A 72089-nucleotide genomic window follows, 5' to 3' on the forward strand; every position below is an offset into this window, starting at 1 on the left:
ACTGCCAGATTTGAAATTAGATTCAGATTTTTATATGATTTTGGGGATATTCAAAATCTCGATCTGCATTTTGTGGCTTGTTTTAATTCAGGGTAGAGGTTCTTTCCCCCCCTATTTTTAGTTGGGTCCTTCTGTCTTCATCTCTTGATTATTTGGTTGCGCGGATGAGAAAAGAAGATAGGAATCTTAAAAAAAAAAACCCAACCAACCAAAGAAAATGCGTTTGGTTTGAGTTTTGAGCAAAGTTCAGGTAAACTATTCTTATAGCTGTTACCAGTTCACAGGTGCCTAAAAGGAATGCTTCATGACTGGTGAATTAAAAACTTCACACTACTTATGTATTCTCTTTAACTACATTTTGCCTTTGTGTAAACTAGACAACTAGTTGACCCACTGTAGCAGTTCTTTGTTAGATGTAATAAATCAGCAACTATTGAAAAGGGCTGCCAAGTTCATGGCAAAAATTAAATTATTCAAGTCTTCCCAATAGCAGCTTAAAATGAGAATATCTTGATAACCCAGAGGTTGAGTAATCATGCAGAAAAGCTGCCTCACTCTGCCAAAGGAAATTAGGTGAGACAAAGTCTCACAGCCTTGTCAAAATGCCTTTGTCAAAGACAATACCAGAGAAGAAAGTATACATGAAAACTCTGACACTCAGGACACTGTATTTGTGTATGCTTTTTTAATGGAACCTATCAGTTTATCACCTTGTCTTCCTATTCAACATAGTAAATTATACTAAATAACATTGTCAGAACACTTTGTGTTTGATATTGACTGCAATAATCTTTTGCTCAGTATAAAATTAATATCAAAAAGTGCTATCATTTTTGGTGGGTGTATCTGGGTCAGTTCCGAGCTTAAAAAAATCCTGTACTAGTTCCCAGTCTTACTATGTTCACTGCATGGGGATTACACTCATTTAAAGTGAAAGATGGGGGAATAAAAAAACCTCAAACCAAACAAAAAAACCACAGTATGGAATACTGAAGTTTTTGTTTGAATGTGTTTTTTTTCTTTAAAATAAACAAAAAACTTTACAAAAACAAATTTTTGCACAGTAACAAAGAAAATGGGACAAATGAGAGAAACCATCAAAAACAAAGGAAAAACAGCTTACCTCTTTGGCCTTGACTTGAGCATAGATATTCATTGCACTCTTGGGGAAAGTTTAAGTATGAGGTATCAGCAGTGGTTCTCACCTTTGCACTTGCTGGACCATTTTCCCCATACTCCCACCTCCTTCCAAATTCAAACCCATCATTTGTTGTCTTTCAAAATGGTTCACTCTTTGCAGCACCAGAAAGTGCTTCACAGGCCACTGAGGGTCAACTGACCATAGGTTGTCAAACACTGCTCTAGGGAAGGCAGTGACCACATCATAGAAATTCTCTCTGTCTGTCTGTCTCTCTATAGCATATGGCATCTGCAGAGCAACATTCTATAGATGCAAATGTAGGTGCATAATCCATTTGTGGATATCCTCCATTTCCTTTGAATCTATATTTGGGGCACTGCATTATGATGTGTTAGATGGTCTGGATGTTCTCACCTCAGTCACACAAAGGGGACTCTTTGATTTTTTCACTTTTATATCAAATCGCTTCATTGTTCATGGTTTGTTCGGACATGGTTCAGTGTGGTCCAAAGCTTGTATGGTAGATTGAAACTGCAAGGGCAGCTTCTTGGTCAATGATAATGTGCTTGTTTGGAATGGTAGATGAAGTCCAGACACTTGGCCATTCTCTGGCTGGATCCAAAGACATGAGGTGATTGCACGTGGTCCATGGTGGTTTTTGTGATTTCAAAAAGAAAAGGAGTACTTGTGGCACCTGAGAGACTAACAAATTTATTTGAGCATAAGCATCCGATGAAGTGAGCTGTAGCTTACGAAAGCTTATGCTTAAATAAATTTGTTAGTCTCTAAGGTGCCACAAGTCTTTTCTTTTTGTGAATACAGACTAACACGGCTGCTACTCTGAAACCTGTCTTTGTGATTTCAGGCATTGTTGGGCTACATTGTCCATAGGCTGCCAGATGGGAAGTTCTGGATATTCTTTGGTGAGTTTAAGTTCTTGTGCTTGACAGATAGCTGGAGGTTCAATGTTTGCTAATACAGAAAGCCATGGTAGAGGCATCAATTTTGAAGTTCTTGTGATGATTCATATGCTCTTATTCAGCTGCCTATCCACAAGTTGGATATGGCAACTTCTTGTCCATACCAGTGCACTAAGGTACACTAGGGTCAAGGACAATGTCTGTAGCAGCAGGGCAGTTGATTCCACAGTTAACTTTTGGATAATGATGACGTGAGTCTTTGCTTTACAGAATATTTTCTTGCTTGATGATCATGAAAGGTGAGTGTGTGGTCAAGAATGATATCAAGATGTTTTGGCTTGGGGGAATAATGCCAAGTTTCATTGAAAATCAACAATTGAAGTGTTTTGTGCAATTCTGTTGTCAAGGTGGAAAGTAGAGCCTACTAATTTGCTTGGATTTGGTCTGAGCCACTACATTTGGAAGTACTCTTCCATGATCTTAAGGTCAGATGTAAGGGTCCCTTTGAATTGTTTAAAGCTATGGGCCTGAGTTGACAGTGCCAAATCATCAGCATATGTAAACTTCTGCACTATCGTTTCAGACATATTGCTCATGTATACATTGAAAGAGTGTCGGAGCAAGTACAGATCCTTGTGGTAGTCCATTAGTCAAAGTGCGTGGTTTGTTGGTTTGACCTCCAAGGTGTATGTGCATCCTTTGGCCACTAAACATAGTGTTCAGTAGCCAGAGAATCTGCATGAAGGGGATCACTTTGGCCAATATCAGTAGCAGTCCAACCTCCCTACCGCTGGCAAATTGATTAATACTGGTCTTGAGTTTTTGTTGGAATCTTGTCTAGATGTTTGTAATTAGGGACAGGACTTTGGTGAGAGATCAGAAACCAGTTTTATCTTTGGGTAGGCTGGAGTCCACAGTGGCCTGATTCAGTTCAGAAACATATGCTCCATCACCTTGCAGGCAGTGCTGAAGAGGGAGATTGGCCTAGAACTGGAAGGGTCATCTGCAGGTTTTCGAGGCTTTAGAATTACAATGACATAGGCTTCTCTCAACATGCTGAGGATTTCATTGGTCTCCAGTATGTTGGTGAAAAATGATGCATCATCCATCTCTGTGCCAGTGGACCTAGGTTATATAGGAACTCAGGATAGATGCCATCTTTACCCACTGTTTTTCCCAGTTTTGTTGCTGCAATGGCTGCATCAATCTCCTTACTTATGAATGGACCAGACCACTGCGACAATGGAGCACATCATCTGCTGGAGCTGATGCTGGACTTTCTGTGATACTGTTTGTCCACTGGTTGTTTTGATATCCAAAACAGTTTAATGGTGATGGCATTGGATTTCTCCTGCAGCCTAGTGGCATGTGTGGGATTTGCAGCCCCTAGGTTCCAGTCCCATCTTCCTGAGTGTGTGAAGTTGACCCCTTCCACACATTCAAGCCACCGTTTCCACTGTGGTGCATCCACTGTTGTCAGGAGGGCTTTTCAGTTTCTGGGTCTCTACACTGATCGTATTTGTGGAAGAGCTCTTGGCTCTCTCTAGTCCTGCAAGGAGTGTACAACAACCTGTTCACTTGCAGTGGAGACTAGGAGCTCCTAATAGAAATGATAGGACATTGCTAATTTAATGTAAGATTATGGTGGAAAATGACACTATAAATGTCTCCTACCTTATTCAACTCAGTTTACTGGTTTTCCTGGAGCTGTAATTAATTGGGTTCATTTTGATTATTAATTGACAAGACATCAGATGGTCAATCTTAAATCAGTTTATTAATCAGAGATTAGGCATCTAAGATTAAACAGCCCAAACAGAAAAGTAATGCATACCGATCCAGAGTAACAGTCTGTTATTCACCCCATTATCCAATCAGGTGGAAATCCAATCATTAACAAATGTCAATTTATTATCAACTTCTTACAAATTCCACTAGGCCTCAAATTTCCAGCCAAAAGAGAGCCTAACAACTTGACCTCTATTTAACAATAGCGCTAGAACATCTACAAAACAAGAGTCTCGACAAATTATTTCATTTTGAACATTTTACATTATGCTGATGTAACATCTGTGGTCAACATTCCTTTGAGACCTGCAAGACTTCAGTTATGTTCTCCTCATGCTTCTTTTCTTGAGATGTCAATTACAACTTTTAGCCAATTACATTTTACCTGGCAAGCAAATTTTGTACTTAAAAACCAGTTTAATATTTTGCTCTTGGAAGCAATATACTTTTACTTGGTGAATTTTCATCATCTCCATTTAGCATAGATTCACAAAGTTCTATGGGTACTCAGTATATTTGACAAACGATTCTTTTAACTTAACCATGAGGGACAATGAGAATGCTAGGCCTTTTTGGCAACAGAGCAGATTCTGAACTCACACTGGCATAGCTTCATTGAATTGAGCAGAATTTTTCATAATTTAAATTGGTGTGAGGGAATCTGGCTCCATGTATCTACTTACTTTATTAGTACAAACAACAAATGATTTCATTGGTAATCATTTTTGTAGAAGCACCAAATTAGTGTGATTCCTCCATCACCTGTTGGATGTAATGGCAGATATTAGCACAGGATGCTGTGGAACAAATGATCACTGAGGTGGACAGTGAGGAATTCAAACCCTTCCAAAGTTTATAGTCTCCTCTGCCATGTAACAAAACCAAACAACTTCTAAGAACTAAAATTGTATCCACCACTTTCCTGGTATCAAAAGTCCCAACTCCCTCTTCCCAGCTGCCAAAGGTTCTTGCTTTGCTCCTTGATAATGCCTACAATTCAGATATTCATTTTATTACAAAAGCCTGAATGTTTCTTTACAAAAACTGATGATCTGAGAACAGTAAAGTAAATTTAAATTTAATATAATATAAAATAAACAAATAAGAATATGATCCTGACAGGACTGGAGAAGAAGAGGAACCATGCCATATAATATTGAGTGCATAATTTACCTTTAATGTGCCACCAAGGCTATGAGTCCTTGCCTATAGTTACTGAGTAATGCATGGTATTCACAACTATAACTGTGTTAACTCTAATGGAACCATGCTAATTATACTGTCAATTTCATAACACACATGACTGCTCTACTATTTTCTCAAAGACAGTGTGATTCCCTTTAAATCAGGGTTGAGATCATGAGTGGTACAGCAAAGGAGAGCTCACACTTCATTATGGTACTAGACTATGTTTACTCCAATCTTTTTTTTTTCTTTTTTTAAAAAAAGCAGATGAATTTAGCTAGTTTCTCAGTATTTATGCTCATAAATAGCACGTTCTTTATGCCAGCATTGTCCTCCCTCTGTGACACCTTTTAAGGAATTAGCTGTTTAAAGTTGCTCTTGCTTCTCTTATAGGTAGGAGAGAACAAGATGCAGGAAAGATGAAATTTCCACCCATCCTCATTATTACCCCAGTTCTCAAAGGTTACTAAAACTAACAATAAAGGAAAGAGAAACCGTAGCCCTTTGAGAGACTTTCTTTCAAGATCCATCAAAAACTGAATGTTTCTTAAGGTCATTTAGAAGTAAAGCAACACTAGGTAACTGCTGAACTGGTCGAATGAATAGTTCAGCTAAGCTTTGACTCATCAAAAACAAGAGTAAAAAAATAAAAATAAAAAAGAGCATTCTCTAGTTCCAACCTATAGAAATATTCTACAGAATTTAAGAAGGTTGATGTCAAGAGGGTTCCATAGACATTAAATAGATTTCTAGAGAAACTATTCCAAAAGCTATAGAATTTATAGATTCATAGATACTAAGGTCAGAAGGGACCATTCTGATCATCTAGTCCGACCTCCTGCACAGCGCAGGCCACAGAATCTCACCCACCCACTCCTACGAAAAACCTCACCTATGTCTGAGCTATTGAAGTCCTCAAATCGTGGTTTAAAGACTTCAAGGAGCAGAGAATACTCCAGCAAGTGACCCGTGCCCCATGCTACAGAGGAAGGCGAAAAGCCTCCAGGGCCTCTCCAATCTGCCCTGGAGGAAAATTCCTTCCCGACACCAAATATGGCGATCAGCTAAACCCTGAGCATATGGTCAAGATTCACCAGCCAGATACTACAGAAAATTCTTTCCTGGGTAACTCAAATCCCATCCATCTAATATCCCATATCAGGGGATTAGGCCTATTTACCCTGAATAATTAAAGATCAATTACTTACCAAAATCACATTATCCCATCATACCATCTCCTCCATAAACTGATCGAGTAGAATCTTAAAACCAGATAGATCTTTTGCCCCCACTGCTTCCCTTGGAAGGCTATTCCAAAACTTCATTCCTCTGATGGTTAGAAACCTTCGTCTAATTTCAAGTCTAAACTTCCTGGTGGCCAGTTTATACCCATTTGTTCTTGTGTCCACATTGGTGCCTCAGCCTTCTTTCAGTTAGGCTAAACAAGCCAAGCTCCTTAAGTCTCCTTTCATAAGACAAGTTTTCCATTCCTCGGATCATCCTAGTAGCCCTTCTCTGTACCTGCTCCAGTTTGAATTCATCCTTTTTAAACATGGGAGACCTGAACTGCACACAGTATTCCAGGTGAGGTCTCACCAGTGCCTTGTATAACGGTACTAAAACCTCCTTATCTCTACTGGAAATGCCTCTCCTGATGCATCCCAAAACCGCATTAGCTTTTTTCACAGCCATATCACATTGGCAGCTCATAGTCATCCTATGATCAACCAATACTCCAAGGTCCTTCTCCTCTTCCGTTACTTCTAATTGATGCGTCCCCAACTTATAGCTAAAATTCTAGTTATTAATCCCTAAATGCATAATCTTACACTTCTCACTATTAAATTTCATCCTATTACTATTACTCCAGTTTACAAGGTCATCCAGATCCTCCTGTATAATATCCCGTTCCTTCTCTGAATTGGCAATACCTCCCAGCTTTGTATCATCTGCAAACTTTATTAGCACACTCCCACTTTTTGTGCCGAGGTCAGTAATAAAAAGATTAAATAAGATTGGTCCCAAAATTGATCCCTGAGGAACTCCACTGGTAACCTCCCTCCAGCCTGACAGTTCGCCTTTCAGTAGGACCCGTTGCAGTCTCCCCTTTAACCAATTCCTTATCCACCTTTTGATGTTCATATTGATCCCCATCTTCTCCAATTTAACTAATAATTCCCCATGTGGCACGGTACCAAATGCCTACTGAAATCTAGGTAAATTAGATCCACTGCATTTCCTTTATCTAAAAAATCTGTTACTTTTTCAAAAAAGGAGATTAGGTTGGTTTGGCATGATCTACCTTTTGTAAAACCATGTTGTATTTTGTCCCATTTACCATTGACTTCAATGTCCTTAACTAATTTCTCCTTCAAAATTTTTTCCAGGACCTTGCATACTACAGATGTCAAACTAACTGGCCTGTAGTTACCTGGATCACCTTTTTTTCCTTTCTTAAAAATAGGAACTATATTAGCAATTCTCCAATCATACGGTACAACTCCTGAGTTTACAGATTCATTAAAAATTCTTGCTAATGGGCTTGCAATTTCAGGTGCCAATTCCTTTAATATTCTTGGGTGAAGATTATCTGGGCCCCCCGATTTAGTCCCATTAAGCTGTTTGAGTTTCGCTTCTACCTCTGATATGGTAATATCTACCTCTATATCCTCCTTCCCATTTGTCATGCTACCATTATCCCCAAGATCCTCTTTAGCCTTATTAAAGACTGAGGCAAAGTATTTGTTTAGATATTGGGCCATGTCTAGATTATCCTTAACCTCCACTCCATCCTCAGTATTTAGCGGCCCCACTTCTTCTTTCTTAGTTTTTTTTTCCTATTTATATGGCTATAGAACCTTTTACTATTGGTTTTAATTCCCTTTGCAAGGTCCAACTCTACTCGACTTTTAGCCTGTCTCACTTTATCCCTACATGTTCTGACCTCAATAAGGTAGCTTTCCTTGCTGATCCCTCCCATCTTCCACTCCCTGTATGCTTTCTGCTTCTTCTTAATCACCTCTCTAAGATGCTTGCTCATCCAGTTTGGTCTACAACTCCTGCCTATGAATTTTTTCCCCTTTCTTGGGATACAGGCTTCCGGTAGCTTCTGCAGCTTTGATTTAAAGTAATGCCAGGCCTCCTCTACCTTTAGATCCATAAGTTCTTCAATCCAATCCACTTCCCTAACTAATTTCCTTAATTTTTGAAAGTCAGCCCTTTTGAAAACAAAAACTCTAGTTGCAAATTTATTTTTGTTAATCCTTCCATTCAGTTTGAACTGAATTAGCTCACGATCACTTGAGCCAAGATTATCCCCTACAACCATTTCTTCTATGACGTCCTCACTACTCACCAAAATTAAATCTAAAATGGCATCCCCTCTAGTCAGTTCAGCAACTACTTGATGAAGGAATCCATCAGCTATCGCATCTAGGAAAATCTGAGCCCTATTATTATTACTAGCACTGGTCCTCCAGTCTATATCTGGGAAGTTAAAGTCTCCCATGATCATGCAGTTTCCATTAGTTTTTACTTTATTAAAAACATTAAAAAGGGCTCTATCCATATCCAAATTAGATCCCGGAGGTCTATAGCACACCCCAAGCACTATCGTAGGAGAGGCTTTACTTGTTATCTTCCCCAATGTAATTTTTGCCCAGACGGACTCTGTCTTATCCATTGCATCTCTTCTTATTTCTTTACATTCTACCTCATCATTGATATACAATGCTACTCCACCACCTTTACTTTTATTTCTGTCTTTCCTGAACAGCACATGCCCTTCAATACCTGTAGTCCAGTCATGACTACTATTCCACCATGTTTCTGTTATCCCCATAATATCTGGTTTCACTTCTTGCACCAGTAGTTCTAGTTTCTCCATTTTGTTACCTAGGCTCCTCGCATTGGTGTACAAACATCTTAATTTTTGCTGTTTGACTTTGCTCACATTTTGTACCCTATTAGGCACAGTCATTCTACAGCCAGTATAACCTATTAGACTTGTATCCACACTGCCCTCGCTCCTTATATACATTCTCCTACCCACGGCTGTATCCTTTCTTACTTCGTCTTCTTCCCTCTCAATGCTAAAATCCGGCGTGGAGATTACCTGGACATCTCCCAACCGTCTCCCCCAAATTCCTAGTTTAAAGCTCTCTTAATCAGTTGTGCCAGCCTTCATTCTAGAAGTCTATTTCCTTCCCTACTCAGATGAAGTCCATCCCGAGAGAACTGCCCTCTGTCCATGAATGCCTCCCAGTGGCCATACATCCCAAAGCCCTCCTTATAGCTCCTTATAAGACATCTGTTGACAGTCATAATCTTGTCACACCTTTGTTGCCCTTCTCTAGGAACAGGCAGGATCCCACTAAAGATCACTTGAGCCTCAATTTACTTAAGCATCTTCCCCAGCCTAGCATAGTCTCCCTTAATACTTTCCAGCAAGAATCTAGCCGTATCATTTGTTCCCACATGAAGGATAATTAGGGGATTCTTTCCCGCTCCCTTTAGGATCCTTTTCAACCTCAGGTCTACATCCTGTATCTTAGCACCTGGAAGACAGCACACCCTTCTATTCTCTGGATCAACTCTAGTTACAGGCCTATCTATTCTTCTCAATAAAGAGTCCCCGATCACATAGACCTTCCTTTCCTGTGACAGTGCTATTCTCCAGTCTCTCCCCTGTTCCCTTTGGCTGAAGTTCTTTCCATTCCTATTTTCCCTTATAATCCTCTTCAACCCATCCTGTATCCTCCTGGGGCTCATTATTTGGTGTAGTCTCCCTTGACTCTTCCCCTTTTCCTATAGGACTAGCCTCTCTTCTCTTCTTCCTTACCCTTTCACCTTCAGCAGCTACCTGCTGAGCCCCTTCTTCATTTTCCAACTCTGCAAACCTGTTCTTAAGCTCTATTTCTCCTTCACTAGCCCGTCTTTTTCTCTGCCTGGTTCTTTTAGTCACATGCTTCCACTGACCACTTTCCTCACCCAGTCTCCCCTCAAAATTCCCCAGCCCTGCTTCCATCTGTAAGTCTGAGCTTTTCCCTTCAGATACCTCATATCTTTGCTCCATCATCTGCTCAAACCCCTTCCTAAACTCAACCAGACTTTCCACCTGCATCTCCAGACCTCGGATCTTTTCCTCCATCAGCTCTATCAGACGGCATTTCATGCAGAAAAAACTCTTACCAGGTCCCCCCTCCAGGATCATGTACATACCACAGCTTCCACATCCAGTCATCCTCAATGTGTCTTCCACTACACGAGTCACTCCCTCAGCTGCCTCTGTATCTGTCATCGCCTTCTCTTACAACAGAACTCCCACTCAAACTCCCCTGTTTAGAGCTCTGTTTGCTAGCTCCTGTGCCTCTGCAGCTGTCTGTGCCGCTGCCTGACTGGCTGGCTACCTTTATAGGATCTCTAGTCAGAAAAGCCCCGCTCCCTAATCAGGGCTCAGCTTCTCTCTCAGCACAAAGCCCCTACAAGCCTCTACACACACACACACACACACACACACACACACACACACACACACTAAAAATACAAATACAAATAAAAATTTAATAGAAAATGATATCTCTCTAATAGAATTTTTAAACCAAACTATAAAGTAGAGAATTATAGACTTGCCATAGAATTCTATAAGCTATTTAAATATTATATGGAAAGGTTATCCTTTTGAATTACATTTCATAGTACTTTTTTCTAAGTTCCGGGAAAGTTATGATACCATTTGTTCTATCCAGCTTTTTTTATAATTGTGCCCATTGCTGAAGCATCTAAGCACCAGTACTAAACAAGTTTGGAGAAAAACAAACCACCCCACAGAAGGTAATTAATCATTTTTTCTTGTACCATATAGTAATCAGCTTGCATCATGAAGCACTGGACTTGATTGGGATGTTTAAAAAAGAAAAATAGACCAAACTGTCATTGTGCCTAGAACTTCTTTCTGAATCTTTCAGAGGTTACTCAGAAATTAACTCAAGTCAAAAATATGTGAACACTGGATATTTACTATCCCCAGAATGGGGCAGAAATAGTAAAGAAAAGTGCTGTCTGCTTCTAGTTAGGCAGATACGTATTTGCCTGATGACAATACCCACAGGTCCAGTAGGTAGGTCTTACTTGACAGATTCCATAAAACAGTTGACAAAGACATCATATTACATATTGGTGTTCATATAAACAATTTTCCTGTGACAATTTCATTTTGACAAGGCATTAAATTTTGAAATCCAGGTATCAGAAAAGGTCCTTTACTCTTTTGTGAAATGAGAAATGGGTTGTAGTGGTCCATTGTGCTAAAATTATTATGGACAGGAGTTTTGCCTTTTAGAGTAGCATAAGTTATGAAGTCATTGAAAGTTATGTAAGTGGGCTGTCCATTTGATTTGCACAGGAATCTGAATGAACCAAACTATATCAGTATTCAGATAAACCTGAATATCTTGGTAACTGATTTTTTTTTATCAGACTTTTTCTCAGGGAGCTGTTGATGTTTCTGAAATATCAGGATCTGATGGTTTTGTGGTATAGCCACTATCTATCTAGGACCAGAAGAACCATGAGTATTTCAGATCTAGTGTTATTTTGGCTCCAGGGGAGAATGCACGCATGCAAATAAATACAAATATTCAAATATGTACCTTCATTTAAAAATATCAAAGGTCAGATATCTCATTAGGAATTTGTATTAAATGTATTGTCAAATGCATGCAGTGTGAAGATGCACATTCCCAATAATGTAACATGATTCAGAAAGAATATGATTAAGGGAAGTGGTTAAAACTGTCCGAATGAACAACATCCGGAGCATGTGACATAGCCAAAGTCAACTCCAGAATTGTGATGAATGGTGTCTCTGAAGTCTGTCAAGGAGCCAGATGTCTTTTCTGAAACTGTATCTTCAAAACTTTGTCATCTGCAACTCTAGATGACCAGCCATAGGGTCTGAGTAGGACATGAAGAATGTTGAACATAATTCATAAATACACTAACATTTAAAATAATGAATCTACCCTAAACCTGTAATAATAGTATTTTACACTTCTTTAGTACTTTCTATCTAATGATCCCAAAGCACTTCAAAAACATTTAGCCTGTAAAACAGGTAAATATTGTCGACCTCATTTTACAGCTGGGAGAGAGGTAGGGTTACTACCAGTGGAAATACAAAAAACCCAGCATCCCACCCCAAGGCAAGCCCACTGCAGCCCCAACCACAAGGCAACTTTGCAGCTCCCACCCTTCAGCGTCCACTTACAGTGACTCAAATCCTCTCTCGCACATACATGCGGTGCGCTTGCGTGTTGGTGGGTAGACAGCTATTGTATTTTCAATGGGTTTGATCCGTTATCACTTAAACTGTGGAAGTGGGAACACTGCAGCATCTTTAGCTGAACACAGAAACTTTTAACACTAGATAGCCCACTATATTGTGATTATAACGCAAATCTTTAGACAGACGTAAAATCCCCCTGGCAGATTAAATTATTTTTCTGGAAAATGGCAAATCCATAAAAAACCTGGCCAGGCCGGTTAATACCAGCTAGTGGTAACCCTAGGAAGGATGGGGGAAGATAGATTAGGGCCCAAGCTTCCAAACTCTACAATTAGGTATATAAATTCACGTCTCATAGATCCTACATTGCTTAGCACCTCTGAAAATCAGACACTCATTAAGCAGCCTATATATGGATTTAGATGCTAAAGTCACATAATGAGGTTACATTAAAAGTTGTACTAATTTGGTTAAAGATTTATTAGTTGATGATTAAAAAATACTTTGAAAGATAGAAAGCACTACATAACTACTTATTATTTATTAAGACTTGTGGTTTGTCATAGCAAAAATCATTTTAGTTAAAAGCTATGCGTTCGTCTCTTTATTTCTCATTAGAAAAGTGTTAAATAACTGTCATTAATAGTGCCAAAGCATATAGGATAGGACCTTCCCCCAATTTGCAATTGTATTGTATATGCAATAAATAGGTATAACTGAAGGAGAGTTAAAGATAGTAAGCTTTCAACCTTCACTAAAAATGTCATTGTTTTGTGGTTTCATGATAGACCCTCAAAGCCTTATTAATGAAGTTATTTTATATCGTTTTAAAATATACTGTTGGGGAAATTCAGCTAGAGGACAAGACCAGTCTTGGTCTTTTTATAAAGGTTATTTTTTACTTAAATTACTTCCATATTTGTGATTTATATAGAACTTTTCCCATTAGTTGCTATTTGCAGACAGATGTTCTTCTCTTACCAATGATGGACATAGGTTCAAAGGAAAGGCAAATTTTGCTTCCTCTATCTGCTGAACTTCAAAGCAAGTCTCAGCCAGTCCCCCTCTGTGGACCTTCATCTAATCTATAGCTTTGAGTGTGCATTGAAGGTGAAGGCTCTTCACACAGTCTTCTATCTCTGGACAAAGTGCAGTAGTTGCTGAACTTGCAAAGCTTTTAAATGGACAGGGAGGGATTAGCAACTTTTGGCTGATGTCTGTGATCCTCTGTAAGGGTGGCAAGAAAGAGCCACTTCCAGCCTCCTTCAGAGGTAAAGAGGAGAAGCTGCTATCACTGATCTCCTGCAATTTTCAGGCAGACATTCTGAGAGTTCATGAAGATGTGCAAGATGTTGGTTTGGATTCTGGAATCCCTATTCTTTAACACTGGATATTGGGGAGCTGGAGAAATCAATTTTTCTTCCTGTGGCAGGGTGGACAAGGTCCAGAGACCCCCTGCAGGAAGCCTCATGGTCCTGCATCACCTTGCCCCAGAATAGAGCAGTGAGAAGTCCTCCAGGCAGCCTGGAATGGCTGCAGAAGAGTGGCCAATCAGAGGGGCTGCTGAAGCGACTAATCTGGAGTCAGAAGAGCCTTATATAAGACAAGCAGTAGAGCAGAGAAGTTCAGTGGCTGGGTGGAATTCAAGGAGTGAAGACTGGGTGACTGGCTGGCTGAAAGATCAGTGGTACTGCGGGCAGTTCACTGTGGAGAGCTCACTGCAGATAGGACTGAAGCCCAGGGAAGGCTGCTAAAGACCGAGTGCTGGGCTAGTGGGAAGAGCAGCAGGACCAGCGGAAGATCAGTGCGGGCAAACTGAAGCCCAGGGGGACTGAGCACAGAACCTGCCCAGGCCAGGGAGGGTACTGAGATGGGCCCCACTAGTCTGGTTGAAGACTGAGTCAAGGGAGGCCTGCTGAAACACCCCTAGTCGCGGGTACCGAGATGGGCCCCAGCTGGCTGGTTGAAGAAGGCAATGCCTCTAAAAAGAAGCCTAAGAGCTACGGACCCATACAAGGGCCATGATAAGAACTTGGGACTGTATACCCTGGAAGGGGGGACAGCATGTGTGACTCGGCTGGAGGGCTGAGCTGCCAAGAGGACCAGTGGCTGGGGGATACTTGTGAGAGGCAGATGCCACCCTGATGTAAGACCAAAAAAGAAAAGAATGCTCTCATGTAACCAAGAGAAAAGGGAGCACATATGAGAGGTGGGTGCTGACTCCATTATACTTCCCTATTAATGAATAATTATGGTTTGAAGTGTTGTACTATAGCTGTTAAGCTCTAATAGTAACTAAACTATATGTTTGCTTAAAATGAAGGTAGGTGTCTTAAATCAAGTTTTTACCTAACAGCAAGTAAAGGTTAAAGTGTTAAAGTTTTAAGTAAGGAGGGTACCATGGAAAATCAATCAAAGAAAAAAAAGTTACATACAGCCACAGCTAATACAGCATTATTTCTAGAAAGGAGATATGTTCAGATATAGTTGGATATATATGCAAGATAAAGAGAAGAGGAGAAAAATAGTGCAGGGATATTACAGAGGCTGAATCCAGCATGGATACCAGGTAGACTAAGAATATAAAAAGATCTGAACAACTTCTGAGGATCAATAAGGCTAAAGCAAATTTCACAAAGCATCTAGTACTCAATTAAGAGTGTGTGTTTGTTTGTTTTTTCCTTCCCCAAGGATATACATACACAAAAGATGGAATTTGACAATAATCACAGAAGATATCATATGAAAAGGATGAGCCCTGAAACATTTAAACTGCTTGTCAAATTATTTGTACAGACAGTGACATACTAAGGGACTGTAATTCTGAACATTAATTCAAAAGATGTGGAGGATAAGAAAGAAAAGAAATGACAAATGCCTCATTCCCTCTGTGAAAATCTCCCTCCCTTTCCCCCCAAGAGGAAATGCGGACAAGGCTTAGAGATTCAGAACTATAACTGCTTCCACAGTATGTGGCAAAGGCAACACAGCTATGTTCCCCCAAGGCTCAGTGATGTTCAGAAACTAGAGCTCTAAGGATTCACATAGGCCACCTCCCTCAAAACAGGAGGTACGGCCCAAGAAATTTTAGGCATGATCAGCCTGAAATTGGCTGGGATCCATTTCCCCCGAGAACGGTGTTGCTTAGAGTAAGGTCTGTAACCAGGGCAAGAAACTGGACCATACGTAGAAGGCAACACAAATCAATTCATGTGGTAGCTGGATGCAAGAAACCAAGTCTAAGCCACAGAGAAAAGCCAGAATAACTGAGGGAACACAACCAGCTCCCATTTCCAGAGTTGACTGTAAGGTAAATCTGGCACACTGGTGAATATATAAACCTTCAGCAAAACAACAGGGTGAGAGAGAAACATGGGCTAGAGAGTTGGTTGTGATGGGTGATTCTGTGCCAGAAACACAAGTGACTAAGGAGGAGAGACTATTGAGAAAGCAGTGGTCTGCAAAGCATCAAGGAAAATGTCTGTAGCTCACCATGCACACCAATGGCGTAATATCAACAATAATACCATGAAAAATAATAGTCACCCATTAACTAAGCATGATGGATGGGAGGAGACATAATGACAGAGAAAAGAATTAAGGCAGGATGAGAGAGTTTTATCTGCCTGAAGGACGCTAGCCAGAGAAAACATAAGGAATGTAAGGATGATTGATCCATATTTGTATCTTTTCTCGGACTAAAAAATACTGGCCTTTTTGAATCATTTATTTAAAAAAAGTTGCTTCCAGAATCTTTTATTTTTCTATCCCTGTGCATATGTCTTTCTGTTTCTTTATTGTTCTGTGAGGGAACAAACGTCCAACTGTGATTACAGTATAAGTTTTGACAGTTGTTTTTATTATTCTGTGGAAGAGGATCCTTTCCATAGGCATAGCTTTAGTATGACTTTACTTGACAGAATTGGTGTGTACTATTAAATTTCTTTTGAAAAATTCTCTTGTGGGTTTTTATGCTGTCATGCATCAAGAATTGCACTATACTTTTATTTAAAAATCAATAAAGTGAAAGTTAAACCAAAAAGAAACAGCTCCTAACAAATACCTTGTTTAATCAAAGGGCATGTAAAGTTCACTAGTTTTCCTAAATCTGGAATGTAGGAACAGAAGAAGTCAAAGTGTTTTATTCTAAATAGCAACAAAGTTTTTTGTTTTTAAAGTGCTAGATCTTCTATGCACCCCATTTTATATTTAAAAATATTAATTTAGGAAACATTAATGTTTGTTTTTAATAGAAAATTTACTTTATAATAGGGAATTTCTTCAAGCTTCTATTCTCAGATTTCTCTTTCTGTGCTCCAAAGCAATTCTTTCCTTCAGGTGCTTAAAGGAATTCCATTCTGATGCAAATGTATTATCCATACTGTCAGAAGATTGGCCCCAAATTCATCTCTCAGCTGAAATAAGTGAGGATGCAGTAGTGTAAATGAGGGGAAAATTTGTACCTTTGAATTAAAAAAACAAACCAACCCAGAAAGTGTTTTTGTGCCTACCATCATACACCTTGTTCCAATGGGGAAGAGATTGTCCTTCAATTTGCTCTCAAAGCCGTGGTCTACACTAGGTGTTGAGGTCGAATTTAGCAGCATTAAATCGATGTTACCCTGCACCGTCCACATGACGAAGCCCTTTTTTTCAACTTAAAGGGCTCTTTAAATTGATTTCCTTATTCCACCCCTGACAAAGGGATTAGCGCTGAAATCGGTTTTGCTGGGTTGAATTTGGGGTACTATCGACGCAATTAGATGGTATTGGCCTCCGGGAGCTATTCCAGAGTGCTCCATTGTGACCACTCTGGACAGCAGTCTCAACTCAAATACACTGACCAGGTAGACAGGAAAAGGCCCGCGAACTTTTGAATTTCAATTTCCTGTTTGGCCAGTGTGGCAAGCTGCAGGTGACCATGCAGAGCTCATCAGCAGAGGTGACCATGATGGAGTCCCAGAATCGCAAAAGAGCTCCAGCATGGACCGAACGGGAGGTACGGGATCTGATTGCTGTATGGGGAGAGGAATCCGTGCTATCAGAACAACGTTCCAGTTTTTGAAATGCCAAAACATTTGTGAAAATCTCCCGGAGGCCATAACAGGGACCCAAAGCAGCCGCGTGAAACTTAAGGAGCTGAGGCAAGCCTACCAGAAAACCAGAGAGGCGAACGGCCGCTCCAGGTCAGAGCCCTAAACATGCCGCTTCTATGATGAACTGCATGCCACTTTAGGGGGTTCAGCCACCACTACCCCAGTCGTGTTGTTTGACTCCTTCAATGGAGATGGAGGCAACATGGAAGCAGGTTTTGGGGATGAGGAAGACGATGATGATGAGGTTGTAGATAGCTCACAGCAAACAAGTGGAGAAACCGGTTTTCCCGACAGCCAAGAACTGTTTCTCACCCTGGACCTGGAGTCAGTACCCCCTGAACCCACTGAAGGCTGCCTCCCGGACTCACCAGGCAGAGAAGGGACCTCTGGTGAGTGTACCTTTTTAAAATACTATACAAGGTTTAAAAGCCAGCATGTTTAATGATTAATTTGCCCTGGCATTCATGGCTCTCCTGGATATACTCCCAAAGCCTTTGCAAAAGGTTTCTGGGGAGGGCAGCCTTATTCCATCCACCATGGTAGGACACTTTACCACTCCAGGCCAGTAGCACCTACTCGGGAATCGTTGTAGAACAAAGCATTGCAGTGTATATTTGCTGGCATTCAAACAACATCCGTTCTTTATCTCTCTGTATTATCCTCAGGAGAGTGATATCATTCATGGTCACCTGGTTGAAATAGGGTGCTTTTCTTAAGGGGACATTCAGAGGTGCCCCTTCCTGCTGGGCTGTTTGCCTATGGATGAACAGAAATGTTCCCCACTGTTAGCCACGCGGTGGGGGAGGCACAATGCGACCTTGTAACGAAAGCACATGTGCTATGTATGTAATGTTAACAGCAAGGTTTACCATGAAAGAGTGTACCCATTGTTCTATAAAATGTGTCTTTTCAAATACCACTATCCCTTTTTTTTCTCCATCAGCTGCATGTGTTTCAAGGATCACAGGATCTTCTCCTTCCCAGAGGCTAGCAAAGATTAGAAGGTGAAAAAAATGCACTCGTGATGAAATGTTCTCTGAGCTCATGCTGTCCTCCCATACTGACAGAGCACAGACGAATGCATGGAGGCAGACAATGTCAGAGTGCAGGAAAGCACAAAATGACTGGGAGGAGAGGTGGCGGGCTGAAGAGACGGCTGAAGCTGAAAGGTGGCGGCAGCATGATGAGAGGAGGCAGGATTCAATGCTGAGGCTGCTGGAGGATCAAACTAATATGCTCCAGTGTATGGTTGAGCTGCAGGAAAGTCAGCAGGAGCACAGACCGCCGCTACAGCCTTTGTGTAGCCAATGGCCCTCCTCCCCAAGTTCCATAGCCTCCTCACCCAGACGCCCAAGAACACAGTGGAGGGCCTCCGGCCACCCAGCCGCTCCACCCCAGAGGCTTGCCCAAGTAACAGAAGGCTGGCATTCAATAAGTTTTAAACTTTTAAAGTTTGTTGTGTGGCCTTGTCCTTCCCTCCTCCACCACCCCTCCTGGGCTACCTTGGTAATTATCCCCCTATTTGTGTGAAGAATTAGTAAAGAATGCATGAATGTGAAGCAACAATGACTTTATTGCCTCTGCAAGCGGTGATTGAAGGGAGGTGGGGAGGGTGGTTAGCTTACAGAAAGTAGAGTGAACCAAGGGGCGGGGGTTTCATCAATGAGAAACAAACAGAACTTTCACACCGTAGCCCGGCCAGTCATGAAACCAGTCATGGTTTTCAAAGCTCCTCTGATGCGCACCGCACCCTCCTGTGCTCTTCTAACCACCCTGGTGTCTGGATGTGCGTAACCAGCAGCCAGGTGATTTGCCTCAACCTCCCACCGTGCCATAAACATCTCCTCCTTACTCTCACAGATATTGTGGAGTGCGCACAGCAAGCAGTAATAACAGTGGGAATATTGGTTTCGCTGAGGTCTAATTAAAACAGTAAACTGTGCCAGCGCGCTTTTAAATGTCCAAATGCACATTCTACCACCATTCTTCACTTGCTCAGCCTGTAGTTGAACAGCTCCTGACTGTTCTCCAGGCTGCCTGTGTATGGCTTCATGAGCCATGGCATTAAGGGGTAGGCTGGGTCCCAAAGGATAACTATAGGCATTTCAACATCCCCAACAGTTATTTTGTGGTCTGGGAAGAAAGTCCCTTCCTGCAGCTTTTGAAGATGTGAACGTCATGTACCTTTCCCGGCCATCCCATGTTGTTGTTGGTGAAATGTCCCTTGTGATCCACCAGTGCTTGCAGCACTATTGAAAAGTACCCCTTGCGGTTTATGTACTCGCTGGCTTTGTGCTCCCGTGCCAAGATAGGGATATGGGTTCCGTCTATGGCCCCACCACAGTTAGGGAATCCCTTTGCAGCAAAGCCATCCACTATGACCTGCACATTTCCCAGGGTCACTACCCTTGATATCAGCAGATCTTTGATTGCGTTGGCTACTTGCATCACAGCAGCCCCCACAGTAGATTTGCCCACTCCAAATTGATTCCCGACTGACCGGTAGCTGTCTGGTGTTGCAAGCTTCCACAGGGCTATTGCCACTCGCTTCTCAACTGTGAGGGCTGCTCTCATCTTGGTATTCTTGCGCCTCAGGGCAGGAGAAAGCAAGTCACAAAGTTTCATGAAAGTGCCCTTACGCATGCGAAAGTTTTGCAGCCACTGGGAATCGTCCCAGATCTGCAACACTATGCGGTCCCACCAATCTGTGCTTGTTTCCCGGGCCTAGAATCAGCATTCCACCGCATGAACCTGCCCCATTAGCACCACGATGCCCACATTGCCAGGGCATGTGCTTTGAGAGAAGTCTGTGTCCATGTCCTCATCACTCTCGTATGCGCGCTGACATCGCCTACTCGCCCGGTTTCACTTTGCCAGGTTCTGGTGCTTCATATACTGCTGGATAATGCGTGTGGTATTTAATGTGCTCCTAATTGCCAAAGTGATCTGAGCGGGCTCCATGCTTGCTGTGGTATGGCGTCTGCACAGAAAAAAAGGCACGGAACGATTGTCTGCTGTTGCCCTGACAGAAGGAGGAATGACTGACGACAATGCTTACAGGGTTGGCTTACAGGGAATTAAAATCAACAAAGGGGGTGGCTTTGCGAGAAACTGAATGGCCGCCTCAAGGATAGAGCTCAAAACTGGGTTTAGCAGGCCGTTGATTTCACAGAGGGAAGGAGGAGAAAATGAATACAAAACAAATCTGGTCTATTTCTTGTTTTGAGCCACTTCATCTATCTTTATACATCTTGCTGGCAGCAGACTGTGCAGTACGACTGCTAGCCATTGTCAACTTCTGGGTGCTTGGCAGAAGACGGTGCAGTATGACTGCTGGCCATCATCTTCTGCTGGCTGCAGATGAAAAGACAGTGCACTGCTGGTAGGACTCAATTGCCATGAGACGAAACAAGGGAAATGACCTGGATGAGTCACTCCCATGTTTGCACAGGCGCCCGGTTAAAAGAGCACCCAGGACTACGTCGACGACGGCTACCAGTCATACTGCATTGTCTGCTGCCAAAAGGCAATAAACTGCTGCTGTGTAGCAATGCAGTACCCCCTCTTCCAGCACCCCGGAGACATATGGTGATGTTAGCTGAGCGGGCTCCATGCTTGTCGTGGTATGGCATCTGCAGAAGTAACTCAAGAAAAAAGGTCCACAACGATTGTCTGCCCTTGCTTTTATGGAGGGAAGGAGGGAACGGGGGCCTGATGATATGTACCCAAAACCACCCACGACAATGTTTTAGCCCCATCAGGCACTGGGATTTCTACCCAGAATTCAAATGGGCGGTGGAGACTATAAGAACTGTGGGATAGCTACTCACAGTGCAAAGCTCCGGAAGTCGACAGTTGCCTCGGTACTGTGGACACAGTCCGCCGACTACATGCACTTAGAGCATTTGTGTGGGGACACACACACTCGACTGTATAAAAACGCTTTTTACAAAACTGACTTCTATAAATTCGACTTAATTTCGTAGTGTAGACATACCCTAAGAGATTCTCTTTCCTTAGGGTTCAGACCTCTGCAGATGGAAGAAGCTTGTAAAAGCTATATATAGTATTGTGTTCCACTAGCAATTTCAGTGTAATGCACATATAGAATAGATCATCGTTTATTATCTGGTCTTCATAAAAACTATGCAAATAACTGTTATTACTAAATGTGGAATTTTGATTAGTTTTTCATTAAAATCAGGTAATAAATGATTTATAGTAATATCATTATAAAATAAGAGTGTTCTTTCAGATTTGTTAAACTAAAGTACACTGGTAAACTGAGTGTTATAAGAAATGTTCTTATCTGGGGTTTCTAGAAAGTGTTTACACAAATCCGGTGGATTCTCCATTAGCAGCTGGATCATTTTTTCTATAAATGACCCTTATGGGATAAATGCACAGATTTTTTTGCCTTGTATTCCTGTCTTATTTTATTTCATGTTGCTGTGATCGGTCATTCCAACTTTGAAGTTATAAAGTGTTTTGTCACATCAGAATCCAGGTGGTATTCCCCGCTCTCTGAGAGTAGCGTATATCAACAGTGGCATTCATGTAAAAACCCTTGCATGCAACATTCACGTACACAGCAACTGAGTAACAGCAGTGTAGTAGCTTTCCTACTTTTCTGTTTAATACAGCACAGTGATCACCAGCTGAAGACACCTAAGTGTTTTATCTTGTCAATACCTTAGCATGGTTTGGTACAATTAAGTTCTACTGTTACTGGTTTTGATTTCTGTGTCAAGCCCCGCGTGCTTCATAGGACAAATGTGCATGCAGACTACATTGACAAAGAGTGAATTCTAGAACAAAGCATCATATCTCTGAGCTATGGGGCCGGCTCCTTTAAAAGAGTCATTTTATTGTCTAGTGTTAATGTTGTCTAAAGTTAAAACACAGAGTATCCATTTTTTTAGATCAGATGTAAAATCAAAGCTCTGACCATGTCTGGTAATTAAAGAACCTATGACTCTTTTTATGTGAGAAGCTTTGCTAACCCCAGCATCCTGAGCAAGTTACATTTTTGGGAAATATGTTTTCCCTACAGTTTCTAGTGGACAAGTTATTTTCCACTTCCTGCCCAAAAACGTTGTAAGCATGATGTGAGAACAGTTGAGGTCTTGAAAGGAGGAAATCATTAAAATGTTGGTGTAGATGAAATGTAAGCAAAAGGAAGAGCTGTGTTTAAAGTGAATAAGAGATCCCCTTAACTGAGCCTTTCTTGAAACTTTAAAAATGCTACCTATGTTAAAAAAATAGTTTCCCCCATCATTATTATTCACCATGGAGACCTACATCTGTTGGATACAGGTACTCCTGTTGCCTGACTTTGCGTTTATATCTGATTGCAAAGATGGTGCTGGCTCTTACTTGGGCTTCCTTTTGGAGGATATATTTTAGTTGTTAATTGATGGCTTCCATGTTGTTTAGTTTAGCTGACAACTTCCATGTTGTCACCTTGTGTTGACACAGTTGTGCATGTAGTTACACTCAGATTTGTCTCTTGCTGAGATAAGCACTCTGTTATGATGATGCAGTGGCTTAGAGCTGTGGTTGACACTGTGGTCAATGTAGTACAAGTATAGACACTGCGTGACCTATATTGACCCTAACAACACTCCAGCAGCTGTCCCACAGTGGCCAACTGACCTGGTCACAATTGTGAACTCCACTGCCCTGGGTCATGGAGACTGGAACCCCTCACCCTCCGTTTTTAAAAACCCACTTGCCTTTCCCTGATTTTCCAGCTTGGCAAGCAAACCCAGCAGCTTTCTTTGTTGTATGTAACTGCCCAAACCACCATGCCAGCTACATGCTCCAGATGCCTTCCTGCCTTGGAGTGGACAGGAGGTATTGGATCTCTTGTGCCTCTGGGGAGAAGAGTCTGTGCAGGCAGTTATGGAGCAGTCAGAGACATGTGGACGTCTATGAGCAGATTGCAGGCTAAGGCTATGACAGAGATTAGCAACAGTGCCGCAGGAAAGCAAGGGAACTGCAACAGGCATACCAGAAGGTCAGGGAGGCCAACAGGCAGTCTGGTGCCGAGCCACAGACCTGCCACTTTTACAACTAGCTGCGTCCTATACTCTGTGGAGACCCCACCAGCACCCTGCAGAGCAGACAAACCTCTGCTGTGAACCATTAGGAGGAGGACACGCAACCAGTGGGTCCAGCTATACCATGAGCCAAGATCTGTTTGCGATTCTGCCGCAATCTAGTCAGTCCCAGCATCCAAGCATTGACAAATCCAGTGCAGAGGAAGGAACCTCAAGTAAGCGTGTGAATGCATTTCCCATTACTATGTTTAAATGTACAGATAGTGGCTGGCCCCAACGTAGCAGGGCACTTATAGCAATTTTTCACTACTTTACTCGTACTAGAAGAGATAGCAGTACAACAGAGCCGTAGAGTTGTTACCTGTTTTTTATTCCCTGTAGGGTTAAGGGGCACATGAAGCAGCTGGTTTATGTACAAGGATGTCCCTTAAATCCTTCTGAGAGATCTTGATGAAACTTTCTTGGAGGTACTCTGCAATCCTCTCCTGAAGATTTCCAGGGATGACTGCCTTATTTCTTCCTCTGTGGTAGGACATTTTCCCACACCAGTCCACAATGACTTTGGTAGGCACCATGATAGTAAACAGGCTAGTGGCATATGGGCCTAGTTGGCTTCAGGAAGCCAGCAGCAGCTGGGATCTCTGTGCCTTTGTTACCCTCAGGAGTGAAATATCAGCTACAGTCACCACTGCTCCTGGAAAATAGTACCAGTGCTCAAAGCCATTGCCCTGCATTCATACCCATGGAAATAGAGTCTGAAATTTTATTGTTTAATGCAACTGAACAATTCAGTCTTCATTTCCCCCTCTTTCTCCAATCCCCACACCCCTGCTGGGCCATAATCTCCAGGGCTGGAGTGGTGGTGTGCAAAGGTGCTTCAAAGCTGAAGTGTCAATAAGCATGTCTTGTTTAAAACTTTTGGGGAGCAATGGAAGGGAGTTCTTAAACTTCTGCTTTCTGTTGTGACTGTAAATATGATACTTCTGTGTATTATCTGTTGCTACTGCTGTTTTGAGGGGTCCCCCCTCCACACCCATGGACCACCTGACCATGATGAGGGGGAGAAAGAAAAGGACACGGGAGGATATCTTCAGCAAGATCCTGCAAGCCAGTGCTGCATCAGACTGTAAACAGAGAACCTGGAGGGTGAATACAGCAGACTGTATGGAGAGGGAAAGCATAGACAGGTGAAAGGCTCACAAGTTGGAGAGGATGATGAGCTAGGATGACATAAGGCTTCACTAGTAGAAAACACAGATGTTGCAGTCTCTTGTTAACCTACATGTTCAAAAATCACAGGTTTGCCTCCATTTTCAGCCGATGGAGTACTCCATTTTAGCCCCTCCCTATACCCCCACAACATTCCTATTGACATTAGGGGCCATAATCTATCCCTAGCACTTCATGCCGGGGGACAATAAGGACAGCCACAGCTTCATGTACACTGATGTGTTAGAATAACGGTTGCTGTATATGTAGCCAAATTGAACTGAAATGGACATGAATGTTCTTTCCCCTTAAGTTCTGTTCTGTTCAGTTAATATATTTCAGAAGGTTTTATTGACCTTGTTTTCTATTGCTCATCGTTGTCTTTTTGTCTGGTTTTGGTAAGCAATAAAAATCTGTTTTTGGTGCATATTCATCAACAAAGATTAATTATTTAACACATAACATAAGCTGCAGAATTCCTAGCACTACTGAAAGCACCTACCACTTGTTATTATACAGGGTGACAGAACTCATAGGATCAATGACAAGCAGTGTAATCATTATAAATGGACGGCAAACAGTGCAAAAATTAATAGGTGCATTAATAGACTGTTATATTCATAAATTTACACCAAGCACCACACAATTTCTAATAGCCCCCAAAACTTCAGGGCCAGATAGACGACAGTCCACCACACCACATTACTGTTGCTCACTGTTAGTGCTCTCTTAAGGCCTCCCTCAGCTGCATAGCTCCATGTTGAGCTCTTCCAATAGCCCTTGTGTCAGGCTGTTCAAATTGTGTAGATAGCTGCTCCAGCTCTGCCCTCCACCCCAGTGACAGCTTTTCCCTCTTTTCCTCACAGATATTATGTAGGACACAACAGATTGCTATAACCATTGGGATATTTTTCTACAGAGATCCAATCTGGTGAGTAAACAATACCAGCATCCTTCCAATCTCCCAGAAGCACATGCAGCTGCCCTTCTGCACCTGCTGAGCTGGTAGTTGAATCTTTCCTTGGTGCTGGTAAGGTGACGAGTGTATGGCTTCCTGAGCTGGGGAACAAGGGGTAGGCTGGATTCCCCAGGATCACTACTGGCATTTCCACATTGCCAATGGTAATCTGCCAGTGGGGAAAAAATGTCCCTGTTTGCAGATTTCTGAACAACCCTATGTTTTTAAAGATGCGAGCATCATGCACCTTCCCTGACTAGCCAATATTGATGTTGGTGAAGTGTCCTTGCTGATCCACCAATGCTTGCATAGATAAGGCTATGACTTAGTCATGAGTATTTATAGCATAAGTCATGGGTAATAAACAAAAATTCATGGCTTGTGACCTGTCCATGACTTATACTATAAATACCCCTGTCTAAATCTTAAGGGTGCTGCTGTTGGGGATGTGTGTGTGTGTGTGTGTGTGTGTGTGTGTGTGTGTGTGTGAGGGACTACTTCTGTGGGGCATCTGGAGGGGCCACTGCTGGGGGGTGGTGCCCTGGGAGGCTGCTGCTGGGGGGTGGTCGACTACTGCTGGGGTGGAGGCAGGGCCAGCCATGGCACTGGCCACCCGGGGACTGCTGCCATCAGTGGCTGCACTGGCCACCCAGGGACTGCTGCTCAGGCAGTCCCCGGGGCTAGTAGCATCTGGTGCAGCTGACCCCAAGGCCATTCCAGCAGTGGCAGGTATGGCTGTCCCCAGGGCCACCTGAGCTGCTGGCTCCAGAACCAGCTACTTGAGTGGCCCTGGGGCCAGCCACACTGGTCTCCACAGAAGTCACGGAGGTCATAGAATCTGTGACTTCCACAACCTCCGTGACAAACACAGAGCCCTAACCATAGACAAGTAGCTCTTTCTGTTGATGTAGCCTATGGCAAGGTGGTCTGGTGCCAAAATGGTGCAGTTTATTGCCTGACCACAATTTGGTAACTCCATTACTGAAAATCCATCCACTATGTCCTGCATGTTGCCTAGAATCCCAGTCCTGTGTAGCAGAACATAATTAACAGCCCTGGATACTTTAATGATCACATTTTCCAACTCCAAAATGATTTCCCACTGATTGGTAGCAATCCGGCATTGCGTGTTTCCTCTGTGTGATTGCCACTCACTTCTCAACTGTAAGTGCCGGTCTCATTTTGGTGTCCCTGCACTGGAGGCTGGGGTGAGCTTCGTACTCAGATTCAGGAATGTGGCTTTGCACGTCTGAAAGTTTTGTGGCCACTACTCATCATCTCAAGTCTTCGTTACAATGCAATTCCACCAGTCAGTACGTGCTGGGATTTGTGGGATTTTAAAAAAATGCATACAAATTATGGGATATAAGAATGTAAAAATGGCCATACTGGGTCAGGCCAAAGGTCCATCTAGCCCAGGGTCTGCCCCAGAGGGAATGAATGGAACAGGTAATCATCAAGTGATCCTTCCCCTGTTGCTCATTCACAGGTTCTGGCAAACAGAGGCTAGGGACACCATATGGCTGGCATTATGGGATGGAGAAAGTTACATGATGGGAACGTGATCTTTTTTCCTAGTCACCCCTGCACAACTTATTTATGCCCCAGCATGCATTGCCAAAATTTCCCAAAAGACACTGTGCTGGATGATGGAAATTGCAAGATGAGATACCTACCCATGGTGCACTGCACTGTGCATTAACACAAGCACTCCTGGTGAGTACGCACAGCACCGATGCAAGGTGCTAAGTATGCACGCGTGTCAGCGATATATTAACTGCAGTGGTGTTATGCTGATGTAACTTGCATCAACCAGAGTTTATGGTATAGACATGGCTTTAGGTGAAGGAGGGATGGGGTCCATTGATCTGGCTATCATTGAGCCTGCAATTTGCAATGTTGCTGCTGTATTTAGACTCCATTTTGGCCTGATTACTCTTTACTTACTGGTGAATACAAATCTGGGGAATGTGAATTTACCTTTTATATAGCTCTTTTGTGTATGCCTAGAAATTGCTGAAGTGTGGTCTGACTGGAAAGATACTCTCTAGCCATGGCTTTAACAAGAACCATTATTCTTTTAATCATCTTGTTCCTACTAAAGATTTCTCCTCCAGGGGTTTATTCACTATTATGGTTAACGCTGTCCCACCTACCTGACTTTGACCATTTGGCCTGGAAATCCAGAGAAGTCCTTGCTCTTGAGACTGAGCTTTGTCCTGTATATTTTGAATGAAGTTCTTTCCAAACTCCTGATTTTTTTTAAACAAAACACTGTTACAGTTATATTTTTCCAGAGGTGAGGGTCCTGATTCTCTCCTTCAGTGAGTGATAGTAGGAAAGTTATTGTCCAGGAACAATTAAACAGTTGTCAATTTTCAGATGAGGGATAAGAAACCATTTTTATGTCTTTATGTAATGATGAGATATTATCCATTGCTTAAAGATCTTTGTACTGTGTCTCTTGAATGACTTGCTTGTTCCTGTGTGACTCTGTTCCCGGTTGGTATAGACTTCTTCCGACAAAATGTTCTGCTGACCTGTAATGGAAATTACTGCATGGCACAGACACAGGGATCAGGGTAATAATTTTTTTCCAACCTGCGTCAGAGACAGATATTGAAATGCAGATTCACTTTGCAAAACCAGCTTAAAATGGTTTTATGTTGAGTTGGGCTGATCCTCCTATCCTTTCATATATATGGAATAGACTCAGCCTGTCAGAGGAGAAATGCCATGTGACTTATTCAGAACCAAGCTTGAACTCAAAATACCCTATAAACTACAGTCTGAAAAACAAATAATGGATATCCATAAAGAGCAACAAAAAAAAAAGTTTGTAAAAAGTTTCCCTGTACAATTTGACAAAATGAACCAGTGAATCACTCTTGGAAACTCAATGCAAGGCTGACTGTGAATACTTTAAGGGGGTGAAGTGAATGATTCACACACGGATGTCTGTGAGCAAGTTTTAAAATGTTTGTAGTTTATTTCTAGAGGTGGATATTGGGTCTTTTAGTGTATTACTGCTGCTCAGGATTTTTTTTGAGTATTTGAGATGGTTGTCATTGAACAGATGTGCTAATATTTTGCAAATGTCCTTTGGCCTTTTTCAGTCTCTAGTAAGTAAGTTTTGCATATATGATAGTGGCTCACTCTGTACATCCCATGGCATTTGTAAAGGCTATGCACAGGCTAGAGTGAGTGATTTTGGTTGGTCTGTGGGGTATATTTTCCTAGCTTATGGAGACTTTTAATTATTACTGTCATATAAAAAATTAAAAGATTTCTTCAGGGTTCTGTTTGAAGTATATTTTGAGTTAAAGCCTGGTTCCTATATATAACTCTAATTTACAGGAACATAAACTAAACTGGAGCGAAGACTGACAATAGAGGTTTTCAGCATTTATTTTCGTTACCTATGTAATGTAGATTTTTCCCCTTAGCCAGCTTATTTTGATCACTCACTGGCCATCCCCCAAGATTTATTTTGGTTTTTACATGCCCACCTCTGCTATCTCGTGACCTAAAATTTATCTATATTTCTAGTTTTTAAAAAGACATAATCATTATGAGTAAGCGGAACTAAGTGAAGGATTAATTAAATACCAAGAGTTTGAAAAGTTTAAATAAAAAAATTCCAATTGGTTATTAACCTCTGAACAATTATTTATTTATTTTAAAAATAGTGTCTATCCTATCAAGTTTGCAGTCTCAAGGCTTCTGTTTCAGGTTAGCATGTGCACTATATTAAAAGCTTGAAGTTTTGAGGTTTGATCCAGGAAGGTTTAGTAGCTTTTTTCCCCACCACAAAATTAAATGCTGCTCATGTGGGAACTAATTGTTTTGTTTGAAATCAATCTGTTTGTATGTTTATCTAGGTTCTTATTTAATGTTCATCATCATGGCATTTGAAAAGTTCTTCCTCAGGAACTGGTACAATTGCTAGTGAATGCAATCCCAGGATTTTGAGAACAGGCATCCTGGGATCCCATGGTACATTCCATTCCTGAGGATTGCATCTCTACTAATTCTGAGATTTTGGTACTAGTGATGTTTTTTATTGTATGATTTGGAAGTAAAGATTATTTGCATGTCTGTCTATTTGTCTCATTGCCTTATATATGAGTACAAAGTATATTAAATGAGGGTTTGTGGGTGGAATATTATTTAAAGTTGTATGACTCGTGATATGACATGAGATTTCAGGATTCTGTGATAATAGCAAAGTTTATCTCGGAATCTTGGGATTGCAGAATTGCTCTGCAGTGCAGACCCTCTAGTAGTCAAAGAAGCAGAATGCCCATTTCTGTATTCTGTTGCATTAGAGCAGTGGCATGGTGAGCTGTTTGGTTATCTCTGGTTACATGGAATAGACTTCCAAATAATACCAATTAATGAACATTTTTGGAAAGAATGAACTAATGAAGAAACATTTAAGCCTGAAGAAACTGAGAAGATGAAGAATAGGATTAGCCAGTCACACAGACTGCTTAAGGTATATGCCATTTGCTCTCTGTCTACATTTCACTAAAACAACTTCTCCCAACTGCTTCCTGGAGGTGAAAACCTGACATTTAACTCTGTGTTCTAGATGGTGGGTATTAACAAGTGGGCGATTCTGTTTCAGAGTTAGTGTTTCTCAGCTGGATTCACCCTCAGAGTACTAAGTCCAGACAAAGCATTAATAAGGTTTGATGGCCTTTTGCATCAGCACTTCACTCTTTATTATTCATCTAATTTATCTGAAATTGAATTTCATCTTCTTGGCATACAAAGACAATGCACTCATTTCCCTGACAGCCTGCTTTAAGATGCAGAAATAGCAGCAGGGAGGAAAGAACAATCTGCTTTCACCTCCAGGAAATTAGCAAGTCCTAACAAAAGCAATAGCAAGTCTCTATTACAACAGTTTCCTTGTGTGACATTAATTTGGATTTGCTGTGTGATAATTACAAAATGATGCTTAATGAAAAAAGAAATAAGGACCTGCTTCTTCTCCCACTGAATCCATTTCTTCATGGGCTGCTTCTCTGCCATTACCATGATATGTTTTAGAATTCAAAGGCACAGGTTGTTGCAGAACTGTGGAGTATAGCTAGGGAAAGGATCATTCAGTGGCCATGAAAACCCAGTCCTGGATGCACAATTATTTCCAGACCAACTTCCTGAGAAGATGACAGGGAAAAAAAAGTATAATACAAGTGACAAAATGTTGATGGGCTCTGCAGCAGGGAGGTCTGTTCCCTGCGCAGCTGTAGAATCTGAAATGAACTGGCAGACTTTGCAAGAGTAGCATTCTCCAGCTGTCAGTAACTAACAAGTCTTGTTTTTCCTCCAAAGATTTAAGGAGGCTGAAGACTGCAGTATAACAGCTGTGGACCTTAGTATATTGGAGTATTTACTCTTGCATAGGCCAGAGGGCATTGCATTCCCTGGTGGTCATGGTGATTTGGGACTAACAGGCCTTGAGTAGGGTCACCAGTGACAATTCCACAGCTTTTGCTTTGGACTCAGTTGTAATCACTTTTGAGAGATTCGTCTGGGAGGTTCAGTTAGTCTCCTGATGCCACTGGCTGCCATCGAATTGTATCATGCTCATGAATAATATATTGTTACTTAGATAGACACCTTATGTGATCTTCCTTGGTTTCCTAGGTGTAAGATTGGTTACATTCAGCCTGGGTAGTTAACACAAGAGTTCCATAACATTCTTTATTCTTTTCATTGAGTATTTTTTGTGGGTGTACAGGTACACAGAAGTGTCAGCAAGTGTAAGCAAACAAAGGACATCAGAGCTGGCATAGAGCACGGGTTTCTTGCAGAACAGATAATAGAATAATAGAAATGCAGGACTGAAAGTGACCTTGCGAATTCATCAAGTCCAGCTCCCTATGCTGTGGCAAGACCAAGTAAACTGAAATCACCCCTTACAGCTCTTTGTCCAGCCTGTTTTAGAAAGCCTATTCCATAACTTAATTACTCTTGTAAGGAAAGTTTTTCCTAGTATCTAACTTAAATCTCCCTTGCTGCAGATTAAGCCCATTACTTCTTGTCCTAGCTTCAGTGGACATGGAGAACAGTTGATCACCCTCCTCTTGATAACAGCCATTAACATAGTTGAAGACTGTTTCAGGTTCCCACCTAAGTCTTTTATGTCAAAAGCCTTACTAAAATCAAGATATATCATATCTACAGCTTTCCTTCTATCCACTGGGTCAGTAACCTTGTCAAAAATGGAAATTATGTTGATTTGGCATGATTTGGATCTTGATAAATCCATGCTGACTATTCCTTATAACCCTAGTATGCTCCAAGTGCTTACAAATAGATTGTTCAATAATTTGTTCCAGTATCTTTCCAGTTATTGAAGTTAGGCTGATTGGTCTATAACTCCCTGGGTAATCTTTGTTCCCTTTTTTAAAGATATGTTTGCTCTTGCTCTTCTCCAGTCCTCTGGGACCTCACCCATCCTCCAGGATTTCTCAGAGACAGCTGCTAATGGTTTTGCGATTTCAGCTAGTTTCTTAAATACCCTATGATGAATTTCATCAGGACCTGCCATCTATAATGTATCTTGCCCTGTTTTGGCTTGCATTCCTTCTATCTTGTTGTTAATATTAATTGTTTTGAATAGCTGATCACTGTTAACCTTTTTAGTGAAGAATGAAACAAAATAGTCATTAAACAACTTAGCTTTCTTGATGTCATCAGCTATTAGCTCTCCTTTCCTGCTGAGTAGAGAACCTATGGTTTCCTTCATCTTTCTCTTGCTCCTAATCTATTTAAAGAACCTCTTCTTTGTGCCTTAGCCTTTCTGATTTTGTTCCTACCTGCTTATACTATTCTTTTGTAGGCATCCTTTGCCATTTGTTCCAGTTGTTGTAGGATTCCATATTTTGATTTTCAGGTCATTAACTCCTGATGGAGCAATATTGGTCTTTTACTATTCTTCCTCTTTCCCTTACATGGGGATAGTTTGCAGTTGTCATTCACAAAGTTATGCAGACTGCCCATATACATGCCTCATTGCTTCATATGCCTGCCCTGTGTTGACATCTAATCAACTGCAGGAGTCATGCCTTTCAAACCAATGGGAATGAACTCAGGCAAGTCAGAAATGGTGTAAGAACCTAGAATTTGCACCCCACTTTGAAAAGTGTATACATACTTAGTGTATAGCCAAACTCACCGCCTCCCTTGGATTGACTTCACTTATAACATCATCCATGTGTTCCAGATGCTAGATTCCTTTGCCCAGAAAGCCACTGTCATCTCCTGTCTAGCTAGGATATGGATAATGACCTGCACCTGTTACAGCGAGTCAGCAAGAATCAGTCAGCAGTTGTATGCAGGGGGCTAACATGAAGGTTGAGAAGAAGCCTCCCACTCTGTCAGAATATGTCTATTTGAGAATATTGTTCTGTGGACAGTTAAACTGGTTGCTGACCTACAGGTTCTGTTCCCATCTGTAATGTGGATGTATGATCACCCTGGCTATATTTTTGTTATACCAACCTTTGGGTAAAATGCTGCATTAGCTATGTTAATGTTGAAAATAAAGGAAATCCTAGAAATTCATATAAAGTCATAGATATACTTGGTAGCAAATAAAATAACTTTGTTTTGCTAAATTTTTAGTCCAGATCAAATGGTTTGAAAATACCTGTTTTTTTCTTTTCAAAACTGAAGCACATCAAAACTAGCCCCAAAACAAAATCAAATGATAATCAGTTGCATTGTGCATAAAAGCTTAAAAGCAGTAGTTCAGTTCATGTAGTCTGGAATTAACATAATGCATATTCCTTAATTGATCTCTTGTTTTCTTAAGACATCTTCATACATCGCTAATGAATGCTCTATAGAGATACTGTTCACAGGTACAGACCTGCAGTGCACTGCTGTTGATGCAAATGCTGAACTGTTAAGTGTAAGCCAAAGCTGCATGTGGTCTGTGGCACATGTATGTTCTAGCTGACTTTGCAAACTCTTTTTGTTTACTGTTGCTGACAAGGCAAGCCTTTGTTTTTGGATTCCTATTTTCTTCACTTTGAAGCATTATGTACACAGTATGCCATCAAGATAACTGCTGTTGGTTAATGGTGAAGAAAACATTGGCTCCTCCAAATATTCAGATGGAGAACTGTTATATACTGTGTTGTTCACCCCATCATGTCTGTTTGACAGTTGAATGTGTTATTTCATCAACATACTTCAAGGATCTGTCCAAGTCAGGAGATTCTTTAGTTCATCAAAGAAAAAATAGGATGGGTAATGGAAGGAGAAATATCTGAACACTCAGATACTATGGTGGTGGGGGCCACAGAAGTGCCTACATAGCATTTCTGATACTTAGGTTATGTGAATCCAAATTAGCTTTATTAATATTCTGTCCTGGCAAAGCTCCTGATCAGTTTTTTTTTCTTTTCTTCTCCTTTTGCCGGAAGCCAATGAATTTCAGAAGGTGATTCTGAGGAAACAACTGCCACACTCCAAAGGGAGCAACAGGTACTGGTACATGATAAACACTAGGGTCTAGCAGATTTGGAGCCAGGAGATTTGGGTTCTGTTCCAACCTGTGCTATTGACTCACTCTGTAAACTTGACCTTAAAAATGAACCTATGTTTGTCTCGTTTATAGGATCAGTAAAATGTGGCTGATAATACTTACCCAGCTTTGTACAGAACATTGACATCCCTGGATGAAAGGTATTGGATAAATGCTAATGTTATTGTGATTCATTTCTTCCAGACAGTTGTCCTGAGTAGTATGTTCCTTACAGAGTAAGCAGTAAAATGGCTGTGATAAAGAGACATTTGCTTTAAAATTGTAGCTGGCATTGGCTGTGACATATTGTTAGTTTGCCTTTCCATATGTGAGAGTTGTCTTTCAGGCCTGTAGTTACAGGATTCCTTGAAATTCCTGCAGTCAAAGACCACAGCTTGTCATGATGGGTTCCAGCCACAATATCTCAGAGTTTCTGTCACACTTTAAACAGATCAGAGTAAGAATATTCAGAACACATGGTACCAATCTCCCACCTCGGTAGTCTCATCACCCACAACAGACAAGGCCGGGCATAGGGACTCTGTTTCCAACTTCTTTTTACACTTCACAGAGGTCAGGCAGGTTGAATTTCCTTAGCTGGTGAACAACGCAGATTAGTCCCATATTCTTTAGACTGCAACCTCTGTGTGTTTTTTTTCATGGCTGGATGATCCAGGGTATGAAGAGGAATAGTTGCTGAGATAAATGCCTCTGTCAGATTCAACAACTCAATGTGGCAATGTTCTCATTGAACTGCATATCTCCTGCATGGTCCATTGCCTGTTCACTTCCCTCTCCTCATCATTTTAAATTTTTTGCAGTTTAGGCTTGTGTGAAGAGATTGCTAGATATTTGTTACAACTACAATAACTTTCCTTGAATAGTCAGTGGAAATGGAGCAAAAATTGTTGCACACATCGCTGTCCACTGCCACCTTTCTTATGCACAGCCATGTATTCCTCTGCAGCCAGCTTGATGACATGATCTAATAGACATAAATGTTGGGAGAAAAAATAGGTCTCTCCCTAAGCAAAACATTATTGTCTAACATAACTTCAAAACTATTTTTTTTTGCAATGTTACTTGTTTGATAAACTACATAACAAAGATGCTAGAGGAGCTAGAAACTGCAGGGCAAAATTCAATGGGGTTTTGTGCCACTAAGGCCTGCAGGATTGAGCCAGCACAGAAGGCCCCAATTCTAGAGGCCTCTGATATAATCAAAATCCATTTAGATTGAAAGTACCAGGATCCTGGCAGTCATTGAAGGTGGGGCATTCAGATGAGTTTAGAGGTGAAGGAATGAAATGAGATTTGGTGGGGGGCAGGTGAGATCCAGCAGCTTGGAGCCCTGATGGCAGAATGCTTGTCAGTGGTGACAGGTTTCAGAGTAGCAGCCGTGTGAGTCTGTATTCGCAAAAAGAAAAGGAGTACTTGTGGCACCTTAGAGACTAACAAATTTATTAGAGCATAAGCTTTCGTGAGCTACAGCTCACTTCATCGGATGCATTTGGTGGAAAAAACAGAGGAGAGATTTATATACACACACACAGAACATGAAACAATGGGTTTATCATACACACTGTAAGGAGAGTGATCACTTAAGATAAGCCATCACCAGCAGCGGGGGGGGGGGGGGGGGGAGGAGGAAAACCTTTCATGGTGACAAGCAAGTTAGGCTAATTCCAGCAGTTAACAAGAATATCAGATTTCAGAGTAGCAGCCGTGTTAGTCTGTATTCGCAAAAAGAAAAGGAGTACTTGTGGCACCTTAGAGACTAACAAATTTATTAGAGCATAAGCTTTCGTGAGCTACAGCTCACTTGAAGTGAGCTGTAGCTCACGAAAGCTTATGCTCTAATAAATTTGTTAGTCTCTAAGGTGCCACAAGAATATCAGAGGAACAGTGGGGGGTGGGGTGGGGGGGGAGAAATACCATGGGGAAATAGGTTTACTTTGTGTAATGACTCATCCATTCCCAGTCTCTATGCAAGCCTAAGTTAATTGTATCCAGTTTGCAAATTAATTCCAATTCAGCAGTCTCTCGTTGGAGTCTGTTTTTGCAGCTTTTTTGTTGAAGGATAGCCACTCTTAGGTCTGTAATCGAGTGACCAGAGAGATTGAAGTGTTCTCCAACTGGTTTTTGAATGTTATAATTCTTGACGTCTGATTTGTGTCCATTCATTCTTTTACGTAGAGACTGTCCAGTTTGGCCAATGTACATGGCAGAGGGGCATTGCTGGCACATGATGGCATATATCACATTGGTAGATGCGCAGGTGAACAAGCCTCTGATAGTGTGGCTGATGTGATTAGGCCCTATGATGGTATCCCCTGAATAGATATGTGGACAGAGTTGGCAACGGGCTTTGTTGCAAGGATAGGTTCCTGGGTTAGTGGTTCTGTTGTGTGGTGTGGGGTTGCTGGTGAGTATTTGCTTCAGATTGGGGGGCTGTCTGTAAGCAAGGACTGGCCTGTCTCCCAAGATCTGTGAGATAATCACATCAGCCCACTATCAGGGGCTCGTTCACCTGCGCATCTACCAATGTGATATATGCCATCATGTGCCAGCAATGCTCCTCTGCCATGTACATTGGCCAAACTGGACAGTCTCTACGTAAAAGAATGAATGGACACAAATCAGACGTCAAGAATTATAACATTCAAAAACCAGTTGGAGAACACGTCAATCTCTCTGGTCACTCGATTACAGACCTAAGAGTGGCTATCCTTCAACAAAAAAGCTTCAAAACCAGACTCCAACGAGAGACTGCTGAATTGGAATTAATTTGCAAACTGGATACAATTAACTTAGGCTTGAATAGAGACTGGGAATGGATGAGTTATTACACAAAGTAAAACTATTTCCCCATGGTATTTCTCCCCCCCACCCCACCCCCCACTGTTCCTCTGATATTCTTGTTAACTGCTGGAATTAGCCTACCTTGCTTGTCACCATGAAAGGTTTTCCTCCTTTCCCCCCCCCCCCGCTGCTGGTGATGGCTTATCTTAAGTGATCACTCTCCTTACAGTGTGTATGATAAACCCATTGTTTCATGTTCTGTGTGTGTGTATATAAATCTCTCCTCTGTTTTTTCCACCAAATGCATCCAGTGAAGTGAGCTGTAGCTCATGAAAGCTTATGCTCTAATAAATTTGTTAGTCTCTAAGGTGCCACAAGTACTCCTTTTCTTTTTCTCAGTGGTGAGTGTGCAATGGTAAAAAATAGATGAAGCCTCCCTTTTAAACAGGGGGTCTGTAAGTGGACAGTGCAGCTCAGAGAGTGGCTGGTGCCAGCTGCAAGAGGGGGTGGAGTTAGTGCAGGCAGGGTGTATCCTGCTACATCTTCACTGCAGCTTCTACTGGGTATTGTGTCTTCAAGTGGAAATTAAAGCTGCTCCCCTATCCTAAGTGAAACCCCAAAGAAGGGCAAATAATGGTATTGCTGTCTGCTCTCCCTTAGGTGAATACATCTGGTAGAGTTGGCCAGGCTGGCAGGGAGGTGTAATTTCTCTTAACAGGCAAGGTAGAATCTGTCCCTGTTTTATTATTGTAGGGTTGCTTATTAGTAATAGACTGTTTGCATAAGAAAAAAAGTAACAGAGTCATTGCAACAAGGAGAAGAAGAAAAAAAGCAGCATTGACCAATCTATTTCACATTCCATGTGGAATAACTAAGAGGAAAGGCAGTCTATATTGGCCTAGATAAGAATCAAATTCACTAGAGGCAGAGAGGGAAAGGTGCATTCTAAGGACTTAAGACATGGAAGTGCAATAGATTGCAGTTGGGAAAATCTGCCTTGGCATCTAGAACTGGACAAACAACTACTTGAACTAGAGACTAGGGCTGCAAAGGAGATGATTGAAGAGTCTAAATGATTGTTTTGTCATTCAGATGTTTTGTAAAACCGAACAGAACTACAACTGCAAAACAGTCAATTTTTTGGCTGGCATAAGCACATTTGTCGAATGATTATCCCTGAGTTGGTGAGGGTGCCATTTCTAGTCCAGGTTTCAGAGTAGCAGCCGTGTTAGTCTGTATTCGCAAAAAGAAAAGGAGTACTTGTGGCACCTTAGAGACTAACATTTATTAGAGCATAAGCTTTCGTGAGCTACAGTAAATGCATCCGATGAAGTGAGCTGTAGCTCACGAAAGCTTATGCTCTAATAAATTTGTTAGTCTCTAAGGTGCCACAAGTACTCCATTTCTAGTCCAGTGATTATCCCTGAGTTGGTGAGGGTGCCATTTCTAATCACTTACCTTGGATGTGCTGCATACATTGTTTGAGCCAGTAATCTGATTCTGTACTCTGTTTTCTAATGGGACACAGACAAACAAGTATATGTAATTGGGGGGAGAGTTTGCTACAGCTTCCAAAACAAGTTCATTGCCACTTCTGCTAAAGCAGCAGCTCTATTCTCTCCTGCCAATAGTGACTCAATTACACTTCACTTAGTTTTAGCACTCTCTCTCTCTTTGTCTGTCTCTCTCAGTGCTCTCATACTTGCAAGGCTAAATCCTGCATACCTTAGTTATGTGAGAAATCCTATTGACTTTAAAATTCAGGATTAGGGCCAAAATATTGGAACGATACCCTCTCATTGCCAATGTTCATTTAAATGAGAGAGATTTTTTTAAGTTTAAAAATGTTTCAATTAACTGTAATAAACAACCAGTTCCACAAGAAGATACAGAAATGTACACCCTATGCTAGTGGTTATTCTATCATTAGGTTATACCAAGGCAGTAGCAAAAGTGAACTTCTGTATCACTACACTGGTTAACCAGAAGTCAAAATGCAGCCCTTAGGCATTCCAGCCCTTGGCTCACCACCTAGACACTAGACTTGATGATGAATGGTTACTGAAAACCAATTTAATCAGATATAGAGTCCTCCTAATCCCAAGGGATCAGCTACTTAGCCAGACCAATATATAACTCAGATCTTACCCAATAATCACACTGATGCCAATCCTTTAGTAACTAAAAACAAAGTTTAATAATATAAAAAAGAACAGAGTTATAAATGATTAATGAATCATATACATGCAAGAGATTGTGATTGCAAAGTCCTTATATCAGGTTTGTAGCAGTGATAGAATAAACTTCTAGCTTGCAAAAATCTCTCTGGAGTCTCCCAAACAGATTGAGGGTCCTCAGTCCTTGTATTGAGCTTCCTTGTTGGATATCAAGTCAAAAGAAATGAAGCGGAAATGAAGACAAAATGTAGATGTCTCAGGTGCCTTTTTATATCCACTGCCATGGGCATGGAAGTGTACTATCCCAAAGTCCATAAGCCCCTGTTTGTGGAAAATTACTGACTCAAGATGGAGTCAGGGTCACCTGAGCATATCACATACCCTTGCATGTTTTGCTGAATCACAGGGGATAGCCATTGGCTCCTCAGAGTCTGAGGCATCTGCAGGAAGACCTATTGGGTGGGATGAGTTTCTTCAATGGCCCATTGTGAGAGCAAAGTGTCATTAATGGGCTATCAACACACTTGATACATTTGATGTAAATCTATTTGGGGGTGTCACCCAGGAGTACAACACATGTGTAAGATACAAGTACACAGCCAATACTCATAACTTCAGATACAAAGATGATACATGGATTTAATCAGGATAATCATATCTGATAGATTGTAACTTTTCCATAGACAGCTGACATGATATACTTTGTATAAGAGTTTTTGCAATTGTAGAACAGTGGTAGCAGAAATGATACAAATGGTCATTTTCAATCATAAAGCATCACAGCCAATAATGCAAAATCTAGCTAATAGATTATTTAATAGGACCAAATGCATCAAACCAATGTGAGAAACCAGAAATGCAAATAGATACACACACTATATCAATATGTAGTTATCTATCTGTGAATCAGGTATAAGGCTGGCTATGTGTCCTGGAGATACTTGCATTCTGCAAAACCCCTAAGAGGAAATACAGAGGATTGAGGGAATGGGGCATGGTTGGGTTTGAGGAGGTTCCTGCAGAGCTTTTTAGCTTCATAGTAGCAGAGCTCTGCTCCAAACTTACGACCAGGTAAGGCCAGACAGAAGAGAGACCGATAATGGAGCCTGCAGCTCCTGCTAGTAAGAGGAGAAATACTGCTCAACTGTCTCTTCCTATTCACTTTCTCCATGTCCAGTGTGCATCTTGGCTCCTCCGGGAACTACATCATCCTTTGTCAGCATCCTCAGAGCTCTGCTCACACCCTGCAAAACGTAGACAATCCAGCTGCTCCGTATTTTTTTGCCCAGAGATCTGATTCCAGAGGGTTGGGATATCCCATAAGATTTCCAAGCACACTACATTTGTTCTTCCTTTGAGGTGTCCCCATCTAGACTGATGAGATCCTCAGCTGGTGTAAATTGTCTTTAATGGAGCTATTAGAATGTATACTAGCCAAGGATCTGCCCCAAAGTTACTAAGGGACTTGGCTTTACAGGCCGATACAATTAGTATTCTCAAATAATCATAATAATAAAAAAATGTAAAACACTCAAACAGTACTCAAACAGTATCTCAGATAGTTTTTCTGTAAAAAATGGCATGTATATAACATGTGATGATCTTGTTTGGATTTTTTTTTTTTTTTTTAAGAATCACAATTTTGTAAGGTCATAGTGAATGAGCTGGGGTCTTTGCCTTTTCCACTGCAAATCATACATATTAAGGATATTCATGAATGCTATCTGGTGTATATATAGAGCACTGCAAAATGCTAGATAGGTGTACCTAAGGATGCAGAAAAACATTGTTATTATATTGTATTGTCTGAAAAACAGCAAGCAGTCAAGTAATTAAAGATTACGGTACTGCATATGCAAAATGGACTGCTTTTTAAAGCTTGCTCATAGAACCTTAATTTTGATATTTTCTGATTTGAGTATTTAACTGTTGAAAAAATAAAATAAAAATATCCATTAAATATTTTACAGCTTAAACATTGGTGAAAAAATAATTTTAGAATATAGCTGTCTATAGTCGTAGGATGTATATTTGCAAATACAGATCCATTTGTATATACATTACAATAATTACATGATTTGGTTTATATTTTCAAACAATTATGTGCTGGAATTAATAGGGGAATTTTTTTTTTAAATTACGAAGGGTTTGATCCCTGAGGGCAGCAGGCTTTTCACATTTATAAGTGCTGATTACCAGGTTTAACCATGCATCATATGAAATTTGAGTTATGTCCTTCCAGTTATTTAAAATCACCTTGATATGAATTGCAACTAAAGTTTTATGTTTTTTTTTCTCATTCAAATTCACAGGCTAGCAAATAACTGCTCCTCAAGAGAAGAATTGAGGGAAATGGGACATTTCAAATAAAAGTGCTAATTTCTGAACCAAAATGGTTTAACCATGACACATGAAGAAGAATGTAAAGTGTGATACGTACACTTGGCAAGAACACATCATCGATATCTGATGAGCTTAAACATGTTATTTCTTAGCTGGATTCCACATGGGTTTATTCATAAGAAAAAAACAGAGTTTGAGTTCAGTGGGTTTTGAATCAGGCTACGAGTGAAGACAGCAGTTAAGAATAAGTTTACGATAATAGAAAATATACCCACCCAGAGTCTATCATCTATATTGCCAACTAAGCCAACCTTCTAGGCTTTCCCAAGATACTTTTTATTTCTGGTATTTTTTTCAGGAATTTATTATTTCATAGACTGGCAGAGTTTAAGGCCAGATGGAACCATTGGATCATCTATTGCATTGGTTCCCAAACTTTTTAGCATCAGGCCCCCTTTTTAATTTTTGAGAAACCCTCATGCCCACCTCTCCTTTACCATCATCCAACCCCCCTTTTAACAAATTAAATTAGTAATTTAAAATTTAAAAATAAACACAAAAACTTGATATAAATTTTTTTTATTTAAAATTAAAAATAAGCACAAATAGTTTTTCTTGGCACAAAAATTTAATAAAAATGTAATTTAAAATAAGAAATAGCATAAACAAAATGAATATAATGTGAAGGATGCTGCTGCATTTTCTTCAAGAGTTGGGAAATCCTAGGTTTGAGAGATGAAAATATGCAATGCAAATAGTTTTCAACATCCAGTTGATTCCTTTGTTTCATTTTTATTATGACTAAACTTGAAAAGCTTTTTTCACAGAAGTATGCTGATGAAAATGGAAGAATAATACGCAGCACATCTTCTCCAACTTTCGGGAAAATTGGGAAATATTTTATCCAAAATTCTTCCAGGTTTAAGTTTTCAAAAATATCTTTCACACTTGACTCATATTTCATTTTGAGTGCTTGTTCTTGCAATACTTCTTGCAATGAATTGACATAAATGTTGAATGGATTACATGCTAATTTATGAACAGGGTTGCCAGAAAAGTTGTCTGGAAAATAGCAGATGAATTAGTCAGCAAGGCAGTCCAGATGAAACACAATTTTGTTCTTCACATCCTCTTTACAAAGTTCTTGGAAACCTTCATTTTCAGTGAGTGATGAAAATGTTGGAAAAGATAAAAAGTTAGGCATCTGGAGCTTGCATTCGATGTTTCCAAAGCTTGATTTTTTCTGTAAATGCTTTGATGGCATCATGGTGTGCTATAATGTTTGCAGCGTTGTTTCCTTGCAGCTTCAAATTGAGATTGTTCAAAGAATCAAAAATGTCCACGAGGTACGCCAGTAGAAGTTGAAATGTTTGGTCTGTAAATGCATAATATAACTCTTCTTTTTTCTGTTGCTTGAGGAAAATTTCCACTTTGTCTTTCAGTTCAAATAATCTCAAAAGCATGTTCCCTTTGGAAAGCCATCGTACCTCCATGTGAAACAGAATAATTTTATGATCCACTCCCAAATCCGTGCAAAGAGCTGTAAAAAGTCTTGTATTTAAAGTGCTGTTCTTCACAAAATTGACAACTTTGATGGCCAAATTCAACAAGTCACATAGGTCATCTGGAAGGGTTTAAGCAGCCAGCGCTTGTCTGTGTATGACACAGTGAGTCATGGTTATGGCTGGATTTTTTTCTTTCACCAATGTCACAAATCCAGAGCGAGAGCCAAGCATCACTGGAGTACCGTCTGTGCATACATCAACCAGTTTTTCCCATGAAAGTCCATTTTCTTCAAAAAAGTCGGACACCATTTTCATAACATCAGAAGCCTTTCATGTGGTCATCAATTCCTTCAAAAAAAGCAGTTGTTCTTTCACAGTTCCATCATTAATTAATAGAACATAGATGAGCAACTGACAGCATTATGCTACATCAGTGGTATCATTGCACTGAATTGTGAAAAAAGGAGAAGCTTTCACTGCCTCCACAACTTGAAGTTTTAGATCTTTCGCCATGTCATCGATGCAACTTTTCACGGAATTGTCAGAAAGCGAAATTTCTAATATTTTTTTCTTGCTTTTGGCACCAAGCACAATGTCAGCTGCTTTCAACAAGCAAGGCTTCACAAGAGTTTCTCCTATTATGTGCACTTCTTTGGCTTTAGCGATGAGCAATGACAGTTCATAAGATGCTTCTACCGCTTTGGCCGATGCTTAATGAAAAGTTCCAGTAGTGTCCAGATTCATGCGTTTTACATTTTGAAGTTTAGCAGCAAAAAACTCTTTTGGTCTGTCTTTCAAAGCACTGTGGTTCTTTGTCAAGTGTCGCTCAAGACGACTTGGTCTCCAGGCATCGTTGCTGAGAACTACGTGGCATACTACTCATTGAGGATGATCAATCCCATTTTTTTCATGATGGTGAAACCATACTTAATGTAGTCTTCATCATACTTCCTTTTCTTAATCCCATCCATAATATACTAATAAAAAAATCTATAAAAATAATTTTCCTGATTTGTGAATAATAAGGGACGCAAGTTAATTTGAGTTATAGCAAATGTTTATTTACTACTTCTATTATGTACGGACGTGTGCTGCCCTATATATACCCCACCACCAATCTGGCAAGTAGCTGATCTTGTGTGGTGAGTGGTGGAGGTAACCACTCCCATGACAGAACAGTCTCGAACAGTCTTGCGAGCGAGCTAGGAAGTTTTAAAAAGTTCCATCACTTTTTACATCATTCTTCAGCCTCCCCACCGACTGAAATGGCACTCCTACACATTGAAAGGCAAAAAAATAAAAAATATTCGCATTTTGTGTTATGAAATTTGAAAGCATTGCAGTTATATACTTTTATTTATTGTTGTATTTTTATTATTATTGTACTTTGTTATACCTTTATTCTTGTCTACTTATATTCTTAATCAAAAATGAGAAGATTGTTAATACTTTATTGTAGTTAAATAATATAGTCTTGAAATTGGACAATTTTATGAATAGTTGTTGTTATGTATACAGAATATGTATAATTGTCTGTTGGTCTATTAAATAAATAAATACATAAAATTTTCATTGATAAAAATGTTTTTGTTATGAAAATTTCACAGCCTCGTGCCCCCTTGGAATTTCTTCACCCCCCAGCCCCCCCATTTGAGAACTGATCTATTGTGACCTCCTGTTTATCACAGGCCATTAAATTTCACCCAGCTATGCCAGTATTAGTTCAATAACTAATTTGACTAAAGCGAATCCTCCAGTAAGGCAGCCAATCTTGATTTGAGACATTGAGATGGAGAATCCCCTGCTTCCCTTGATTGTTTGTTCCATTGCTTAACACCCTCACTGTTAAAAATGTATTCATAATCAATTCAACTGGTTGAGGTTTTCCATTGTGGAAAAATGGTTGAGTTTTTAAGAACAGATTTATTTTCTGAGCTTCTTGCACTAGTACAATTTGAATGTATCGTGTTAGTTTTATGGGTTTATTGACTTGCCTACATTTAAACTACATTTCTTTTTAAGTCAGAAAGTCACTGGCTCTTACCTGTAAGATCTTCCATGCTCTGGATACTTGCATTCCTACTGTTCTAGTAACTTCAGGCCAAATTTTCAACCTGGCCTTCACCTGACCATCATTATTTGCATCCACGGTTATTTTAACATTCAGTTTAGGTCACCTGGACTTCTTCATATCTCATCTGAAGGTACATATAACTGTTGATGTAAAAATGGAGCCCAACTTCTAAAAACATTTTTGTTAATTGCATAACATCCTTTACCCAATGCTGGCTCTAAAATTTTGTGGAGGGTTAAATTTATTTACATCAATGATAACATCATCTGTGGCTTTCAAGACTGCGTTTAAGTTCTGGATACCCTTTCTTTTCCTCATTATAAAAGAGCACAGAGATCAAGAAACAGAGCCAAATGCATTACTAAAACAAGCAGGTGAAAATCCTTTGGCTTTGGCTGAAGTTTTCAAAGAAGCCTAAGAGCGTCAGGTACAGAACTGCCATTGACATTTAATATTTAAAGTTATATTTTTGCTTATTTACAAATATTTTTTTTATTTTCAAAAGTTATTGAGCGTGTCCTATGGGGGCGGAGTGCCCTCACCACCCATTGACTTCTTGTATTCTGAAATCCTACTGACTTCTCAAGCCTTGTTCTGAATTCCTTGCTCCCTCAAAATTGCCCTTGATTTCAAAGGGAGTTTTGTGAGTACAAGAAATGCAAAATTGGGCCCTTAATAAACTGAAGTTGACACTTTTATGATGTGTGTTCAGAGGCAAGAGGAGAGGGAAGGTCTCAATATGACTAGTGTATAATAAAAATAAGGCAGCATCATGTTCAAGAAACTGAATTTCCCTTTGAAAGCCTTATGGACGCCTACATTTCTGGTAGAACTCAAACTTAAAAACAAAGGTGTACAAATAAATAATAAAGACAAGCACTATTTAAGCATTAAAAGATATGTAAAGGCATCCTATCCCAAAATACTGATGGACAACAAACCTCACCCCTCTGAATGATTGCCCCCAAACTCCCATCACCAACAACCTCTTACACAGCTGAGAGTCTGATAAATGTAATTAGATTAGAAAACCTTTCTTTCAGAATATAAACACAGTTTTATTTTTTTTTAAGAGCAGGTTGTCTGTAAACTATATAAGAACAAGTACAATTTATATGTTGTCTGGCAAAGATTAGATAGGTATAATTGCTTGTGTTATTTCATTCCCCTCTGTGGGAGGAAAGAATGGAGTGGATATTACCCTGAACACCTTTCTTTCAGACTCAATTTCCTGTCATCATTGACACCAGTTTATATTCTCTGGGTTAACTACTACTTTTTCTAGAGCATTCTGGAATTTGCTTTACTATTTCTCTGTGTCTCAGTTACATTATCCTCCAAACTCTTCATTTTCTTCCACTTAAGCAAGGCTTGGACCCAGACTCATTCAGATCTGACCTCACTTTTGCCAATCTTTTTATTTCACTTGTAGAGGTATTCATAATATTTTCAAAAGATTTAATTTCTTCAAGTACAGAACTAGCATTAGCTGGGTGACCATGGTTACCAACTCCCTTTCTCACAGATATTGATGAGTGTGTCAGTCATTTGGCCCCTGCAGGAACATTGATATCACTAAAAAGTTTTGTTATTCGACATCTTTATCTGTGTTGAAATATCAAGGGCCTGATTCCCTTCTTACATAAGCAGGGCTGATTTTAGGGTCACCCTGCATGCCAACTTCAAAGGGGCACCATACCACTGCACCACTTAGCTTTCCTTCCCCACCTCACTTTGCTCTGATTAGCTGGCTTTCCCCCTCCCTGCTACTCCCTCCCTTGGCTGCTTCTGGGGGGGCAGGTCAGGATACTGAAAACATTTTCCATCCTGATATTCAAAACAGCTAGAGCTCTACCTGTACATAGGGTTTGCAGTGATGTAACTCCGCTGACTGAAACGGAATTATTTCTGATTTACACTGGTGTAAGGGAGAGGAAAATCAGGCCTCACATTTTTTATTACACATGATTTCTTCATGTTTCTTCTGGAGGCTGTTAGTGGTGGGGACTAGAATACTCACAAAGTCATGCCACTTTCCCATAAGAGGATAGAATTTTACCTAATGTAAACGATCCAATCTTGTATCACTTGTGAACACACAACTCGCCATTGGTGTCAATTTTGGTGTCTATTTTCTGATGTCACTATTTGTTTTGCAGACATTATGTGTGATACTTTATATTTTTCTTTTGCTAATCTTTAAAAGCATGTAGCTTAGTCAAAGCAGTAATACTTTTTTAAAGTATGTCGTGAAAGTGATTAATATTAGAGAGAGGCTCTAACCAAAACCCCAGATCAGAGCACCCTGTATGTTTTGATCAGGATCTGAACTTTGCATCTGGCAACTACTGTATTTCTGTAATGGGCAGAGCGAATGTCACACATTCAAACAATCTTAAACTTTGGTTAAATTCAAATCTGCTTTTGGATCAGAATCCAAACTCTGCCAGTTGGACCCATCTCTACTTAGTATGCTTATAGTATGCAAAAGAAAATTAATCCTCTTAGACTGGAGAAGAAAAGCCACATTCTTAACTTAAGAAGAAACTTAGTTTTCCTCTCTCCTGTGCAGATAAACTTGACTGCAAGACCATATCTTTTTCAGAAGGATCCCTGAAGGATAAAATTTATCATATTTTCTTCTCTCTGGAGGCTTGCTTCTTGTTTCTTGTGACCACTGTGCAAGTTCTAATCTTCAGATGATCTGAAGTTGATTTAGGCGTTGGTATAGAGGGAAACTTGCAGGATACTGTGCCTTTTTTCCATATCTAATGCAGATGTCACTTTCTTTTTCCTCCCTGCTGTCCTTCCATACTTTGCTATATTTAAAAGAAAGGAGCAAGGTTCTTGATTTTTTTAATTTTCAGACAGCTTCTTTTATTAAAAAAAGAAAAGGAGTACTTATGGCACCTTAGAGACTAACAAATTTATTTGAGCATAAGCTTTCATGAGCTACAGCTCACTTCATCGGATGCACTGTGGAATTTTTATATTTATTGTCAGATTTATATAAAAGCATGTCACAAAGTTTTGAATAAATTTTAAGAACTGCATTCACTTAATCTTGCCATTTTCACATGTCAAAACTATGATAAGTTCAATAAAATGCCAGAGATCTTTGGAGTTTTGAAAACTTTTTGCCTTAGAAAAGTGGCAAAATAGATCATTGGCATGTTTCCAACTCAGAATGTTCTAGTGCTACTTTGCCACCTTTTCATGTTAGTAAGAGGAGATAAATGACAGGCACATTGCGTTCCATAAACATATGGTCTTTTAAGCACACGGTCATGCTGCCTTCCCATGCTTTGCTGATGCATTGTCTTATATAAATGCTGAACATCTGGCCAGGCTAAGGTTCATTGCTTTTAAAGATTTGCCCAACCCACTGCTAATATTGGCAGTATCCTTATGAGTTACAGAAAACATATCAAAAATGGCTGTTTTAATTAGCCCAGAATGAAATCCTTGATAAGAAAAAGCACAGTGAAGAATTACTTGTTTTCAGCATCGTGCACCCATCTGTCACTTGAGAAATACTCGCCCCACATTTTTATAGTGTATGTCATGGGAGGAGGGGGTCATTGCTGGTACCATGGTAGCAGCAGCATTAGCTGTAATAGTTTGAGAAGCTTTTGTGCAGCTGAAAGTGGACACCTTCAGTCTGTTATTAAATTGGGCTCAAGAACAATTGGTTGAAAGAGAAAGAATCTGTCACTGGTGAATTTTATGATCTTGCAGTTCATGCAGTGAAGAAGTCTTAGGACTACAACATTTTGGAGCATAATTTTGTGTGTGTGATTTTTTTTTTCTGAGTGCTTTCCAGCATGATCCCCAATACCGCACACCTTTTGTCATGATCTAAATGGTTGCTTTTTGTGCATTTGTCAAATCTGACTTTAAAAAAAATCCCATGGAAAGAAATCTCCTATATATGTAGTACAATAGGATACATACATAATTTTATAATATTATACTACAAACCGCAAAAAGAACTGATTAGGATTATATTGATTCTGCAGTTTTTGACCAGAGCTGGGAGAAACATGGATTTCTGTTTGTTAGTAATTCCAAAATATCAGGGGTTGGGAGGAGAAGTGTAATTGCAGGTTGAACAGAAAACAAGATTTTTTGAGAATTTGCAATGAATTGCAGTCAAAAACTTGTCTGAGTCAGATGAAAATGAAACACTGGAATTTTAATGTATATAAAGTTAGCCAGAGTTTGGGATGAGCACTTATTTAATATTTATGAACAGAAATACATAAATAAGAAGTATAGGAATATGAAAAATATAACCCTTATGCTTCAGCACATGGTGATAATCACCAACTAGGAGGAGGAAAAAATGTCTCTTTATAAAATAATATTGCACAAATAGGTGCACTATGGTACATAGGTTTTAAACTTTCCTCTGAGACATGCAACATTAACCAGACACAGGATATAAAACTAGATGGGCCTATTCTAATATGCAGTTCCTGTGTTGTCATTTTTTCCATGCTAGTTTTGATAGTTCACTTCCCTTCCATTATAATATGACAGGAATCAAATTCTGCCCTGGATCACATTCTGTGCAATGGTGTCTGTGAGGTTTTACTGGGTGAGTGTCAGGACAGAATTTGTCTGCCTTTGTTTAAAATATAATACCCTGATGACAGGGCTCATTTCCACTTCTGAGATATAATTGCCTCTGTGATGCACATTTTGTACTGGATCCTATCAGAGCTAAACTAGAAGGTCAAATTAATTCCATGTGTAACTTCATTGTGTCAGAGGAGTTTCAAAGAAAAGGAAAGAAGATTTTACCTGCTGCTCTTGCCTTTATCTCAAAGAACTCTCAAGTTAAAGTAGAGGTTTTTGTAGTTTATGTAGTTCTTACTCAAAAAAGTAAGTTTTTGGCTGAGTTTTGAGTGAATAAGGACTTTAAGATTTGGCCCTATTTCTGTTCAACAATACAGTGGAAATAATCGTTTTGAGGGATATGACAGTGCTGAAAAGCCCTTTTCATCACTTCTCTCTTGTTCTGCTGTGTTAATTAGGTACACCATCTGCTAATGAACTTCAGCTTGTCTCATCATAACAGTAAATTGTGAATTTTTGTGCATAGGTGTGTGCATTCTCACCTTGTCTGCTACTTCAGTGATATGTGCTATATTACTCTCTGATCCCAGATGTATCTCGCTTAAAACTTTTATGGTGATACCCACCTCTCCTTGCCTTCAGCCTGATTCTTGACATGCTAACACACAACAAACTGCTTGTTTCATTTTTTACCTAAATCCTGTCACAAATTAGAGAAATGTCAAAGCATTCTTGGTTAATTCAATTAGCCAACATGCAGTTCTTTTCAGAGAGTAAGAAGTGTTAATTTATTGCTACCAGTGACACTGATTCTGGGGACAGAAGTAGAGGATGACGCTCTTTCTGAACTTCCGTGGAGTGAGAAGCGTCAGCCCGCATCAACTTTGCTGAATTTCCCTTTAAATTAGGTAGATAGCAAACTTAGATTAGGATGGAGAGGAAGCTGCCAGTCCTTACATTCACAGAGTGTTCATACATGTAACATGAAGATGGCTGGCTGTTCATGCCATGCTGAATAGTCTACACACCAATGTGAAAGGGTACATATCCACAGTGGCACAGAAGCCAAAAACTGAATAAAGAGGCATATAGGTGTGCTTAGAATTGCAAAAAGAGCCAGAAGAATAAACAAGTATGTGTAAAAGGGCAAACCTAGGTGTAGAAAATCCTGGAGACTGCAAAAAATCAAAAATGGTTGTGCCCTGGCCATAATACAAGAAAACAGTACAGATGGACTGCAGCTCTGAATAGAATAGCTTACAGTGGATGTAAGTGTCCCAAGAACTATCAAAAATGAAGATGGAAAAGCCAGTGATGGCGATTAGTCAGTCAGCAGAAGTTGCTGTAGTGGTTTAAGTTTTAGATAAAATTAGTAATCTAAATGGCACAACTAATTCAGTTTCAGGTGCCTTATTTTTCATCTAGAACTTCAGACTTTTCATCAGACTTCATCTAGAAGTCTAAGACATCTTTAAATTTAAATACAATACTTAGTTTTTAGATAGCACTTTTCAGCAGTAGATCTCAAAGCACTTTATAAAGGAAGCTTACATGTTTTAAAATGCTACTGAGACAGTATAGTATTATGTAATTAAGTATGTCCAGAAGCCTTCTCATCACTTCTCAGGTCCCTGGTAGTGTGCCAATCATTCCCTACCCACTCTTGTCTGTTTGAAGTAGGTGTCTGGCTAGGTGTCCCCACAGTTCTGTATATCTAGGATTCAAATGACTTTACAGGATCCCACAGCTGCTTGAGAGAGGGCCTTTTACCTTTCTCTGGGGCCCAGAGGCCTTACTGTCCAGGAGCAATGAACTGCAAGTGGATTTGTGGTATGTGTGAGTGGGCCTACCTTCCTAGTCCACAAAGAGACAGGAAGGTGGAAAGGAGCTAGCCAGTTGCCATTTCATAAGCTCAGGAAGGGGGAAGTAGCCAGGTAGGGGACACTGAGGTACCCAAGAAACTCTCGCTCCTAGTAGACCACCTTTGGTAAGGTGATAGCCCAGGTCCTAATGTAGCAGCAGAAACCTGTGGGGAGGTGACCCAAAACTCAGCTGAAATTTGGTGTAGGTTTACTGTAAACTGATGTAAACATCAGTTAATCTGGACCAAGTTTCAGGTTCATGAAACGCCAAATCGGGTGATTTTCTGTTTCTGTGGTTTGGAAGGCAGAAATAGACCCATTACATTTTCATGAGACCAATAGCCCATAGTCCAAACTACTGTTGTAACCACTGAGTAACGGAAGCCAGTGTCATCCTTCTGTTCTCTCTCAGAATATATTAATTCCAGAGAGGGTCTGAAGCTGCAAAATACCTTTCATAAACATTGAAATTGCAAGGGTTTGGCATTAGTATGGACCTCTGGGGACACTTATTATGAACATTGTCGAAGGAGAAGAGCATCTATCATCATTAGCCCTAATTTCCTGAGATCTACAGGATATAATGAAAACCATTCAGTTTATCAAATCAAGTTCACTGGTATGGGACTTTTTCATCAAGATGGACTAAATGACAAAATTAACTGCTTTGTTGATGGGTATAAATATTACCTTGAATAGCAGATTAGCATCCATTGCAAAGCTAATTTTATTGCTGGCATTCTATAAGAGTGTTCTCTAAGTGCTATGTGCATGATGAAAACCAGACTGGATTTGATACAAAATATACTTAATCAAGCACATTCCCGTCTACTGATTGAATGCCCCCCCCCAAATAAAACCCAATAGAATTGCCTATAATTTCTGGAATTATTAACGTGCACTATACTATAACAGATACTCTACATTGACTCTCTATGAATAGAAGAGAATTGACAGAAAAATGATTGACGAGAAAAGGCACAATGTTTTGAAATATTGACAATATTAATAAACTAATTAAGAAACATCTTTAAGAAACTCTGACCTAGCTAAACTCCCAAACAAACCTGGCTACACAGCTCACCAGCTAAGATGTCAAACTGTTTCATTTCAGAGTTGTATGCCAATTTTAGGCCACCACAAACAGGCATATGGATCAGAATTTAGTTGTATAGAACATTCATATTCAAGGTATCTAAAAGGAGCTGCAACTGCCATGTTGTTGTGGGATATGATTTTGGTTTAGGTCTTGAATCAGTTTGTATATCTGAAAGAAATGTATTTGTGGTACGCAAAGAAAGGGCCTATTGACTGAGCGGTTTTACTTCATGTTTCATATTTGTGTAAAAAGTTGGAAGGACTGTGAGGCACCTAAAATGGGGACAGTTCTCTGATTTATGAGTAATACTAGATGTGCTGCTTCTAGCTGGGACATCTGTCGGGAGTACATGTGCCTACAATTAAATATTTAAAGAACAAATTTGCTGACTCTGTAATTCAGGTTTCCATACTCCATACATAACATTTGGGATTATTCATAGCTAAGTCATTAACAGGCAAAGTCTACTTCTATTGAAATTTATGGGAAAACTCCCATTGTTAAAAAAAATGAGTGTAGGATCTGGCCCTTAGCAAGAGGACAATACCAAAATCGAGATGGTCTGAAGTGAAATGTGTGAAAATTAGTGGCATGTGGAACTGCGATTCTATTTGTTCTGGAAAAGTACTATGAAAATAATAAGGATCAAACTATAGAAATTACTCTAAAACCCTACGGAAGTTAGTTTAAAAAGATATCCTTTGCATATTGTTGTTGTTTTTAACCAGTGTATAAAATTCTATGGCAGGGATATAATTTTCTGTTAATTTTTATAGTGAAATTAAAAATATCCTGTAGAAAATTTATTTTTCTATTAAATTATATAGACATTTCCCATAAAGGATGGCAGAAGACAAAAGAGAAGGATTTTAACCTAGGAGGGAGGAAAAACTTGTGCGGCCCTGGGGTCAGCTGCACTAGCCGCTTTAGTTGTGGAAGTCATGGAGGTCCTGGAAAGTCACAGAATCTGTGACTTCCATGACCTCCGTGACAGACTCGCAGCCTTAGTTATAGTACATCACCTCAGACTAGGGAGGAAGTAGTTCCTTTGTTCTCCTAAACATAAGGCCTCCAATTCTGTGGGCATGCAAGTGTTCTTCTCCCCTCTGTGCCCTCACAGATGCTCTGTAGAGAGGAGAGGAAGGGATTCCTTCTCAACCATAACACATCAGTAAATGTCTCTTGGCCTAGCACTCAATGCCTATCCTGCCCTGCATCACCACCCAGATTACCAGCCCAGTCATGGTGGAGATGAGGAGACAGACAGTTCAGGATTATAATTACACAGAAGGAGATCCTGAAATGAGGGTTAATGGGGAGAAAAGAAATGAGCAGGGGGATGGATTTTGAGGGGAAGAAAAGGGGACGATTAAAGCAGAAGTTAGTATGGAAGAAGAATTGGTGCCCCCTCAGTGAAACTCACCATATAGATTTATCATTGACAGTTACAAATTAAATGCTAGCATTTTTCTGTTGGAACACTTATATACTGAGCTAAATGACACCCCATATTTTCCTCTGGAGAAGGGAGTATATGCCAGTTGTCTTTATAAAGAGAACTAAATTTTTCGCTAGAGTCCTAACCACATCCTTTAAGAACCTATCCCTTTTTCATATTTTGTCTGACAAGTTGTTCTTAATCTAATTGGTTCTCAGTGATGTCCAGTGTGGGGTACACTTCTCCAGACTTAAATTCACCAAATATTGAAGGTCCTTACTCAGTCTCTATACTGGCCCAGCTCACCTTAATATAAAAATGAGGAAAAAAAACTTAAGTGGAGGTTTCAGAATTTGGTATTCTGTGAAATATATTTGTAATAATATATGATGGGCCTATGTAGTTAGAACCTTAGGCCCCAATCTTGCAATTAGTTGAGTCTGCAAGGAATCCCATTGACTTCAGTGAGACTCTAATTGTAGTTAATCCCCATTGTCAGTGGTGTGGTGAGCTCATTTCTTCTTAGAGCAGTAGATAAACATATAGCAATTCATTTATATTGTAGGAAGAAAAAAGGATTACTATGCATGCTATAGCTAGCCAAACTGAACTAAAGTCTTCATTAGATACACTGAGCTGCGGTTGTATGCAGATATATAGCTGCTGGATGGCATAGTATGGAAAGCTGTAAGCTCCTGTGATGTCAGTGTTAGAACCTAGACACAAGATGTGTTGGGAATCCTGATGATAGATAAGAACCTGGATAAATAGACACATAATTGAACACACAGTATTTGCCTCTTATTTGGAAGATTGATTTTCTTGGGTCTCCAGGGCCAGTCCCTGTATTTCCAGAAATATCCTTTAATTGATCCTGTTCAAGGGGACAACTATGGTCAGGAGTAGATGTAAAGCAGGCAGCTATACAGTGAGCAAGTATTGTATTTCAAAACCAGAATGGCATTACTTCAGCAACGAAACAAGAAGTTTTATTTAATTTTAATACTCAAGTTTCATCTTTATAAATGAAGTACAGTGTATATTGTATGCAGCAAAAACAGAAAAGTTAGAGAAGAATTTGAGTTCATGTACAAGTATAGTTTTAATTAAATAAAATTAAGTATGTGATCTCATGGAACTTTAAAGTGTGTAACTTAGGGGAATGATAGCATTTTCTATAGAATCACCTTTCAAGGCAAATTTAATTAGGCTAATTTTCCTCCTTGCTACTTATGCAAAGGACAGTACTGATTTTTACATACTGCAACTGCACTTCCCTCCATGTCTATGTGTAAAATCATATAATCTTTTTTAGAGGGCGAAGCACACTTGCTGAGCTTATTTTCTAGTCCCTTTAATTGAATAAATCAATCACTTTAGTACTGAGTGGAGCACTGTTATGGTAAGTGCATAGGAAGCTGTGATCCATTTGGAAAATGAAGTTTGATATAAAGTTTGGGTAGAACTAGTTGCTGTTAATGCAGTTTTGAAGTATTGTAAAGATCTTGATGCATTTTGTCTAGAGCCTGGGCATTTGTCATTGTCTTACAAAGACTTATTAATCAGCACATTTCTCCAGCCTAGTGCTGAATGTTGACTCTGAGCTGTCATGAGAAGTTAGGACATATTATAACATGAGATGTCTTTCTCTTAAACACCATTTATTTTTGTTTCTGCCTGGATAAAGACCCATTAAAATGGAAACATTATGAATTCCATGATAGAAATGTCGGAAAAGAATTACACTAAGGCCGCTTCATGCTACTCTGATAGAATCAAGGGGATTTATAGTATACTGAAAGGGCCCCTTAAAAATACCAGTGGCCAGAAAGCCTCCCCCACGGGTGTAGGGCTGGCATGAGGCCTCAGCATACTGGGCAGATAGGGATGGGTGTCTGGAGCGCCCTGCACTACAGCTCTGCCTTGTCCTGAAAAACCAAACAGAAATCAGAGCAGCCGTGAGGCTACCCTAAGTTCCCTGGGAGCATGGTCGGGGTCCTGCTGTGCCCCAAAAGCTGTATAACTTCCCCATCCCCTCCCACATAACCTCACCTTTATCCTGACCTAAGAGCAAGAACTAAGTAATTGAGAATCAAGTTCAGTGTCTCTGTCTGCAATAGTGTTTTATTCAGATTGTTACTTGAATTTATAGGAAAAGACATATGAATTGTTCTTATTTCTCTCTCCTTAACATAAACATGTGGACAATCTATGCATTGCTACAGAAAATAATTTAGAGCATCCACAATCATGCTCAAACCATTGTATAATCCTTGAGTTCACTGTTAGTAATCTAGGAACCTGATGCGACCAGTGAAGTCAATGGAAAGATTGGATCAGACCCCCCCTTTCTCTTCTTTTCTGCATTTGTGATGACAAAGCCGACAGATGACAGATCAAAACTGATTTATGGATTGTCTAAGTGTTCAGATTTAGCAAACTGTCAAGATCTCCCTTTACTGATATCTGTAATGGGTCAATATGGAGCACAAATTACTGCTATCTTTTTCTCCAATAAAGTATGTCCCTGAGCCATCTCAAATGTATAGACAATAGAGAATTGTTTAGCTGCATCAGATTTTGCAGATCTTTTATTTACATCAGTGATCCAATTGCAAAATTCAGAGACAATATGTGGATGTGTGACTTTCCCTGGAGGACTTTGAGTTTAGAAACCAATGAAGATTGCAATCATGGATAAATGCTATCAAGTCTTGCATCTATGACAGTTGCAATTGTGCTTCTATATTGTTTGATATTTAAAAGACGACTATCCATTTTATTCACTTCTTCAGCTTAAATGTACAGAAAATAAGAAGTAATCTTAGCATCAATAAAGTGTAAAATGTATTTGAAAATATTTTAAGTGTTAAGGGTTAGAATAATTTCATAAGTCTTTCATGCTGAGAAGTGTTTTTTACTGTTCAGTTTTTCTGGTCTTTCTGTTTTAGAAAGAAAAGGGGCCCCCATGATTCTGCATTTTTGCATACCAGCATTTGCATGTGCAGTTACTTCAAACTGAATACACAAATTGCATATTTGTGCACTCAAAGTATGTGTGTAGTGTGTGTGTGTATCTCTTTCTTTTTTTAAGAGTCAGATCTGATTTTGAAGGCCTGATTAAATTGGGTGGGGATTCCTTTAGTTGTTTTATAACACCATGTATTAGAGAACAAGAAAATATAAATATTTATAGCATCATGAATGTACATGGAATTTTATAAGCTTTTGGTGTCAGGGACTTTGTAATCTAACAGACAAAACAGAGCAAAGAGCAACATTTCATGTGCAGGTTGATATGGAGAGAACACTAAAAAGGAGATCAGAGTAGGAAGGATTAGTAGAAGAAGCAGATTTTGAATAGGGACATGAATAGAAATTACAGTACTTTTATAAAGTGTTGCCATGAATATTGATAAGGTAGTGTATTATTGTTAGGTTTCATAGTAGCAGCCGTGTTAGTCTGTATTCGCAAAAAGAAAAGGAGTACTTGTGGCACTTTAGAGACTAACAAATTTATTAGAGCATAAGCTTTCGTGAGCTTCACGAAAGCTTATGCTCTAATAAATTTGTTAGTCTCTAAAGTGCCACAAGTACTCCTTTTCTTTTTGTATTATTGTTGAGATCGCAACAGATACTATTGTCACAGTATGCAATGGACACCAAATAAAAGTGTGAACAAAAGTGAAATAGACTAGACAATGAAATACAAAAATACAAAAAATTATATATACGTGTACCAGAGGAAAAAAATACTTCCAGTAACAACCCCTTTCCCCAACAAATAGCCTTGATCTCAGCATGTCTTCTCTTTTACAAAGTCATCCCAGGTCACCTGCTATCAGGGTCAGAGCAATTAGTCTGGCATCTAATTAGCATATCTTTATTCATGAAAGCAAGGGATTTGTTTGTTTATTTTTTAAATTTTCCATGTTGAATGAAAAGCAGCCAGAAGCAGGTTTAGTTCATAACTCAGCATTCCAGGGTGGGTTAGAATCTGATCCTCAAAAGAAGGGGAGTGGAAAGTGAGCTACAAATAGAGATGTTCTTGTCTGCAAGCAGAGGTTTTAGGTGAAAGAAAACCAGGGAAATCTCAAAGAGATATGGGGAGGATAGCAAATGTTTGGAGAGTGAACCTTCTGACTAGCCTGACCACTCAAGTTAATAAAGGACCCTCTAAAACAAAGGGCATTTCAGACCCTCCTATCAAAAGATATGAAAAATACATCAGGGAAGGATTCTGTCTGCCATGGTTAAGATTGAAATGCAATGTCCACTGTAATAGTCCTTTTTCATTTTCCCATAACTTTCTGAAACAAATCCCTTTAGAGCCAAAATGTTCTATCCTTGATCTCAGTTGTAAAGTATTTCTGGAAAGTTTCAGTAGCATCTGTTCAATTGTTCTTAGAACTTTACACTAGTTAAAATAAAACAAAATCACTTCCCTTGTATTTTCTGTTGCTCACGCATAGCACAACAGAGGCTGAACCAATTTCATCACACTTACAGTAGCTTGTTTTGTATGTCTCATTTAAATCTAAGCAGCAAGTCAAGGAAATTAATATGATGATTAATTATGCAATTATGAACATTAAACTCATCACGTAAGATTGTCTATTAGATGTCTTTGCTCCTCTTATACCTTAGAATCCTGGGGGAGCACATGAACAGTAGAGTCTATAAGAGCAGCTTTGAATGTTGGAGGTAATGTGAAGCATTTAGTTAATCTAAACTAAAAATGTTGAAATTTTGGCAAGCCTCGCAAATGCCTCAAGCGGTCTGGGACATAGTGATATCTGTATATAAGCAGTATTTATTTCACATAGTGGGTATAAGTACACACTGGCACAACAACTGGGAAATTGCTTTCCTATAAAAATGTTGCTTCTTTTAATAATAAAATTTAACCACCACCTTCTAGACATAACAGAAGCAGACCACTGATGGAAAGGAAGGTGAACTACCATTGGAAAGAGAGACTAGAGTGGGAAATGGTTGAGGAGAGCTGAGGGAGGAGTTGTAATCAGAAAAAAAACCCTGTAGTTGGTGCTATTACAATCAACTGCAGTTCTGCACTCTTGATTATTCAGATCACCAGAATCATTAATGTTTACAGTCCTTTTCTCATAGCTTCCAACATGCTTTTTAAAGGATATATCATATTATATAATTAGGTTTTAAACCAGTATACACTAGGATGCTTTTTAAATAAAAAAGCACTGTATTCTTTGAGCATCTTATTTGTTTTTGCTTTGCAAATTGCCTATTTAGAAAATAATCCTCTCAGCCTATGTGTAATCCCTCCCCTTTCCTTTTTATTTATCATGGTAGATTTGCATCTTTGTTTTGCAACTAGGAACCACCTCATAAAATATAGGGCATTTACAATTTCAAAGTAATTATCAAGGAATATGAATGTGACCATGAAAGGACAATAAAAGTGATCTATTTTTTCATTCCTAAAGAGAGAAAACTTCCTCTAACATGGAATTTTTCTGTGGTAAGTAACACATCTAACAGTATCAGAGAATCAGGTTCAAAGAATTAACAAATATTTTTGTACCTATGTGCCTTTCTGTTATACAGATGCCTGTGGACTTCTACCCTTTATGCAGACTTTGAATATTGATATAAAGAATAAATTAAAAACTCATGAAGTACATCAGGGTTCTTTATTAAAAGAAAACGATGTTACTCTGTGTAAGCTTGAAAGCTTGTCTTTCTCACCAGAAGAAGTTGGTCTAATAAAAGATATCACCTCACTCACCTTGTCTTACTAATATCCTGGGACCAATATGGCTACAACAATACTGCATAAACCACTGTGCAGGCATTTTCAGGGAATATCTAAAATGTTTACAGTCGGGAAGACATAGCTGGAAAGGGAACCTGCAAATTACTTAGGTTTACTGTTCTTACAACACTGTACTTAGAATATTATGCGTGGAATGTCACTCAGATAATCATAGCACAAGGACTGCTGCTTGGCCATTGCTTCTGCTGCTATTACAATTTCTTTAAGAACCAAAAAAGTGCTTGGTGTGATACAATCATAAGAGTACAGTCTGTGCCCCAAAGAGCTTATGTAACATGCTGGTCAATGTGTGGGACATGGTCCCAATGTGTGCCCACTATGCAGAGGATATGTTGTGCTAAAGCTGCCTAGCTGTGGCTATTAACTGTAACAGCTTATGCTTTCAGCTCGGAAAGTTCCTGATTCAGTCTTCACTATGTTGTTCAGGGTGGAGGCTATCACACAGTCTAAAAGATGGTTATGAAGAAGGCCTGATTCCCTGGGAATGTAGGAGGTTGCTTTGAATTATGGCTTATAGCTGTCATCATTATTTGCATATTGTGCCCCTTACTTGCCTGAATTGTCCCACTGAAGGTGACAACAAAAAGCGTAAACTTGAGCTGATGGGCTAGGGCAGAGGTAGGCAAACTACAGCCTGCCGTCTTGCCCGGCCCTTGAGCTCCTGGCCCGGGAGGCTGTCTCCCCTTCCCCACAGCCACGCAGCCGCACGGCGCAATACTCTAGGTGGCAGGGCTGCAGAGCCCAGCCTGACCCGGTGCTCTGTGCTGCGCGGCGCAGCTGCCTGTCCTGGTTCAGCCGTGCTGCCAGCCACTGGTGTTCCAGGCAGCGCGGTAAGGGGGCAGGGAGCAGGGGTTGGATAGAGAGCAGTGGAGTTCAGAGGGTGGTCAGGGCAGTCAGAGGGTGGGGAACTGGGGTTGAATGGGGGCAGGCATCCCGGGGAGGCAGTCAGGAAGGAGAGGAGGGGTTGAATGGGGCAGCAGGTGGTGGTCAGGGACAGCGAGCAGGGGGTGTGAATGGGACAGGAGTCCCGGGGGGGCAGTCAGGAAGGAGAGGAGGGGTTGAATGGAGTGGTGGGAGGCAGTTAGGGGCAAGGAGTCTGGGGGCGGTCAGGGAGAAGGGGTGGTTGGAAGGGGTAGGGATCTCAGGGGAGGCAGTTATGAAGGAGAGGGAGAGGTTGAATGGGGCAGTGGGTGGCGGTCAGGGGACAGGGAGCAGGGGGGTGAATGGGACAGAGGTCCCGGGGGGGCAGTCAGGAAGGAGAGGAGGGGTTGAATGGAGTGGTGGGAGGCAGTTAGGAACAGGGGGCAGTTAGGGGCAAGGGGTCTGGGGGCAGTCAGGGAGAAGGGGTGGTTGGATGGGGAAGGGATCTCGGGGGGGCAGTCATGAAGAAGAGGGAGGGGTTGGATGGGGAGGCGGGGGGCAGTTGGGGGCGGTCAGGGGACCGAGAGTGGGAGGGGGGGTGGATGGGGAAAGGATCCCCAGGGGGCTGTCAGGGAACAGGGGGGGTTGGATGGTGCAAGAGTCCCGGGGGTGAGGGGGTGGGGTGGATAGGGTGTTATACCAATAAAATAAAAACCAGCAGGATCTTATTAAAGAGGATAAGACAAAATGTCACATTTATTGTGAATACAGAAAGAATCCTAGTAGGCAGTTAGTTATAGCTATAACATTTCATTCAGTTTCACATTCATTCACACATTTGTTCATACACACACACAGGTTCTGCAGCTGCTGTATAGTTACCAGTCCTGAATGTAGCTTGAGTTTGTGGCTTGGGTTTGTAGCTTGTGGCGGCTAACTGGCCAGGAAAGCAGGGCACAAGGAAGAGGTGGGTCTCTGTTGGGCAGCAGAATGTTACCCTTCAAAGTCTTCCATCTCACCCATCCTTTTTGTAGGCTTTAGTTTGAATCCAGAGTCTATAGGTCTTGCTGTGTCATGCTGCCTCTGGGTTCGTTGTGATGGATCACCGTCAATTGCAGACATGACTTTCAGCCTAGGACCTGGCTTTGATGTTTCTTCAATTGTACTTTTGTTCTTTTTGTTTTGAGGGTGGACTCCTCTTACTTTGTCAGGGCTGTTGTCTGCATCTTCAGCCATTGGGTGTTTACACTTTATTTCATCAGGACAGGCTGGGGCTGGAGGTTGATTCCATCATCCATACATACCTCATTCACACATCTAAACTAAACTAATAAGATTACAGCAGGGTTTTGCAAAAATGAAGGTTGAAGCAAGCTTTTACAAAATGAAGTGAGCATTTTAAAATGGAGTTTGGGACAAGTTAAAATGGAGTTTGAGTTACAATATGGACAAGTGTAAGGAATGGCAAACAGTGAACAGAAGTTCCATATAGACAAGTATAATGAATGACAAATAGTGAGCAGAAGTCACAATGTTGAAACAGTATAAGTTTTAGCGATTTAAGCAGCAATTGGATTACAAGTGAAACTCAATTAGCCAGTTATTGGGGTACCTGGTTTTATGAATGAATATAGTTTCATTCATAAAACTTTACTTATGAAGTTATATTAATAAAATGAATAATTAAAAGCAATTTCATTGATCAGTTCTACAAGGGGTTAGGGGCCGGGCCATGCTCAGCTGTTTGGGGAGGCACAGCCTCCCCTAACTAGCCCTCCATACAATTTCAGAATGTGGCTCTCAGGCCCAAAAGTTTGCCCGCCCCTGGGCTAGGAGATGGCAGAGGATGGATTCAAAGAGGTGAGTGATGCAGCCTTATAGATGGGCAAAGAAAATTTTTTTGGCAACTGCATTTAAGAAAGTCTGAAAAGATTTGGGTAATAGAGGGCTAGAGAGGAGGCGATCACAATACTAGACAGACAGGCCCAGATCCTCAAAGGTACTTATGTGCCTAACGCTCAGTAATTTCAGTGGTGCTTGAACTCACTGGGAGTTTGGTACCTAAATACCTGTGAGGATCTGGGCCAAAATGAGTAGGGCATGGAAAAGAGTCTAAGGAGTCAGGATGGATAGGAAATGTTGGATTTCAACATGTATTTGAAGAAAATGCAGCAAGATTTGACCGTGACCTGGAAGTATGGGGAGAAGAAGCAGGTGGGGTTAATGCTCGAATCGTTTCAGTAACAAAGATTTTAAATCTCAATGAACAATGAGCAAAGGAGCATTAGTTTTAATACATTAAAAACTCCTGATTCTTGGATGGCTCACTTAAAAGTAAAATGCCACTGTGTAATTTCACTCTATAGGTCCATCACTCACAAGTTTCAGGTTACATGAAAATGAGCTTCATCAAGGAATAGCACAACATGAGAATAAAATGCCAAATAATAATATTACGATAACTATTTCTCAAGTCATTTAAGTTGCTTCATTTCTGGCTTCCAGAGTGAGTATCGTACATTCTTAATGATAGCCTAAAGCAGTCACATGCTGATAAGACATTATACTTTCTTGGATGAACTATTTTTGTCATAATACATACTGTTAGCTAGTAACGCTGTCATAAGGTAATACAATCTGGGGTATTGGAAACAAGGTTTTTTTACATTTATGAATAGAATGTTTTGCAAAGTTATATGAACCGTTTAAGTAGGGTTTTTTTTTAAAATGTGTTCATAAATTAACTCTAATGCAGGAAAATAGATTAACCTTTCTTATTCTCCTGACTTCATATTCACTGATTTCTCAACCCTTGCTGAGGGTCTCTGAACTGAGTATGTACAATGTCTTCCTGAAATTAAATTGTTGATCATGCTATTCATATGACCACTGGGGGAAAATCATAATTGATATGTTATGGGGTTACATATGGAAATGAGTTCTCCAATGGTGAGGCATTAAGTGTAGGGCCAAAGATTCTGCTGCTGTATGGGATCTGTCTCAACTCATCTCCCACATGGAGACTATGTGGACCTGGAAAGGCTACTCCAGACATTGCCCTGGAGTAGTTCCCATTGACTGAGTGCAGACAGGTCTGTGGTCTGGATGGGAAACACATTCCTCTCCCTTCCCCTCCCTCTGATACACCTGTCCAGCACCAGCCTTGCTACTTGATCTGGATAATGAACTCAGGACTTGGGCCAAGGAAAATATCAATAAATATTTTTAAAAAGAAAAAAGTAACTACATTTGAAGATGCAAATCATCCAGAAAACAAAATTTCAAAGTCAGTACAACTCCCCATAAATACAGCTGGAAAATATAATGTTGGATATAACTCTCAAAGAAATCCAAAAGAGGTAACAAGAATAATAAATATAATAAATAATGCTACAAAAAGCATTATTTGATGGACATACTTTTTTCTTTAAAAATATTAGCAGTAAAATTACATATGATTTGAAAAATACAATTTTCATACACTCTAGGGAGAGAGTCGTGGCAAGAAATAAAAACTGCGGAGAGCACTAAGATTGAAAATTTATGCTTTTTTAAAAAACAAAACAAAACCTTTATTGTAAATAGTAACAAATTTAAATTCCTAAAACTGAACATAATTTAATGTAAATACATTTACATTCCTTAAAAATTAGAAGTTACACAGAGTCAATAGGTGGAAGATTTACAATGAAATTTGGAGAACATAAGAAATGAAACAAACAAACAAAATCCCTGTAGTTTATATTGTAGCTGAAGTTTCATAGGATACACTACCTACTCCTTCACAGCAACATGATATTAAAATACCAGCCACATAAATGAGTAAATCCCAGAAATTCTTTACCACAAACATCTCAACATGAGAATGATGAAGAGAAAGATAAAACATTACATGAATCATTTGAAGGTCATGTTATAGATTTGAATCTTGAGGCAATCAAAGAACACTGGTAAATATGGGGGGAATTCAACTATTAAAAAAAATGACAAAAATGTCCTGTGAGAAAACAAATGTAAGTGATGTTTTGTTAAATCTTTAGATTTGACAATTTGTACAAGAAGATTTGATCATTTCTGAATGCCAGCTGAACTCAGTAGTGGGAATGAAAACTTTTACAATGTTAAATCTTCAGTTTCTGCAGGAAACCAGTGGGATGATTTACTTGTAGGAGGAAACAAGAAAAATTTAAACAGGTCTTGAATTCTTAATAAAATAATTAAAGGAGCCATCACTACTGATGAAACAAATGAGGAAGATCCTATGGCATAATGCTACTGTACTGAGAATGTAAACAAAATATAGAATGTAGATTGTTCAAAGTTGGCAAGGAAAACCAGAAAACATTTGTTGTATAGTATATGTGCATCTTGCAAAAGACAGAAATATTAGAAATGAACAATTTCTGGGCACTGTAAAGTTCATACTATGTAGTCAAATATGATGGTCTTTCTAGATAAGGTAGTGTTATATACATTCTGTTCGGATAAAATAAAAAAAGACAAATTGCCCTCGTGCTACGGACAATATGGAATGGCAATAGATTCCTGCCTTGAGGAACTAAAAGAATTAAATGTGTGTGAAAGAGTTTTAATCCAGAGGAGGAAGCCCTTTCTTGGTAGTTAGATTAAATAGCAAATAAGGAAATGTGCCATCCAAAGTATTACCACAAGCCATAAAAGGAAAAATCATGTATCTTCATCTAGAAAAAAAATCATACAGACCATTAGAAAGTGTAGTGACTTTGGAACTCCATGCTGATTCTAGTCAATGGTTTACTGACTAAGGAAAAAGTAATATGATGATAGCTGGCCAGTTTAGAAAAAACTATATATATTTTCAAATATCAATCAGGATTGACATAAGGAAAACGGGTCACTGGGCAAGTGAATTTAGGGAACCAACAGCAAGGCCAATACTGGATTTGGAGAGGGGGAGATAGTAGGAGAAATAAGGGATTGATTTTTTTAAAAAATCTAACTTTATATTTGTATATCATTTTTCCTTCCTGTTTTGTTCTTTATTCCTTTGTCTTGTTCTTTATTCCTTTATTTTCTTTTCCCTCCTGTCTCTGACTTTCAACTTTGCATCTTTTTCTTTTGCTTTCTTTTTATTTGTCTCCTCTTTTATAACTTTGGCACCTCTTTCTGTCTCTCCTCTACCATCTGCCTTCCCCAGCTCCCTACATCTATCTCCCCTCTGTAGTATAGTGAGCAGTCCAATCCAGATTTGCTTAATAAAAAGGAGGACATAATCTTTTGGTCTGCCCTGGGAGTTGCAGAGCTTTTCTACACTTAAAACGCTGCAGGGGCACCGCTGTACTGGTTCAGGGAAGATGCTATCTACATCTACAAGAGGGGTACTCCACCTCTCCAGTAGCTAGGTGGGAGAATTCTTCCATCAACCTGAGCTCTGTCTACAATGGGGGTTAGGTCAGCTTAACTGCATTGCTCAGGGATAGGATATTTCACAACCCTCAGCGAGGTAGTTATACCAACCTAATTTCCTCACATAGACCAGGCCTTAGCTTCTTTCCATCACAGACCTCCTCAGTTAATCTTATACCCAAATAAAACTGCTAACACCTTGCTAATTGGGGATAGAAGTGTTAGGCCTTACACACACCTTTTTAGCAGTGAAGATGTTATCTCAAGGTAACAAATGCTATCTTGAGGTAAAAACACAGTGAAGACAGGGTACTTAAGGTTTCCTGTGAGGTCAACCCGCCTGAGGACCTGTCCCTGCCCTGCCCCTTCTCCCACAGGGCTCATTCCTGTCTCGTCTCTTTCCCCAAGGCCCTGCTCCTGTGCTTCCCCTTGAGACCCCTCCCCCCATTTGCTCCTCTTTCCACCTTCCTCCATCACTCACTGCTTTTCCCCTCTCATACCCTCCCTGCGTGGGTCGGGAGGAACTCGCCTGTAGAGCCGGGGCTGGGAGCTGCAGCTGCCCGAGGCAGGTAGGAGGTGGCCCTGGCGGAGTAGCACTGGCACGGGTGATGACTCGGCGCCTTCCTCACCCACAGTAACTGGACATTGGGTGTCCGGTCAGTAGATCTGACCGGACACCATCAGGTCCCACCTTTCACCGGAAAGTCCGGTCGAAAACTGGACATCTTGCCACACTAGGAATTATGCATTATGCACATTTTTTGCTAAAAGTCACAGATGCAGCTTGGATTTTTGGTCACAAAATCATATTAAACAACAACAAACATCCCCATGAGAATTAACCAGTTATCCACATGTATAATGACTCATCATCCTTGTCTCAGAGCTAGTTAACATATTGCATTAATTTCCTTAGGGAAGCAATGGCCTTGACCCACAAAGGACAACTCTATAGACAGACTCCTGTGCTGTCCAGAGTCCATGAACTCTTGCAAGATCAGGGTCAATATGCATGAATGGCAAATCATGAATTATATAGCATTTAGGGTGTTTTACCCACCAATGTATTAGCAACACAGCAAGAAGCGCTGTGCTAGAAAATGGAAGTGTCAAAATTTCTCAAGGTATCTTGTTTTTGCAAGATTTCCAGTCCAGTTTTCCAGACTTACAAGGATCCAACCACTCCCCCAAAGGGAAAGCATTCATTTTTAAAACTTCTGTACGTAAAATGTCATTTTCAGTATCTATAGAATTACAGGCTTACTTTGAACATGAAATTTTGGCTTGCACCTATTTTTGGGCCTAATTTGTGAGGTACTGAACACTTGGAGCTCTCTGCGGGAATGAGTGGGAATGGAGGGTACTCAGCCCCATGCAGAATCAGTCTTTGGAATGCAGTTGTGTGGTATGCATAGCTGTGGAATACTGATGGAGTTTGTATTTTGAATGCACAGCAAAGCAACCATTTGTACTCTCAGAATTGCTTCTAACATGTAATAGCACAGATATACTACACCCTTGTGGAGATTGTACTTTTGGTTTTTCTTTTTCTTTTTCTGCTTAATTTAAAAATGTCATCTTAGACTAGGTGTACATTTCTCCTCATGTATGGATAAATGTAATACTTGAAATGAATTGGCACCCTTGAGAGGAGCTAGGTATTTTTTATGTATGTAAAGTTATATGCACATCTAATATTTGAAAAAGGGTTGATGAGAGTAAAGCCATTTAAAATGATGGAAGCTAGTTAAAGGGATCATTACCTACACAATGATGTATGAAAACAGGAGTGGATTTACACATCATTTGGTTAGATTACAAGAAAATATTAGAGAAGGTAAATATGTAAAACAAATTTCTTAAACAACTTCATTAATGTGACCTTCTGCCCCATATATCAAATCATATGCTATTCTCTCATTGTGTAATTATCGTAGGATAATTTCCAACAAGAAAACTGTTAGTGATAGATTGGGCTGTTTCTGTTTGTGCTGAAAGCATAATGATTTACAGATAAAGAGAAATACAATGTGCTGGACTAGCATTCTATTATGTAGAAGGAGTTTCTAGATACCTTATGTGTTTTGTTTCTGCCAAAATCTAGGACTATATTAGGCAATGTCTCAAGGATTTTTGTGGAAAAGAGATAACTTATAGAGCTGGTTGGGAATATTTTGATCAAAAATTTTTCCATGAGAAAATGCAGATTTATCAAACCTGTCGATGGGAAAAGGTGAGTTTCAACAAATTTCCTGTTTGAAAAGTAAGAAAAAAAAAGTAGAAATTGTCAGAATATCCACTTTTGACATTGTTTCATAATTTAAGTCATTTTTATAGTGATAAATTTTTTTTTAAAAAAGGAAAAGCTGAAATCAAAACAAAACGTTTCAATTAAGCCAATACAAGTTCTTTCAGATTTCTAATTCACAATTTTAAAAAAAGATTGACTTTTTTGCCAACTTGAAATGGGGAAAGTTTTTGATATATTGAAAATTCTCCTGGAACAGGAAAATTGTTTCCCACCCATCTTTAGATTTCATAGCCCAAACTTTCAAAAAATAGACACCTGAATTGCATATACAAAATATACATGTAAGCTCAAACAGGTTCAAACACAAAATAGACAGCGGAGCTATTTGTTTTGAGGGAGTAGGATGTTTTCATTCTAAAGGATGAGTTTAGCAAATGGGCAATTTCTCTTTATAACTGCCATGTAGCTCTTTCAACAATAGTGCTGGTTGTGTCAAATGTTTGTATAGGTATGAAACTCTGCTTGTCAGGTTTTCAGACCTATGCATTTACATTCAAAGTAATTGCATATAAAAATAATTAAAAGAAGAGCTGCACATTTGCATGGTCATTTACCATATTTTCAAAAACTGTGGATGGAAATTAGTCCTAGAGTTGTGCTTGCACAGTTCTGAAAACCTCTCTAATTGTCCTCAAATAAAATTAAATTGTTAGACTACAATATTAGATATCTAAATAAGACTAAAGCTTATAGTAGTGGTTTTAAGTGTCTATGACTAATATCTGTTTTTTAAATCTGTTAATCATGTCTAAATTTCCATATTTAGACATTGATGTTTAATTCATTTTTGCTTTGGGAACATTGCTTTGCATGGTATCTGAAACAACATCCAATATATTACTTACTTGTAGTATTCATGGATGTCCACAGCATGTTTATGGCATATTATATAACTGAATTTGAACAACTTATAGATATAGATCAGACTGTGGCATAGAGCTTAAAACAACCAATTTTATTCATCTGCCTCCCCTTTTCTGTAGACTCTGTGGGCCAAATTATGATCTAATTTACATTGGTGTAATTCACAGATCACTGGATTGTCTTTAGGGGAGTTATTTGGCTTTTATTTGGAATTTGGGGTGCATCAGGCTCATGTGGAGTCAGATTTTTATAGACTTATTTTGACCTTCTGTCTATCACAGGCCATGTCATTTCACCTGGTGATTCCTGCTTCAAGCCTGATAAATTGTGATTGAGCTAGAGCACATCTTTTAGAAAAATTATCCTATCTTCAAGACTCCAAGTGATAGAGAATTTACCATGCCCCTGGGTAATCTGGTTCAATGATTAATTATGCTCACTGTTAAAATTTGTATCTTATTTCTAGTTTCAATTTTTCTGACTTCAACTTCCAGCCACAGGATCTTATTATGCCTTTGTCTGCTACATTAAAAATCCCTCTAGTATCAAATATTTAACTCTTTGCTTTTTCTTTAATGTTGAAATTAAGTTCATGTGAAAACTTCTTCAGTAGCAAGTGTTTCCACCCACGCATGAGTAAATCTTTTAATTATTTTTTATAAATACCTTTATACATATTTTAAAAGTGGACGATAAGAGTATTTGATGATTTTGTGCACTCACCTGCCTAAAATCAGCTTTACTTTCTTTTACAAAGCAGTATTGCAGGCCATGAATGCACAGTACAGACAAGGAGTCCAGGAATTTAAAATAAATTTTAAAAAAATCAGTATTCTCGTTTGCAATTACATGTGTGGTAACTTATAATATTGTGACTAGACATAGACATCATTCTAATGGCTGGATATCAAGGACTGGCAAAATCCATCATAATGGGTCTGAAGGCATTGCTATGATGCAATATGTCAAAAAAGTATTGAAGTGTATCAAGAAGCACTCAGTTCTCAGTTTACTTTGACATACCTCAAAGCATTATTGAAGAGAATGAAAAGGTAATGCCTATGAGCAATTTTATATCTGGGGAATAAGTGAGTTTGCTTCTATAATTAATACTAAATTACAAAGAATGAATATTGGAAACAAAATAAATATTGTTTGTGTTCAGACTTAAACAGCAAGTTACAAGGAGATGCTCTGGTTTATGTCTATAATGTTTGGGATCTGAAATCCTCTCAAGATTGTCTTGATCATACTGGGGTTTTCCTGTTGTCTTTGCACAGAGCTGGGGTTTTCCTGTTGTTTATTGTAAATATTACAAGAATATGTTTGTATGTAATGTCCCCTTTTTTCAGTAATACATCTAAATCAAAGTGAGGATAGCACTGTGGCTATATACTGCCAAATAGATACAAATCCATAAGGGTAAATCTATTGATAGTTTTATGCTACTTCCTTTCAGACTCATCTGAGTTCTGCATTGCTCTTGCTGACACTCACGCCATTATAAAGTTTGTTTTGATTAGGTTCAACCATACGGTCCTTTGTAGTCCTGCTGGGTTTATCTATGCAATCAGGATTGCCTTTGGGTCAGGAAAGTATACCCTGGCTCTGCTCCTTGCCCAGTTTCATTCTGGGAAGTATATACAAGGGAGTATACTGCTACCAGTATTTCAGGATTTGCAATGAGAAAAGGACAGTGCATCTTGTCATTTGCATATTTGAAACTGGTTAATAGGATAAATTGTGATATGTTAAGGGTGAGACTGTATCATAAAAGTATAAGCCTGCATTAGAGATAGAGTGCCACTTGGAGATCCTGGGGTATCCAGCTATTTCCCTTCTGCATCCCTTTGGGAGGGGCCAGCAACCAAGGAAGCATGAGCCTGTGTGGCTCTTTCACTCAGGGCAGCACTAGGACTGAAAGTTTGGCATGCATCTGAATGGCCCAAGAGGGCACCCACAATTTGGTTGTTAGGCAGACCTAAGCAAATCACTCAAATAAAAAGAGGTTTCAGAGTAGCAGCCGTGTTAGTCTGTATTCGCAAAAAAGAAAAGGAGTACTTGTGGCAGCTTAGAGACTAACAAATTGATTTGAGCATAAGCTTTCGTGAGCTACAGCTCACTTCATCGGATGCATCTGATGAAGTGAGCTGTAGCTCACGAAAGCTTATGCTCAAATAAATTTGCTAGTCTCTAAGCTGCCACAAGTACTCCTTTTCTTTTTTTCAAATAAAAAGGCTTCTGATTAACTGAAAATGCTACTTTACCCTGGAGTAATTTCTAATGCTTGTTGATCTTCCTGTTCAGAGGAACCTTTAATTATCTAATATCCTCAGGGCTTGGAAGCAGAAGTATTCCACTCCACTTTACCTTTCTATTCTTGTACTCTTAATTTCAGCAGAACACAAGATAATGCACTGAGCCTTCAGTTACAGCAGGAAGCCTCTCTAAGAAAAGAATTACAAGGAAGAGATGGATGCGTGGTACAAATATTGAAGGAATAAGGGGAGTTGAGATGGTCAAATTTTCTGAAGGGAATGAGCTATAGCAGAAGTTCTTTTCTTTTCAGATAATTAATTAAAAACAACTGTGCCTTATTTTAGATTAATTTTTATGCAAGCCTGAGGTTGTTGTAAATTATGCATTTAAAATACAGACACATTAAAGAGAGTCTATAGTGAATATTGTTTATGCTAAATAAATAAACCTCATCTTCTTTTCACCATTCTGCAGCTATTATTTCTCTTGTGTCTCTTTCTTTGGTCTTTCTCTCACGTAGG

The 72089-nt window shown here is 39.8% G+C and overlaps 1 long non-coding RNA gene and 1 pseudogene across 1 annotated transcript; both read right to left on the reverse strand.

The window, feature by feature from the left end:
• Window positions 1-10666: 10666 nt before the first annotated feature.
• LOC122460430 lies at window positions 10667-16881 on the reverse strand. Its single transcript, XR_006281732.1, has 3 exons — window positions 16831-16881; window positions 16582-16734; window positions 10667-11988 (listed from the first exon to the last, which is right to left on the reverse strand). It is a non-coding gene; the product is annotated as an uncharacterized LOC122460430 (long non-coding RNA).
• A 25829-nt stretch (window positions 16882-42710) lies between these two features.
• Window positions 42711-43763, reverse strand: LOC119856297 (annotated as a pseudogene).
• Window positions 43764-72089: the final 28326 nt, after the last annotated feature.

Source organism: Dermochelys coriacea, chromosome 5, assembly GCF_009764565.3.
Source record: "Dermochelys coriacea isolate rDerCor1 chromosome 5, rDerCor1.pri.v4, whole genome shotgun sequence".
NCBI lineage: Eukaryota > Metazoa > Chordata > Testudines > Dermochelyidae > Dermochelys > Dermochelys coriacea.